We start from the raw sequence: 72,089 nt of genomic DNA, 5'->3' as shown, positions 1-72,089 counted from the left end.
CTATATTGCAGTTTGAGTTTGCCGATGCAGCCAATCAGGTGACCCCAGTGGCCAATCCCTGTCCACCCCAACATGCTCCCTTCTGCACCTGAATCATTTGGGTCTTGCCTGGAATTTGACTCTCTCTTACGTTGTTAAGTCGCAGTGAACATAAGAACATAAGAACAGCCCCACTGGATCAGGCCATAGGCCCATCTAGTCCAGCTTCCTGTATCTCACAGCGGCCCACCAAATGCCCCAGGGAGCACACCAGATAACAAGAGACCTCATCCTGGTGCCCTCCCTTGCATCTGGCATTCTGACATAGCCCATTTCTAAAATCAGGAGGTGCACATGCACATCATGGCTTGTAACCCATAATGGATTTTTCCTCCAGAAACTTGTCCAATCCCCTTTTAAAGGTGTCCAGGCCAGACGCCATCACCACATCCTGTGGCAAGGAGTTCCACAGACCAACCACACGCTGAGTAAAGAAATATTTTCTTTTGTCTGTCCTAACTCTCCCAACACTCAATTTGAGTGGATGTGCCCTGGTTCTGGTGTTACGTGAGAGTGTAAAGAGCATCTCTCTATCCACTCTGTCCACCCCTCCATAATTTTGTATGTCTCAATCATGTCCCCCCTCAGGCGCCACTTTTCTAGGCTGAAGAGGCACAAACGCCATAACCTTTCCTCATAAGGAAGGTGCCCCAGCCCCGTAATCATCTTAGTCGCTCTCTTTTGCACCTTTTCCATTTCCACGATGTCTTTTTTGAGATGCGGTGACCAGAACTGGACACAATACTCCAGGTGTGGCCTTACCAGCGATTTGTACAGTGGCATTATACTATTAGCCATTTTGTTCTCAATACCTTTTCTAATGATCCTAAGCATAGAACTGGCCTTCCTTATCATTTTAAGTACCAGTGTTGACATGGGACATCCTTCCATTCCCACGGCACATTGCCTTACGTACTATATGCCAATAAAGGTCTGTTTGAGTTTGAGTTTGAACCTAATGCAACTTCGAGGTAAGGGGACAAACACTGCCTTACGTACTACATGCCAATAAAAGTCTGTTTGAGTTTCAACCTTACATTGAGGAGGCCCCCATGACTGCCCCCCAGCTGCAGGATGCAGCACATGCCCCACTGGCCCAGCTATGTCATGACTAGGAATTTGGCTAGGATTGCGCCCTAAGAGAGACAGGTGCGGTCAGTGAGAGGCCTGGGTGGAGTTCAGAGGAGGGGCCAGGAGGGGGACCCATTCTGGGAGATACCTCCTTGGCCTGATGGGGGGACTTTTGTAGAGCCCGCAGCCATCCAAGGTTCTCTGTATCCACGGGGGCGGCTGGAACCTACCTTCTGAGGATACGGGTGTGGGGGGACATGGACACACACGCCTGCACTGTTTCTTGCCCTGTTTCCAAAGACTAAGTCAGCCTTGCAGTGCCAAATTCATTATGCACGGGCTGGGTTGTTGAGAGCATTGGCACCAGAGAAGTTCCACCAACAGGGACAAGGCCTTCCAGAACATTGCAAAGGCTGGGCTAGCTGCGCACCCTAATTTTGGGTCGACGCACTGTTCCCAATAAATCTTTGGGGTGGTGTTTGTCGCAGCACAAGTTGCTTCATCTCAGAAATACAGGCTGGCAGGGCAAGCAGCTCGACCAACTTTCTGGCGCCAACGCAGCCCTGCCAACAGGGTGTGCATCCTGGGGGGGGCAGTCAAAGGGTCATCCTCAAGGTAAAGTAATGCTTGTCTCTTCCCTTGGGGCTGCTTTGTGGGCTGCAACAGCATTGGAAATTTGGTTACAATTGGGCTGTCAGTCATAGATTTGGACAGCAGGTGCCCAGCTCTTCAGGTGTCCAGCTGGCCAATTTGTTGGGGAATCAGTGTTTTTGGTTGACCCCAGTGGTGTGGCTAGGGAAAAGGGCGCCCATGGCAAGCACGGAAATTGTGTCCCATACAAACGGAGAAGGGGAGATCATGGCGTGGAAGCCAGCCATGTTTGTCCCACCCAGTGAACCGATCCAGCAGGCTCCACAGAGGAGGGGAGACCGTGGGGTGAAATGGAAATTGAAGAAACCCCATTAACTTGAGTCAAATCCTCAGGATCACAGGCACAAAAATTAGAAGCAGAAGAAATGAATGACCCAGAAGACATCTGAATGCTTGCAGATAATCTTTAATGGAAGGGGGGGGGGAGAACAAAAATATTTTCACAGTGCAAACTGCAGGAACTGAGCTCTTTACGGGGTTCTTAGCAGCTACAGTACAGGGCTGTACTGTTTTTTTCAATAGCCTCAGGACTTGAGGCACTTACAACACAATCCCATGTGCATCTACTCAGAAGTGCCATTGAACACAATGACACTTACTCCTTACTTACCTAGAATAGTGTGCCTAAGATTGCAGCCTTAGTTCGCTGATCTTTCCATCACCCTTTGGCGCCCCACCCAAAATTGGGTTGCAGCCAACCAGTGGGTCCTGACCCACAGGTTGGGAGCTACTGTGCTAGTGCCATTCAAGCTGGGTGAAGCATCGTGACTTGCCTTTGGGTTATTCAGAGGTGGGCAGAAGGTGGATTTGAGTCATTCGTACCTCTAGGAAGGACTTTCTTGAGCCTTCCACAAGTCTTCAGGTTCTGGGTCAAAATGGGATTGGGCTTCCATATCCGGGATGGAGTAGAAGGTCTGAAAGTGGCAGAGAATCAAAGGAAGGAACAAGGAAGAGGCAGAGTTGAGCTAATGTATTCTGGATAGAAATTGAATTGAAAGAGAAATTTCAGGCGCTGGAGTCAAGGCACTCTGGTGCCAGGACCTACTTCCTGTTGATCGCACCCTGCCGTCACGGATGATGATGCAAAACCCTTCATCCCGGGAGTCCCCACAGAGCTGGTTCCATCAATCACTCCAGTCGGGAGCGTGGGCGATTAAGACAACTGGATGCAGGCAAGTTGGACGTGGCCCCTATGAACTTGCACTCGTGGCCCCATGGCATGCCTTGGGAAGAGGGAGGTGATCCTGAAACAACAAATGAGGGAGGGCGGCGACTGCTCGACTGCGGAGGAGAGTGATGGAGAAAGATCTGAAGTCAGGAAGGGACCATTGAAGGAAAAGAAACACCCGCATTGAACATTGAGGGGTTGCGTAGTGCAAGAACCGGGATCTGCCTAGGCAGGAGATGCAGTCCGGAGGTTGCACTGCCTGAAGCTATGAACATCAGAACAGCCCCACTGGAGCAGGCCATAGGCCCATCTAGTCCAGCTTCCTGTATCTCACAGCGACCCACCAAATGCCCCAGGGATTACAGCCTGGTTGGTCCCACTACTCTTTTAGACGGTGGGTGAGTGGGGGGGGGGGAGTCAGTTCCTTAGAAAGCAGCACGGGCTAGGCAAGGACAGTGCAGAGAGATTTGGGGGCAGCGGCAAAAATCAAAGCCTCTTCCTCCCTGGAGGGACGTGGGTCGGGCCAACCACCCAGCCCTTTGGGGTCAGTGGCACATGAAAACGTGGAGCATGTAGCGAAGGTGAGAGCCCTTCTCTACACCAATGCCTTCTCACGAGCAAGCAGCAGACACACACCAAAGCAGAACCCATGACAGATAGGACCCAGATTCCAGAACCTCCTCTTTCTACCCGGACAGAAGAGGTTCCAAAAAGCAGACTTACCATCCGTGGTGGGCAGCTCTGAAGACCAAGGGCAGTCAAGAAGTTCAACTGGAGCTGAGCTGAAGGGGAGGAGAATTTATCTGGTTTGTTTCTGCGCTTCAGAGGATGAGTCAGCCCCAGAGAGTCAAAATTGCCACGCCTGAGACTGCGGAGACGGGTTGTGACTTGACTCTCCGAAGCATGAACGGCGGATATGCCTGGTGGGCAGAACAAAACCTTTCATTTTGGGACATTAAAAGGTGGGCTTGCCTGTCCTCTCTCATTTCAAGTTGGCTCCGTGCCCCTTCTTGACACTTCTATAGGAACAAGGCCTTAAGCACGAGAATGTCACACATACGAGTTGTTTTATGTAATTGCACAGGGGAGCAAATAACACAAGGACACATCCGTGCCCCAGATTTGGGGGGATACAAGGGGGTGTCTTGTGGAGATCGCTCTTGAGAGGGCATGGCAAGCCTCCTTCTCTGTCGAAGCTGCTGGTGGTACCAGCACACAGACCCACACAGGGATGCTTTAGGGCAGGGGTGTCCCAAGTTTTTGGCAGGAGGGCCACATCAGCTCTCTGACACTATGTCGGTGGCCAGGGGGAAAAATGAATTAATTTACATTTAAAATTTGAATAAATTTACATATGTTTACATAAGTGAATATATTAAAGATGAACTTATATGAATGAATGAAGGTCTTGCAATATCTCAAGGCCTATAAAAGGCCTTGCACAAAGCAAGGCTGGCCTTTCCTTTGCCAGAGGCTCATTGGAGACTGGGGGTTCCCTGAGGGCCGCATTGAGAGGCCTCGAGGGCCGCAAGTGTCCCCAGGGCCGCGGTTTGGCCACCCCTGTTTTAGAGCGGTGGCCGCCAAACCGGACCTGGTGCCCACTGCGATCCGTCCCCCAGGTGAACAAAGGTCACCATTATGCCGTTCTTCACACCGGCCAGTTGCTTCCAGGTTCGGTCGCCCCAGCAGGGTTTGGGCCCAGATTTCTGGGCAGTCACGGTTGTCTGGCACCAAAATGGGAGCAATCAGGGGCACAGAGAAGAGGCTCCCCAGTGGAACAGGAAGCTTGGAGCAGTGTTTCTCAACCAGTGCCACTAAGACCACCATTGCTACTTAGGTGATACCTTGTGGTATGTGTGGGACCCCTGGATCCCTACCACCAGGTAGCAATACAACGTGTCAAGCTAAATTACACTTGAGACAAGTGAACTGTAAGTTGTTTTCTCCTATAGTTTTCAAGTCGAAATTCGTGGAGGACGGAACCCTCCATCAGACATATGGTGCATTTAAACTAATAGATGTCCAACAGGTCAATCTTCAAGGGCCTCATTGCTGCCGGAACTGAATTACGGCCATCACAAACTTGTGTTCTGGCAGCTGTGTGGGTCTAGAAGACTTTCAGAGAGGCCGAATTGACCTGCATGTGGAAGTGACACAAGCAAGGCCCACGGACAGGTATAGTTGGCAGGGGGTCGGATGGGGCAAGTAGGGAGGAATGTGGTGGAAGCCTGGAGGCATGACGGAGGGCAGAGGGAGTGGCACTTGGTGAGGGCAACTTCATAGCAACTCCCACTTTATCTCCTCGGACTTGAGCTGGTGCATGTCTGAGGAGACCCCCTGGGGACTGGTAGGCTTATGGAAGGGTCAGGGGAAATATTTGGCCTCCCCCCTCCCCTGGACAGCGCACAGGATCCGAAGCTTGACCGACGGCCCCTGTAGAGGTTCAAACCAGTGCCCCACTTGGCCCTTCTGTGGTGCAAGACCTGGTTTAATAATAGACCTTTCTGGAATCGCTGAATAGCAAAACTAATCATCCATGCCCCCATTGCAAGGCTGACCATTGAAGGGCTGATGTGGTGTTTGGTGACCCGGGGCTAGACCAGCCACCATGTCATAATTTCTGTGTTTATTACCACCTGCACTTCAACAGCTTCGGTGCGCCAAGTACAGCTGGGATCCCCTCTCCACCTGCCTCTTCTTCAGCCGCGCACACCTTCTCTTTGATACTCAGGGAGACAACATGAACACTGCCATTTAAATAGTTCACCTCAAGCGAGGACAGGATTACTAGGTTGTAATCCCCAAATCAAAGAGAAAGAAGGTCAAGAGGCTGCCTGAGGTCCTCCTTCTCCTTCTTCACGGATAAAACCACAGAACCCAAGGTTGAACCTAAGAAATGGCTTCTTAAGAACATAAGAACAGCCCCACTGGATCAGGCCATAGGCCCATCTAGTCCAGCTTCCTGTATCTCACAGCGGCCCACCAAACGCCCCAGGGAGCACACCAGAAAACAAGAGACATGCAAGGCCTCCTGGGAATTGTAGTTAAGAACATAAGAACAGCCCCACTGGATCAGGCCATAGGCCCATCTAGTCCAGCTTCCTGTATCTCACAGCGGCCCACCAAATGCCCCAGGGAGCACACCAGATAACAAGAGACCTGCAAGGCATTCTGGGAATTGTAGTTAAGAACATAAGAACAGCCCCACTGGATCAGGCCATAGGCCCATCTAGTCCAGCTTCCTGTATCTCACAGCAGCCCACCAAATGCCCCAGGGAGCACACCAGATAACAAGAGACCTCATCCTGGTGCCCTCCCTTCTTCTGAGGAAGACCCCTTATCCATCCAGTGTTGTCCTCACTGACTGCGGCTACTCTCCAAAATTTGTAATCTCCCCCTACAATTCAGCAGCACCAAAATTGTGAGCTACGGTGAAGGGGAGGGGGGTCAGTGGCATAGCTAGAGGGGGTGCAAAGCACTGTGTTTTGCATGGAGCCTCACCACAGCATGCAAGGGCCCCCTGGTGGGGGGAGCAAATTCCAGGTGGGGGGAGACATTCCAGGTGGGGGGAGCAAAACAGAGGCGTATGCCTGGAATGGCTCCAAAGGGGAGGCTCCCTGAAAAACTTAGTGCTTTGGCCCCCCAGGTACTGGTAAGGGATAGACCAGGACGCCTCATCTGTAAGGAAACAGATGGTTTCCTTACCCAGGGGATAAGCCTCTGCGCTGTGGGATCAGGTCCAAGGAGGGGGATAGGATTGGCATGGACGTTTCTACCCCACTCCTTGGGCCAATCTATCCACCCACACATAGGATTGGTCCATCTCTGCCATTGGACCCCCAGCAAGGACAAAACCCAAAAGAGGCTTCTTGAGAATGCACCAGAATTTAACCCCTGGAGATCCGTGCCCCGGAGACCCCTATGGAGGGAGGTTGAAAGTGCTCAGACCCATTTCCTGTAAAACCGACCAAGCGTCCTGAGCTGACCCATTTCGTTCCACGGAGGTGTTTGTGGACTACGCAAGTGGGTCCAGGAGCCACACCACATTGTCAATTTCCCTGCAGCAAATTAAGGCACTGACCCTTCTGGAAGAGCTAAAAAAAGGTTCGTATTTTGGGGGTTTCTGGGGAGGGGCTTCCCAATCTCTGAGGGTTCCTGTCCTTTGGTATGCAATTTCTTTTTTCATCAACACAGGAAGAATGGGCTGGGCAAGCCAGGTTGAAAAGTGGCATCTAAAATTCGTAATAATCATTATAATGACGGGGGACTGGCAGGGTATAATATGCCCATCCTATTACAGAGGGCTGGGAAGGGAGACATTTCTAAATTAATAAGCCGGGCCCTGTGGGGTGGGATGCAGCCAAAGTTACTGTGAAGGGCATGACTCAGAAGACTTTCACAGTATAAAAGGACTCACAGCCCCAGACTCTTCCATCAGCTCCACTCCGCTTCTCCTGACACCCCTTCTGGAACCTTGGTAAGTGGAACGATGCCTCTTCTGAAGCCATTTCTCCCAACGTTGCCTCAACGCAACGTCGGTCAAATGGGTACACCGGTGGGCTGCGCGGAAAATAGTCTTTAAGGATGACTGATGGCGTCCCCCCTCTTTTAGAGGGACACAAGGGACAAGGACACCAGGGTTTGACACTAAATTGAGTTCAACATGTGCTCACATATCCAAGCGCATGTCAGCAAGATGTCGGACCTTTGGCTGTGGGTCTTGCAGGGCTTCAGATCTGGGGCACACATTCATGAGTCTGCTCCCATATATTTGAGGGAGGGATTGTCAGTATTGGAAGGTCCTATTGTTGGAGGCTTGAGGGATCTCTCTCTCTCTCTCTCTCTCTCTCACACACACACACACACACACACACACACACACACACACACAATCCTATGCATGTTTACTCAGAAGTAAGTCCTGCTTTGTTCAATGGGGCTTACTCCCAGGAAAATGCATATAGGATTGCAGCCTCCATCAACCAAGCCTCCTTTTGGCTAATAGTCCTGCTTGGGAACCTGTAGAGGATCTTAAGAACTTCTAAGGGTCATAAGAACATAAGGACAGACCCACTGGATCAGGCCACAGGCCCACCTAGTCCAGCTTCCTGTATCTCACAGCGGCCCACCACATGCCCCAGGGAGCACACCAGATAACAAGAGACCTGCAAGGCCTCCTGGGAATTGTAGTTAAGAACATAAGAACAGCCCCACTCGATCAGGCCATAGGCCCACCTAGTCCAGCTTCCTGTATCTCACAGCGGCCCACCAAATGCCCCAGGGAGCACACCAGATAACAAGAGACCTGCAAGGCCTCCTGGGAATTGTAGTTCAGAACATAAGAACAGCCCCACTCGATCAGGCTACAGGCCCATCTAGTCCAGCTTCCTGTATCGCACAGCGGCCCACCAAATGCCCCAGGGGGCACACCAGATAACAAGAGACCTGCAAGGCTTCCTGGGAATTGTAGTTAAGAACATAGGAGCAGCCCCACTGGATCAGGCCATAGGCCCATCTAGTCCAGCTTCCTGTATCTCACAGCGGCCCACCAAGGTCCAAGCTGACTTGTGCAGAAAGACCCCTGAGAAACTTCCACTGGTCTGGCTTAGGCTAGTTCGGCTACCCGCAAAGTTCCTTGTAGGACAGGAACACAAGAGCTGTCAGGGTATAATATACCCATCCTATTACAGAGGAGTGGAGACATTTCTAAATCAATAAGCCGGGCCCTGTGGGGTGGGATGCAGCCAAAGTTGCTGCGAAGGGCGTGACTCAGAAGACTTTCACAGTATAAAAAGACTCACAGCCCCAGACTCTTCCATCAGCTCCGCTCCGCTTCTCCTGACACCCCTTCCGGAAGCTTGGTAAGTGGAACGATGCCTCTTCTGAAGCCATTTCTCCCAACGTTGCATCAACGCAACGTCAGTCAAATGGGTACACCTGTGGGCTGGGTGGAAAATAGTCTTTAAGGAAGACTGATGGCTTCTCCCCACCCCTTCGGGAGACACGAGGGACAAGGACACCAGGGTTTGACACTAAATTGAGTTCAACATGTGCTCACATATCCAAGCGCATGTCAGCAAGATGTCGGACCTTTGGCTCTGGGTCTTGCAGGGCTTCAGATCTGGGGCACACATTCATGAGTCTGCTCCCATATATTTGAGGGAGGGATTGTCAGTATTGGAAGGTCCTATTGTTGGAGGCTTGCGGGATCTCTCTCTCTCACACACACACACACACACACACACACACACAATCCTATGCATGTTTACTCAGAAGTAAGTCCTGCTTTGTTCAATGGGGCTTACTCCCAGGAAAATGCATATAGGATTGCAGCCTCTATCAACCAAGCCTCCTTTTGGCTAATAGTCCTGCTTGGGAACCTGTAGAGGATCTTAAGAACTTCTAAGGGTCATAAGAACATAAGGACAGACCCACTGGATCAGGCCATAGGCCCATCTAGTCCAGCTTCCTGTATCTCACAGCGACCCACCACATGCCCCAGGGAGCACACCAGATAACAAGAGACCTGCAAGGCCTCCTGGGAATTGTAGTTAAGAACATAAGAACAGCCCCACTCGATCAGGCCATAGGCCCACCTAGTCCAGCTTCCTGTATCTCACAGCGGCCCACCAAATGCCCCAGGGAGCGCACCAGATAACAAGAGACCTGCAAGGCCTCCTGGGAATTGTAGTTCAGAACATAAGAACAGCCCCACTCGATCAGGCTACAGGCCCATCTAGTCCAGCTTCCTGTATCGCACAGCGGCCCACCAAATGCCCCAGGGGGCACACCAGATAACAAGAGACCTGCAAGGCTTCCTGGGAATTGTAGTTAAGAACATAGGAGCAGCCCCACTGGATCAAGCCATAGGCCCATCTAGTCCAGCTTCCTGTATCTCACAGCGGCCCACCAAGGTCCAAGCTGACTTGTGCAGAAAGACCCCTGAGAAACTTCCACTGGTCTGGCTTAGGGTTAAACCCTGTTTAACTCCTCCTTCTCTGCTTCCTCCACCCCCAAATACTGCCCCTGCAGACTCCATCCATCGCTCCAAGATGTCCTGTTGCCCCCCCTGTGGACCTTCCTGCGTCACCCCCTCCTGCATCCAACCGATTAGCTCTTCCTCTTCCTACCCCATCGGAGGCCTCGGCTCCCTGAGTTCCTGCTGCTCGCCTTGCTGCTAGCTAGGAAGTCGTAAGCAATGTCTGCCGAGTTCTTCCTTTGTCATTAAATCTTTACTGCAGCAAAGCAACTGCCTCTTGTGTTTTGTGTCCCCCTCCCCTCAATTTCCTGTTCATATATGGTATCCCCTGGGGGCTGGGGATAAGAATAGGCCCTCAGTTTGGCTGTACTTGTCGTAAGAGGCGACTAAACAGCCACCGGGTAGATGGGACTCGTCAGCCTGGGAATGCAGCTCATCTAAGAGAAGGAAACTCTGATCCCAAACCTCCACTGCCTTGTGGCTACATCCAGTTATGGAAGAGGCTTCAGGAGTCAACCTCGAGGCAAAATCCGGAGCCGGAGTCCCTGAGGCAGTTCATGGCTGAACACAGTCACGTTCTGGCAACTCCTGCGATGCCGCTGGAACCAACCGTATTGGCTTCTGCCTTTCCATTGGACCATTTCAGCGACGTGGAGAGGGGGGATTTGCTGTATGGGTAACAGTCTATCCTCCATATCTACTCTACCCAGGCTTTGCGCACTGGAGAGGACACTCTGTTCCAGAACCACCATTCAGAGCGTGACACCATGGTCTTTCGAGACTGAAGGATGCCAACAGTTTTATGGCAGGAGCTCACCAGCTAAACAGAAAGTACCAAACAACGGTGCGGTCAGAGAAGGGCACTACCCACCCAACCCCTGCCTGATGCGACAGCCTCAGTTGGCCTCATGAATGGGTCGGCCCTGCCCAGCTTTGACCCAGTGGAATGTGGTCAGAGAGGAGCCCACCCTCCCACCCAACCCCTGCCTGATGCGACAGCCTCAGTTGGCCTCATCAATGGGCCGGCCCTGCTCAGGTTTGACCCTGTGGAAATTGGTTGGAGAAGAACACCACTCAGCCACCCAAACCCTGCCTGATGCAACAGCCTCATGAATGGGCCGGCCGTGCCTGGGTTTGACCCAGTGGAGAGTGGTCAGGGGAGTGCTTGTGTCTCCAATCAGGGCTCATTCGGGCCACCAGCCTTTCAAGGGCACCATCTATATTGCAGTTTGAATTTACCCATGTGCCCAATCAGGTGACCCCAATGGCCAATCCTTGTTCACCACAATGTGCTCCCTTCTGCATCTGAATCATTTGGGTCTTGTCTGGAATTTGACTCTCCTGCCTGCCCTACTCCTTCTTAACCGCACTTAGGACCATCGGATGCCCCCCGACATTGAGTCAGGTCCTTGGATCATCCACCTCAATGTTGTCAGACAGCGACGGGCAGGGCTTTGGACAGTGGTCTTCTCCAGAACTACCTGGGAGGCCTTCAACCCAGGCCCTTCTGCTTTCTGAGCCCATGTTCCCCCATTGACCTGTGGTCACCATCCCAGGCTTGGGGGAGAGTCCGGAGAGAAAGCGATCCACAGCCGGTACATTGAGATCTTTGTGGAGCTCTTCCAATGAGGAGCGTATGGATCACTTTGTTCCTGCTCAAGATGCAACATAACTTTTTAAAATTAGGACACTTTGTTTTCCTAGTATTTTTTAAAGTAGAATTTGGGCAGCCCTTATCCAAAGTGCTTGGGACTGCAAGTGTTTTGGATGTCCGATTCTTGCATATACCTAATGAGAGATCTTGGGGATCAGGCCCCTGTCTAAACACGTGATTCATTTACATTTTCATATGCACCTTATACACATAGCCGCAAGGTAATTTTAAACAATATTTAAACAATATCTATCAATATCTATCCATCTATCCATCTGTCTTTCCCTTCCTTCCTTCCTTTCTTCCTTATATATATATATAAAATAACAGATAATAAATAAAATAATAAAATAAAATATATTAAATAAAATTTAATATATAAATAAAAAAGATATATATATTTCTTTTGAAAAGTTATCCCACATCTAGTTTCCTTACACCGATGATCTCAGAACCAAACCCTTTCGAACAACCCCCAATCGTGTCTTGGGAGGAACTTTCCTACCCCTGTTGACATCAAAACCCCTATTGGGGTCGTTAAAACACCCCGAGAGACTGCACTTTATTTAAAAGCGAACATAATGTCCATAGAGGAAAAACATCCACAAGGGTCATGCAGAGGGTTGGGAAGAGGAACGACCAACAGTGAGGCGTCTAAGTCTAACACAAGCAAATGGGACTTTTGAAGGGTGGTTTGGGGAAGAATGGATAGCTCTAGACCCCAATGAAAAGAGGAAAGCCAGTCAAGAAGCAAAGTCAACACAACATTGAACAGCACAGGTGAGGAGTCCCCACAGAAGCTACAGGTGGGAGTTAGAACTCCAAATCCCCCACACATTGGATCGCCAACATCCGTACGCTTAGCCAGAATCCATAGCAAAGACTTCAACTCCATATTGACCAGGAACCCACAGAGAGCCCTCCTTGGGGGTTTAGCAGGGGATGCAGGACGGGACACAGCCGAGTGGGATGACGGTGCAAGACGAGCCGCCGCTCACTGGGAGGAGAGGTCCGCAGGGGACGGTGCAGGAGGGAAGGCAAGGAGAGGGAATAGCCCACTGTGCCAAGATGCCTCCACAGGGGATGGTGCCTGCTTTTACAATGTTCCTCCAACAAGATCTCACATTCACAAGTTAAGTTTCCTCCAACAAGATCTCACATTGTCAAGTTAAATTCCACTTACCAAGATGGCCGAAGCAGACAAGACAAGAGGGTGCAGATGAAGCTGTTGGAAGGAACCAGCAGTGCAGGAGCTTTTTAAACACTTTCTCAAGGAGCCTGAGGGACAGGATCAAACCCTGCCCCAGACTGGCTGGCATTCATGACATGCTTTGTCATTCATGGAGCTCTCAGTGATAGACCTTTGTTGTTTGGGTGGTGCTCCTTGCAAGGTCCCTTCCTTTTAGACTCTCACACTTTAAAAAGACGGGAGCCTTCATCTGTGAGGTCTCAAGGCATTAATTTAGAGGTGGACCACAGGGCCAGCCATCTTCTCCATGCTCATTGGGACTCCAGCTTCAGAGGAAGACCTTTCTGTTCCACAGCTTAAAGTCTCTTGATGGGAACAAATGTTCTTCTAGGGGGATGAGCTACTCCTTCCTTGTGCAATTTTCTTTTTCGTGAGTATTAAAACTGTGGCAAAACATCTTTTATGGGGGCCAACACATGTGCGCATGTGGTTGAATGACACTGAGCTCTCATTTTGATATGCGCCGTTCGGTTCTCGGCTTATTGGCTCTGGACTCTGACTTGGCACCTTTGACTGGTTGGGCTGACTGACTGACAAACTGGCCTTGGACTGTGACTCGGCTTATTGGCTCTGGACTCTGACTTGGCCACTTTCGTTGATTGGACTGGGAACGGACTCTGACTTTTGTTTGCTGTACTGGTGAGTCAACCAAGGGAAACTTATCAGCCTTAAGCGGGCACAAGGCCCAGTGGGGAGGAGCTGTGACAAGACAGTTTCCAAAATAAAATTGGACTGCAATCCTAACCACACTTTCCTGAGAGTAAGCCCCATAGAACAAAGTAGGGCTTACTTCTAAGTAGACCTGGTTAGGATTGTGCCCTTCAAGGAGGACAGAACTATCAGGTCAGACTACCCAGAACCCTCTACCCTGGTTAGGACTGCAGCCTAAGACTCTCCATGGCCTCTGCGGTGGAACACCTGTTTGTCCAGCAATTATGCCTACTCTGGAGTAATTACAGTGTTAATTCCTCTAATGGAAGCCCTTCTGGGGCTTGAGAAGCAGGACCAGCCTTAGGAGCTCTGGGGCCAAATTGGGAACATGCTGTTGTTGTTTTTTTTTGGGGGGGGGAGCAGGTTCACAGCCAAGGTCTGCAGAATCGTAGAGACATAAACAACGTTTGTTATGGGCTTGGTATAGCAGGATGGAGCGCAAGCAAACCAGGCCCTTTAAAAAGCACATGTGAGTTAATGCACCTCATGGATCAAAGCACATTTTGATATAAAATTGTATGCAAGACTAGATTGCCCTGATGTGTGTGTGTGTGTGCGTGTGCGTGGGGGGGGGGGTCCCTTAGGCACAGGCCACCATTGGGAGCCATTGGTCCAATTGGCCTAAGTCTGGCCCTATTGAGGAGTACGTATAAAGACGCCATTTGTTGGATGGGATGGAAACTTCAGTGCGGACAGTCACCTTGAATTGCACGTTATCAAAAGGAATCAGTGCTGGGGCTGTGCAGGAACCCTCTGGGAGTCTTCACAAGGGCCTGGGCTGCAGCCCTCTTCCCTTGGAAGCTCTGATGCGTCTCCTCGAGAGGAACCCCTATGAGATGTGTTTGGGTTCTTGCTTTTTTGAGATTTCCACTCCCAGCCCCAAGGAAGGTCAGGAGACAGGCTCTTTGGTGCAGTAGAACAGACTTTATTAAAAGGGAATATAAAGTTCATAGAGAAAGAACATCCACAAGGGTCATGCAGAGGGTTTGGAAGAGGAAGGACCAACAGTGAGGTGTCTAAGTCTAACACAAGCAAATGGGACTTTTGAAGGGTGGTTTGGGGAAGAATGGATAGCTCTAGACCCCAATGAAAAGAGGAAAGCCAGTCAAGAAGCAAAGTCAACACAACATTGAACAGCACAGGTGAGGAATCCCCACAGAAGCTACAGGTGGGAGTTAGAACTCCAAATCCCCCACACATTGGATCGCCAACATCCGTACGCTTAGCCAGAATCCATAGCAAAGACTTCAACTCCATATTGACCAGGAACCCACAGAGAGCCCTCCTTGGGGGTTTAGCAGGGGATGCAGGACGGGACACAGCCGAGTGGGATGACGGTGCAAGACGAGCCGCCGCTCACTGGGAGGAGAGGTCCGCAGGGGACGGTGCAGGAGGGAAGGCAAGGAGAGGGAATAGCCCACTGTGCCAAGATGCCTCCACAGGGGATGGTGCCTGCTTTTACAATGTTCCTCCAACAAGATCTCACATTCACAAGTTAAGTTTCCTCCAACAAGATCTCACATTGTCAAGTTAAATTCCACTTACCAAGATGGCCGAAGCAGACAAGACAAGAGGGTGCAGATGAAGCTGTTGGAAGGAACCAGCAGTGCAGGAGCTTTTTAAACACTTTCTCAAGGAGCCTGAGGGACAGGATCAAACCCTGCCCCAGACTGGCTGGCATTCATGACATGCTTTGTCATTCATGGAGCTCTCAGTGATAGACCTTTGTTGTTTGGGTGGTGCTCCTTGCAAGGTCCCTTCCTTTTAGACTCTCACACTTTAAAAAGACGGGAGCCTTCATCTGTGAGGTCTCAAGGCATTAATTTAGAGGTGGACCACAGGGCCAGCCATCTTCTCCATGCTCATTGGGACTCCAGCTTCAGAGGAAGACCTTTCTGTTCCACAGCTTAAAGTCTCTTGATGGGAACAAATGTTCTTCTAGGGGGATGAGCTACTCCTTCCTTGTGCAATTTTCTTTTTCGTGAGTATTAAAACTGTGGCAAAACATCTTTTATGGGGGCCAACACATGTGCGCATGTGGTTGAATGACACTGAGCTCTCATTTTGATATGCGCCGTTCGGTTCTCGGCTTATTGGCTCTGGACTCTGACTTGGCACCTTTGACTGGTTGGGCTGACTGACTGACAAACTGGCCTTGGACTGTGACTCGGCTTATTGGCTCTGGACTCTGACTTGGCCACTTTCGTTGATTGGACTGGGAACGGACTCTGACTTTTGCTTGCTGTACTGGTGAGTCAACCAAGGGAAACTTATCAGCCTTAAGCGGGCACAAGGCCCAGTGGGGAGGAGCTGTGACAAGACAGTTTCCAAAATAAAATTGGACTGCAATCCTAACCACACTTTCCTGAGAGTAAGCCCCATAGAACAAAGTAGGGCTTACTTCTAAGTAGACCTGGTTAGGATTGTGCCCTTCAAGGAGGACAGAACTATCAGGTCAGACTACCCAGAACCCTCTACCCCTGGTTAGGACTGCAGCCAAAGGCTTTCCATGACCTCTGCGGTGGAACACCTGTTTGTCCAGCAATTATGCCTACTCTGGAGTAATTACAGTGTTAATTCCTCTAATGGAAGCCCTTCTGGGGCTTGAGAAGCAGGACCAGCCTTAGGAGCTCTGGGGCCAAATTGGGAACAGGTTGTTGTTGTTTTTTTTTTGGGGGGGGAGCAGGTTCACAGCCAAGGTCTGCAGAATCGTAGAGACATAAACAACGTTTGTTATGGGCTTGGTATAGCAGGATGGAGCGCAAGCAAACCAGGCCCTTTAAAAAGCACATGTGAGTTAATGCACCTCATGGATCAAAGCACATTTTGATATAAAATTGTATGCAAGACTAGATTGCCCTGATGTGTGTGTGTGTGTGTGTGTGTGTGTGTGTGCGTGGGGGGGGGTCCCTTAGGCACAGGCCACCATTGGGAGCCATTGGTCCAATTGGCCTAAGTCTGGCCCTATTGAGGAGTACGTATAAAGACGCCATTTGTTGGATGGGATGGAAACTTCAGTGCGGACAGTCACCTTGAATTGCACGTTATCAAAAGGAATCAGTGCTGGGGCTGTGCAGGAACCCTCTGGGAGTCTTCACAAGGGCCTGGGCTGCAGCCCTCTTCCCTTGGAAGCTCTGATGCGTCTCCTCGAGAGGAACCCCTATGAGATGTGTTTGGGTTCTTGCTTTTTTGAGATTTCCACTCCCAGCCCCAAGGAAGGTCAGGAGACAGGCTCTTTGGTGCAGTAGAACAGACTTTATTAAAAGGGAATATAAAGTTCATAGAGAAAGAACATCCACAAGGGTCATGCAGAGGGTTTGGAAGAGGAAGGACCAACAGTGAGGTGTCTAAGTCTAACACAAGCAAATGGGACTTTTGAAGGGTGGTTTGGGGAAAAATAGATAGCTCTAGACCCCAAAGAAAAGATGAAAGCCAGTCAAGAAGCAAAGTCAACACACCATTGAACAGCACAGGTGAGGAATCCCCACAGAAGCTACCGGTGGGAGTTAGAACTCCAAATTCCCCACACATTGGATCGCCAACATCCGTTCGCTTAGCCAGAATCCATAGCAAAGACTTCAATTCCCTATTGACCAGGAACCCACAGAGAGCCCTCCCTGGGGGTTTAGCAGGGGATGCAGGAAGGGACACAGCTGAGTGGGATGACGTTGCAAGACGAGCCGCCGCTCACTGGGAGGAGAGGTCCGCAGGGGACGGTGCAGGAGGGCAGGCAAGACGGGATGGAGCAGGTGGGGATGCAGGAGGGCTGAACACCGCACAAGGGACCAATAGGCCCACAGGGGATGGTGCATTGCGGAAAGCAGGGAGACGGGATGCAGCACTGTGGGGCTATGGGGCCACAGGGGATGCTGCAGGAAGGCTGGACGCACAGCGGAGCGATGGAGCCACACGAGATGCCGCAGGAAGGCTGGACGCACAGTGGAGCGATGGAGCCACACGAGATGCCGCAGGAAGGCTGGATGCACAGCGGAGCGATGGAGCCACACGAGATGCCACAGGCCGGGGTGCCGCAGGACTCCACACTAATGGGAAGGACAGGCCCACATGGGGCGGCACAGGATGGCATACAACAGCTGGACATGTTGAAGCTGACGGAGGTGAGTCTGGAGCAAGACACAAGAGAGGTGAAGGAATGCACCTGCGCAGGTGTGAAGGTCCCCAAAAAGGTGTGCGTATCTAAGATGGCACCTGCGCAACTCACAGCCAGAATGCTGAGCTGGGACTCATTCAAGAATCTTGCCCTTAACAATGAAGAGTCAGCTGATCACCTTTCTTTCCCCATCTATCTATCTATCTATCTATCTATCTATCTATCTATCTATCTATCTATCTATCTATCTATCTATCTATCTATCTTTTGAAAAGTTATCCCACATCTAATTTCCTTACACAGATGATCTCAGAACCAAACCCTTTAAAACAACCCCCAATCCTGTCTTGGGAGGAACTTTCCTACCCCAGTTGGCATCAAAACACCTATTGGGGTAGTTAAAACACCCCAAGAGACTGCACTTTCAAAGAACACATTAAGGGTATTTATGAAGTTCATTCTCCATTTTTTTTTTCTAATGGGATATACTGGGAATTCATCCAGTTTCCATCAGAGCCTTGGCCAAACCATTTGGATCTGTGTTGACTGAGGGCACAATCCTAACCAACTTTCCAGCCCTGACCAAGCCGCAATGCAGCCCCAAGGTAAGGTCACAAACATGTCCTTACCTTGAGGAGGCCTCCTTGAATGCCTCCCCACTGCAGGATGCAGTGCACGCCATAATAGCTCAGCTATGTCAGTGCTGGAAAGTAGGTTAGGATTGTGCCCTAAGAATTCACGTGGAGTTGACCAACCTGAGTTGACCATTTGGGGTCTTGTCTTGGAACCCAATAGCCCCGGTTCCAGTGGCCCGTGAACCCGTTGCTCTTGATCATCTCCAGAAAACACAACAGGCATATTCACTTTCAAGAAGTGTGGGACGTCTGTGTGACCAAGTGCCACTTTGACAAGGTCTGCCAAACCACATCTCATGCTCACAAGACCAGGAATGAATAGGGAGTTAAATCCAACTTACCGACCAGAGAAGTGGAACGAGAGACTCAAGAGAAAGCAAGGAAAGCTGCAGTAGGTTCCAACCAGGACAGGACTTTTATACAGTTTCTGAAGAGCCTACAGGGCATGATCCATCCCTAGCTTGTGGAAACTTCTGTTTATGAATTACAAAGCAAATCCACCTCGGACCTTTCATGTCCTGTGATCATCATCTTTTGAGAACCATACAAATTATGATCATCACGCCCTGTTTTCCCCTTTCATTTTGGGACATTACAAGGCCAAGTCTACAATCCTGTACACACTTATCTGGGAATAAGTCGCATTAAGTCAAATTATGGCTTGGGCTTGGGCGTGGGCTGTAAGTTGCCTGCTAGAAATTAGTACACTAATTTAAACGTGGATAAAACTGGCTGTGCCCAACAAGTTCGTACAGCAGGGAAGAAAAGTCTTCCTCTCCTTGGGGAACCAGCCCTTCTCCTGGAAGTCTAATCTGGAGATATCACACACTGAAGACACAAGCAGCTTAGACTCAGATATATCTCTCCTTTATTATTGAGTGCCCAGTGCACAGTCAACAAACCCAATGGGACAGGATACAGAACTTTATGAAGATGTGCAATGTTGTTAAAGCTTTATGTGTATCTTAAGTCACAGAAACTATCTCACCACCTAGTTTGGAGCACACCTATTCCAGAAAATTAAGCGTGCACAGCCCACTTTTTGTCCCCAAAATATTGACATGTGCCTCAAGTGTGTTCTTAGCTTTCCAGTTCTCCAGAACTACATGATCTCCCCTAAATGACACACCCAGAAATGTCCGGAACACATCCAGAGAGGCCTTGCATGTGGAGGTGGGGCAAGGAAGGCCCACCTTAGGAGATAGTTCGGCAGGGGATCACAGTGGGGCACATAGGGAGAAAAAGGGCACAGTGGGATAGAATGGGGGAAGGCTGGAGGCATGACGAACGTTGGACGAAGCGGCACTTGGTGAGGGCAACTTCATAGCAACCTGCCCTCCTGCTTTGTCTTCTTGAAGAGGTGGTGCAGGTTCGAGGAGACCCATTGGTAGGCTTATGGAGGGGTAAGGGAAAATAATCCCCCTTTCCCCTCCCTGGACAGTGCACAAGGTCCAAAGCTTGTTCCCTGTAGAGGTTCTGAAGCTCCAGCCAGCGTGCCCCAGTTGGCCCTCCCGAGACGCCTGCCGAATTCATGGATTCATGGAATCCACGGTGGTTCCTGGAATAGCTAATTAACTGAAAGAGTCCTCCATGCCCCTGTTGCGCAGGGTGGACATTGAAGGTCTGGTGCGGTGTTTTGTGGCCCAAGGCTATCCATGGATGTTTACAAGCAGCTCTGGTGAGCCAGGTAATAATTTCTGCTTTTATTACAGTCCGGTCTTCAACAGTTTCGGTGTGTCATTAACAGCTGGGATCCCTTCCCGCCTTCTTCCTTTCAACAGCACAAACCGTCTCTTTAATATTCAGGACAAACAATGTGAATCAGTGCCACTTAACAGCTCTTCAAGACAGGACAGCAGTTTGGCTTCCCCACATCAAAGAGCAACAAAGAAATCAAAGAGGTCAAGGGGCATCCAGGCTCCTGGTCCCCACCACCCATATTCCACCGTAATCCAGTTTGTAAATCAATTCTACAAAACTTTCTTCTGAGAGAGACCTTTTACCCATCTAGCTATTTTCCTTAGAGCTCAAGCCTAGGCATGTCTACTCAGAAGTAAGTCCCATTATAGTCCGTGGGGTTTACTCCCAGGAAAGCATGGGTAGGATGGTAGCCAGAGTGACTAGCAGTTCTCCAGGATTTGAGATCCGTCCCAGCTGTCATCTAGAGAGAGTTCCAGGGAGTGAGCCTGGGATCTTCTACATATAAAGTCTCAGAAGTAAGTCCCATTATAGTCTGTGGGGTTTACTCCCAGGAAAGCATGGGTAGGACTGTAGCCTGTGTGACTAGCGGTTCTCCAGGTTTTGAGATTTCCCAGCTGTCATCTAGAGATAGTTCCAGGGAACCAGCCAGGGATCTTCTACATACAGAGTCTGGGTTCTTCTGCAACACTTCTACCACTGAGCCCAGCCCTCAATGTCCCACTTGGACACGTTCCACAATGTTCCTTGTTTAAATATTCTTATCCTGGTTCAAATGGATAGCCAGGATTGGCCAAATCCACCCACCGGACCACGGAGAGATTCCCAAGAGAGGCTTTATAGGGTGGCACCAAAATGTAACTCGTGGAGGACTCCGAGGCACATGCAGGGAAGCTGGAAGGACTCAGATACATTTCCTATACTGTTGATAAAGTGTTTTGAGGCAACCTATTTATTTCAACAAAGGTTTTTGAAGGGTTAATTTTGCTGCAGCAAACTAAGACGCTGACCTCTCCGGGAGTGGGAAAAAATTCATACTTCCTGATTTGGGTTCCAGGAGAGCCCTGGCATACCTGGGGAGGGGCAGCGGTTGCACATGCCCTGGTGGCGCAAGGGACATGGCACAAGGCAGTGCAGACCTGTCACCCACTCCCCTGCGCCACCAGTCCTGTGGCACCCTGTACAGAGGCCCTGTTCGAAGGCCCAGGGAGGGTTTCTAAGAACTTCTGAGGAACCAAAACATCACAAAAGTGGGTTTTAGACCTTCTGGGTGCCTCAGATGTCCTTCTGAGGACCAGAAGAGGTCGCGTGTGGCCTCCTCGACCCTCTGAAAGCCCCTCAGGTGTGACTGTGCAGGGGGGATTCTGTAGTACTGACCCCTGGTGGCCCAGGGGTTCACACATGCTGGGGAAGGCTTCCAAATCTCTGAGGTTCCCTTGCCTGTGCCTGGAGTGCTTTGGGATGCTTTTTGGTTTGTTTGTTTCCCTTCATCTGACCGAAGGAGATGAAGTCATCAAAGGAAAGATGGGCTGGACAAGTGGCCTTGAACCGCGGCGAATAAATATTCTTAGTACTACTACAACTGCTACTACTAATACTAATAATAATAATGACAAGGGACTGGCAGGGTGTAATGGTTGCTGGCAACCTTCAGTCTCGAAAGACTACGGTATTGCGCTCAGGGTGTAATATTAGCATCCAATTACAGAGAGCTGAAAACGGAGGCATGCCAAAATTAATAGGCAGGGTCCCTTGGGGTGGGGCGCATCCAGACAGGTCTGTGCTCTGAGGACCTGACTCAGGAGTCCTCAACAGTATAAAAGGACTCACAACTCCAGACTCCTCCATCTGCTCTTCCCGCTTCACTCAACGCCTCTTCTGAAAGCTTGGTAAGTGGAATGATGCCTCTCTGAAAGCTCCTTCAAGATGTCTGGTGGCTCTCTCTCTCTCTCTCCTCCTCCTCCTCCTCCCCCCCCCTCTCTCTCTCTGGGATGCAGGAGGAACCTAAGGGCCAACCTCAAATTGGGTCTAACTTTTGCAAAGGTTGGTCAAACTTTGCTTCCATGTCTTACAAGACTTCGCATCTCGGGCACAGGTTCGTGGCTGTCATGATCTATCTATCTATCTATCTATCTATCTATCTATCTATCTATCTATCTATCTATCTATCTATCTAATACCACTTGCAAACCTTAGAGGGTGTTCAATATTTTAAGGTCCTACTGTTGAATGCTTGCAAGACTTCTCTCTCTCTATCTCTCTCTCTCCCCTCCTCCCTCCCCCCTCTCACTCACTCACTCACTCCTCCTCTTCCCTCCCTCTCTCTATCTCTCTCTCACTCACTCACTCACTCACTCACTCACTCACTCACTCACTCACTCACTCACTCACTACTCCTCCTCCCTCTCTCCCTTTCTTCACCCCCAAGTCTCCTTTTTGCATTGGAATAGCAGTAGAGCATCCTAACATCTTCTCAGACTGCATTCCACCCTTTCCACACTTGCCCAGTAGTAAGCCCCATTGACTATAATGGGACTTACTTCTGAATAGGCATGCATGGGATTGGGGTTCTCAGAGTCCAAGCTGGTCTGTACAGAAAGACCCCTGAGAAATTTTCCACAGGTCTGATCAAGCTAATTTTGCTTCCTTCAAAATTACTTGGGCAGGAAAGATCTGCTGCTCTAAAATTGTGGTCACTACCCTGATGTAGACTACCTCAGAAGGCCAGAGGCAGGGGAGGGCACCAGGATGCAGGTTGTGTGTCGCTCACTGGTGTGATCCCTGAAGCATCTGGTGGGCTGCTGTGAGATCCAGGAAGCTGGACTAGATGGGCCCTTGGCCTAATCCAGTGGGGCTGTTCTGATGTTCTCCAGTGGATCATGTTTGGTCAGAGTTCTCCGCTATGACCTCTCTCATCTTGGGTGCCCCTCCCTGGCATAGCTCAGAGCCTCACTGAGTAACTCAAGCCCCTTCGCCACGACAAGGCAGTGATCCATGAAGGGGATAAGCCCCAAATTGGGACCCTTCTTATGTTCTCATGCCCTTTGCAATGCACCTGTTTAACTCCTCCTTCTCTGCTTCCTCCGCCCCCAAATCCTGCCCCTGCAGACTCCATCCATCGCTCCAAGATGTCCTGTTGCCCCCCCTGTGGACCTTCCTGCGTCACCCCCTCCTGCATCCAACCGATTAGCTCTTCCTCTTGCTACCCTGTCGGAGGCCTCGGCTCCCTGAGTTCCTGCTGCTCGCCCTGTGGAGGCCTCTCCATGGGCAGTGGAGGCCTCTCCATGGGCGGTGGAGGTGGATCCGTGTCGGCCAGCAGCCTGGGCATCCTCGCCGGGGCCAACGTGGGCTGCGTCAACCAGACCCCACCGTCGGAAGTCGTGATCCAGCCCCCTTCCTGCGTGATCACCCTTCCGGGAGCCATCCTCGCCTCCTCCTGTGAGCCAGTCCGCGTGGGGGGATACTCAGCCTGCAGTGGTGGCGGATCATACGGTGGTTACCGCTCCAGTGGCTCAGGATTCCTTCGCAGGTTACGCGGCACCTTCTACTAGGTGGAAGGCCCCGCCTCCAGGATCCAACGGCCACCCACGTGCATGACCCGGATTTATGGATAACGACCTCGCAGGCCTGGCTGCTGGAAGGGCTGAGCGCCCCTCGTCCGACCCCTCAGTTGATGGGGTGCTCAGCAACTCCAACAGCCATGGCCGTGATCTTGCTACAAACCTTTGCTCTTTCCCACTGTGCTTTGCTTCCTCTCTGCTCAGATCCCCTCCCTTGTGCAGAGGCAGAGACCACCCTGTGGTCAAAGCCAAGGGGATGCCCTCAAGTCCTACACAAATCCTGTTTGTGACCCCTTGAGGAGGCTTCCCTTTGAGTTGGCTGGGGTGGTGCCAAGTGTCGCTGCTTCCCTCTTGTGCTTCTCTTCCTTGGAAGTCGCAAGCAATGTCTGCCGAGTTCTTCCTTTGTCATTAAATCTTTACTGCAGCAAAGCAACTGCCTCTTGTGTTTTGTGTCCCCCTCCCCTCAATTTCCTGTTCATATATGGTAGAAGCTCACCAGCTAAACAGGAAGTACCAAACAACGGAGTGGTCAGAGAAGGGCACTACCCACCCAACCCCTGCCTGATGCGACAGCCTCAGTTGGCCTCATGAATGGGCCGGCCCTGCCCGGGTTTGACCCAGTGGAGAGTGGTCAGGGGAGTGCTTGTGTCTCCAATCAGGGCTCATTCGTGACACCAGCCTTTCAAGGGCACCATCTATATTGCAGTTGGAGTTTGCCCATGTGCCCAATCAGGTGACCCCAATGGCCAATCCCTGTCCACCCCAATGTGCTCCCTTCTGCACCTGAATCATTTGGGTCTTGCCTGGAATTTGACTCTCCTGCCTGCCCTACTCCTTCTTAACCGCACTTAGGAACATCGGATGCCCCCCCACATTGAGTCAGGTCCTTGGATCATCCACCTCAATGTTGTCAGACAGCGACGGGCAGGGCTTTGGACAGTGGTCTTCTCCAGAACTACCTGGGAGGCCTTCAACCCGGGCCCTTCTGCTTTCTGAGCCCATGTTCCCCCATTGACCTGTGGTCACCATCCCAGGCTTGGGGGAGAGTCCGGAGAGAAAGCGATCCACGGCCGGTACATTGAGATCTTTGTGGAGCTCTTCCAATGAGGAGCGTATGGATCACTTTGTTCCTGCTCAAGATGCAACATAACTTTTTAAAATTAGGACACTTTGTTTAAAAAAAAATCCTAGTATTTTTAAAAGTAGAATTTGGGCAGCCCTTATCCAAAGTGCTTGGGACTGCAAGTGTTTTGGATGTCCGATTCTTGCATATACCTAATGAGAGATCTTGGGGATCAGGCCCCTGTCTAAACACGTGATTCATCTACATTTTCATATGCACCTTATACACATAGCCACAAGGTAATTTTATACAATATCTATCTATCTATCTATCTATCTATCTATCTATCTATCTATCTATCTGTTCCCTTCCTTCCTTCCTTCCTTCCTTCCTTCCTTCCTTCCTTCCTTCCTATCTATCTATCTATCTATCTATCTATCTATCTATCTATCTATCTATCTATCTATCTATCTATCCTCCAAAGAGCTCAGGGTGGAATACACAGCTGCTCCCCTCCTGTTGTCCTCACAACAATCCTGTGAGGTAGGTAAAGTTGAGAGAAAGTCTGGCCCAAGGTCACCCAGAAAGCTTCATGACTGAGGGGGGATTTGAAGCTGGATCTTCCAGGTCTAAGTCCACCTCCCAAACAGCACCCTGACTCTTTGATGGCTGGGCACCCACAAATCCCCCTGCCAGCCAGGCATGGAGACAGTCATCCCCCCCCCAACGTCTGGATTTCAAAATGGTCTGGATTTTGGATGTCCGGATCTGGGGCTATTGACCTGCATGAGCTGCTTTTCCATGGGGAGTGGGTTTCCGCACCTCTAGGGTGAACCCAAGGGTGGGTGTGGCGCTTAGACTTGCAAAACTTTTCATCCAAATGAAGCTGTAATCATAGGCCTACCTAATGACAGGCGTATCATGCAGCCATCTTGTTACATGGGGCTGAAAACAGGGACCTGTCTAAATTAATAAGCACGGCCCTGTGGGGTGGGACACATCCAGATAATTTCATGCTGGGGAAAGCGCATGACAAAGGAGTCTTCAAGAGTATAAAAGGAGTCATGACTTCGGGTTCTTCCAACAGCTTCTCTCCACTTCTGAGATCTCTTCCTGACCGTCTGACAGCTTAGTAAGTAGAACGAGACCTCCCTTTATGCTCACTTTCTCCTCTCTCTTTGGGTGTCATGAGCACCCAAGGGGTCGACCTCCACTCGGGCTGACCTTCTGGAAAAATCCATTACGGGTTACAAGCCATGATGTGCATGTACAACCTCCTGATTTTAGAAAGGGGCTATATCAGAATGCTCAGGATGCCGTGACCCACCAGTTCAATTCCTTGCCGGGATTAGGGGTGCCCAACTATGGTTGTCCCTCACTCAGGCCTCCTTTTAGTTAGTGCCATCATCCTTGGGGTTCTTGTGGGCATTCTAACTGGCAACAGGCCTATAGCGTAGGGGAGTACCCCTCACCCTCTGTTTCTCTGCTGAAGGGGGTTGAGGTCGAACAAGAAGGGATGAGAGATTGACCCATACTGATCTACTCAGAAGCAAATTCCACTGTAGTCAAGGAGGCTTACTCCCAGGTAAAGGTGGATAGCATTGCCACCTAAGCAGGAATCTCTCAACTCCAGACCTGGGTGTGGCTCAATGTCTGGGCCATGCTAGCCTTACTTGGGCCACTGCGTGGAGAGATTCTTCACCTGCCCTGAACTCCTATTAGGACATCTGGTGATGGGGAGAGGCCAAGGGTGCCCACAACATGGTGGTGAACACCTTGGGGTAATGCTTTTTGCACAGTCTGGGTGAAGGACCCTTGAGAAGTGTAGGCAGGGCAGATGAGGATAGCGCTGAAGGTCTTCCAAAGTCTTCCTTGGCCAAGAACTTGGGGGTCATCCTCAAAGTTCTGCTGTTGTAAAATGGTGGTCACTAAAATGATGCATCTCCTTTACAACCTCCATGTTTAACTCATTCTCTCCCCCCCAATCCTACCACTGCAGACCCTGTTCCGTTGCTCCAAGATGTCCTGTGGCTACCCCTGTCCACCTTCCTGCGTCTCCCCGACCTGCATCCCTGTCTTGTAGCCCTCAGATCAGCTACCCCATTGGCGGTCTGGGCTCACTGGGTTCCTGCGGTGGCATCGGCTACTCTGGAGGAGCTCTGTCCTTGGGCAGCGGCGGCGGGGGTGCGGCGTCGGCCAGCAGCCTGGGCATCCTCGCCGGGGCCAACATGGGCTGCGTCAACCAGACTCCACCATCGGAGATTGCGATCCAGCCCTCTCCCTGCGTGCTCACCATCCCGGGAGCGATCCTCAGTGCCTCCTGTGAGCCGGTCCGCGTGGGGGGGTACTCCGCCTGCACTGGGGGCGGCTCGTCCGGTGCCCTTCTCCCCGGTGGTTCAGGGCTCCTTGGCAGCAGACAGGGTCTGGTGTGCCGGCCCTGCTAAGAAGCACCCCATCCCAAGGAACCACCAGCCGCCAATGTGAACGACCTGAGCTTCTGGCTGACGACCTTGCGGTCCAGCTGTCGGAAGGACCGAGCATCCTAGTCCAACCCTCTCCAAATGCCCGGATCCTCCCACAGCGATGGCACGCTTCCTTCACATTTCTGTCATCTCCTACCATGCTTGGCTTTCTTTCTGGTTCACTATCCACCATCACTGCCGAGGCACCGAACGTGTTGACTGTGGGGGGGGGGGGTGATGCCCAATGATGCTCCCTCCCTCTGTCGCCTCTCCCTCCTTTGCACGGCGCATCACTAGTATTGTGTAAATCAGCTTCTTGCTTGGCCCAGGATTTCCTTCCAGCTTTTTGGTTGGGTACTTTGCAGAGAGAGAGAGAGAGAGAGAGAGAGAGAGAGAGAGAGAGAGAGAGAGAGAGAGAGAGAGAGAGAGAGAGAGAGAGAAGAAGAAGAAGAAGAAGAAGAAGAAGAAGAAGAAGAAGAAGAAGAAGAAGAAGTCAGCTGAATTCTTCCTTTGTCATTAAAACTTTTCTGCAGCAGAATTTCTGCCTCCGGTGATTATTTTTGCTGCCAATTTCCTTTCCAAACTTTGGTCGGATCTCACCAGCAAAAGTAGGAAACAAAATGGCCAACAGCTGACTCCCCCCCCTCGCCCCGCCATTCCATTATCTCGCCTTCTCCCTTGTTTGTGCCAGTGGGAGATGGTCAGAGAAGAGTGCCACCCACCCGCCCAACTCCATCTGATTTGATTGATTGATTGATTGACCAGAGTGCCACACACCTGCCCAACCCTGTCTGATTTTTTCAATGATTGATCTATCAGTGCGACCCACCTGCCCAACCCTTGTCTGACTGATTGATTGATTGATTGATTAGAGTGCCACCCACCTGCCCAACCCGTCTGATTTGATTGATCAGAATAGCACCCACCTGCCCAACTCCTTTCTGATTTGATTGATTGATCAGAGTGCCACCCACCTGCCCAATCCCATCTGATCTGATTGATTGATTGACCAGAGTGCCACACACCTGCCCAACCCTGTCTGATTTGATTCATTGATTGATCCATCAGTGCGACCCACCTGCCCAACCCTTGTCTGATTGATTGATTGATTGATTGACCAGAGTGCCACCCACCCACCCAGCCCCTGTATGATTTGATTGATCAGAGTGCCACCCACCTGCCCAACTCCTTTCTGATTTGATGGATTGATCAGAGTGCCACCCACCTGCCCAACCCGTCTGATTTGATTGATTGATCTATCAGTGCAACCCACCTGCCCAACCCTTGTCTGATTGATTGATTGATTGATTGATTGATTGATTGATTGATTGATCAGAGTGCCACCCACCTGCCCAACCCGTCTGATTTGATGGATTGATCAGAGTGCCACCCACCCGCCCAACCCCATCTGATCTGATTGACTGATTGATTGATCTATCAGTGCGACCCACCTGCCCAACCCTTGTCTGATTGATTGATCAGAGTGCCACCCACCTACCCAACCCGTCTGATTTGATTAATTGATTGACAAGAGTGCCACCCACCCACCCAACCCCTGTATGGTTTGATTGATCAGAATATCACCCACCTGCCCAACTCCTTTCTGATTTGATTGATTGATCACAGTGCCACCCACCTGCCCAACCCGTCTGATTTGATTGATTGATCGATCAGTGCGACCCACCTGCCCAACCCTTGTCTGATTGATTGATTGATCAGAGTGCCACCCACCCACCCGACCCCTGTATGATTTGATTGATCAGAATATCACCCACCTGCCCAACTCCTTTCTGATTGATTGATTAATCAGAGTGCCACCCACCTGCCCAACCCGTCTGATTTGATTGATTGATTGATCAGAGTGCCACCCACCCGCCCAACCCCATCTGATTTGATTAGAGTGCCACCCACCTGCCCAACCCGTCTGATTTGATTGATCTATCAGTGCGACCCACCTGCCCAACCCGTCTGATTTGATTGATTGATTGACCAGAGTGCCACACACCTGCCCAACCCCATCTGATTTGATTGATTGATTGACCAGAGTGCCACCCACCTGCCCAACCCTGTCTGATTTGATTCATTGATTGATCCATCAGTGCGACCCACCTGCCCAACCCTTGTCTGATTGATTGATTGATTGATCAGAGTGCCACCCACCTGCCCAACCCCTGTCTGATTGATTGATTGATTGATTGATTGATTGATTGATTGATTGATTGATTGACCAGAGAAGAGTGTATGGGTTGTATGGAAGGTCCCTCAAACTGATGTGACAGTTCCAGTTGGCCTCATGGATGGGCCGACCCTGCCCAAGTTTGACCCAGTGGAAAGCGTTCAAGGGGAACGCCAGTGTCTCAAACCTGGGCTCTTCTGTGCCCCAGTACTTCAAGGGCAACATCTACATTGCAACATGAGCTTACCTGAGCATACGATCAGGTGATCCCCAATGGCCAATCCCTGTCCACCACACCCTTAAAGTGCTGGCTTCCTCCATCTGAACAAATACAGGTCAAGACACAGAATGGCAGGCAGGAGAGAAGGGGGATTACCTAGAGGGGTTGGGTTTAAATCTGAGATGATGCCACATCCATCAGAGACTTTATGAGACTGTCTTGGATGAACAGAGGTCTTCTGTGCTGCGTAGAGAGGACCCCTTATGGGGACCATCTCAACCACCCCACCCATGGAAATAGTGAACCATTAAGTCAAAGGCACAAGACCCATTTTGATGCTGGCAGGCAAGCTTTAACGGAAAGAGGCAGAGAATGAACACATTTATTGCATCCAAAGAGACAACAAAAGGTTCTCAGCAGAGGCTCTCAAGAAGCAGGGAAGGTGTGTTAAACAGCACAGGGCGATGGGGGAGGTCAGGGGGCTTGAAGCATCATAAATTCTCCTGTCCCCTGATACATTTAGGGCTCCTCAAAGAAAGTTGATCCCATCCACATCTCCGTGGCCTCCGGATTCTGAGCCTCAATGGGTGCTTTGGCAGGAAGGAAGCTCAGGCTTCATACCGAATTGGCAAGAAAAGAGAAAGGGGACGGAGCAATGGCCTCGACCAGTTCAAGGGACTGGGCGCGAAGCAGAGAGGGACTGGGCTGCAATTGATCCATTGTTGACATCACAATAGACATTTCAAAGGAGACGGGCTGTACGTCGTCCACAGTTAGTTGAAGCTGCAATAATGACAGTGGTAAGGGTCTGCGCGGGATCTGCACTTCGGCACCTCTGCCACGGCTCCCCATTCCGGTGGCGGACATCTTGGCAAGCGGCAGGTGAGTCTGAAATGATAACGAGTGGTCAACCCCAACCACATTTTCATGGCCACAAAGCTTTCAGACAAGCGACCCATTTGGAAATGGGGCAGCCTTTCAACCCACAACATTGCCTGCAAGTGGCGTGCAGGCGCCCCCCCCCATTTTTGTTCAGTGCTGGCCTCCCCATTTCATGCGAGGCGCATAATGTGTCTCCCTTGAGTTGGCTTTGGGTAGAGGTGACGACATTGAAGAGGGACTGAGTGATTGAAGAGTTGAAGAGTAATTTCCACGTTGAAGAGTGATTTACAGGCACCTGGGATCGGTGCCACACTCAGTCTCTGCGTGGTTCACTCTGTGTCCCGTCCCCCCGGGTTATTTCAGTCCAATGGCGCAGCTCCTTCAGCAGAGCTGCCATCTGCTTCCCGCGCAGCCGCAGTTCGGGAAACTGGTTTGTTTCGAAACTGGCTGTGCAAATTTCTTCGCCCCCCAAGACTTGCCTTACAGCAAAATCCGAGCCGTGTCTACTCAGAAACAAGCCCTACTGTGTTTATTAAGGGTGGACAGTGTGATCAGGATGGCAGCTGCATTTGCTATAACTTAATAAATCCTATATGATTTGTTTTCCCGACAAACTCTCTTCCCGTCTCTAGTTCCTCCTCCTCTTCACTTGGTAGCCCTGAGCTGCCTGGCATTTTTTGGGTCCTGAGCTGCCTGGCGTTTTTTGGGCATTTTGGGCTCCCATGGCACCGAAATGACTATTGCAGGACCCTGAGTGTGCTGGGCAGACACCAGCAGCTCCTTGGGGGCTTTCGTCCCCTTCCCCTGAGTAAGGGAAGGAGCCCCGCAAAGGGGTTACTTGATTCTGCTGCAGCTCTTCAGCCAGCGGAGAATCAAGACGTTCTGTGGTGGGCCCTGTGGCCCAACGTGGGGCTCTGGATCCGGTGGAGCTCAGCTCCCCCACCCTGCGCCCTCCCCCGCCAGCCTCCCCCCACCCTCTGCCTACCCAGGACGCTTCCTCCCTGCCTCTCCTGCCCACCCCGTATCTATCGCTACCTGATGCTTCACACAGAGCACTCACTGTGGACCCAGCAGCGGATCTAGCCCAGCACCAGTCACGGGTGGGAAACATGGGAAAGATAATTTCATGCAAAATATAACGAACCAAGCGGTGTTCGAAGGCAGGATCCATAATGAACAGGATCAGAATTTCAGAACCCAACCCCCCTTTCCAACCTGCCATAAGAAAATTCAGGAGACTCACCAAACACAGGAGCAGCTGTAGACCAGAAGGCAAAGGGACGCCCAGAGAACGAGGCTGGAGAAGGGCTGGAGAGTGAGAGAATTTATACTGTGGCTTTCTGCATTTCAGCAGACCGAGTCAGCCCCGGAGTGCCCCATTCGGCACACTGAGGACTCCTGAGATGGCCCTGGGCTTGACTGCCTGCCCTCATTCTGTGGGCTCCAAGTTCCTTCTTAATCCTTTTTTATGTGAACGTCACTTTAAGCAACAGATAAAGAATGCCAGACGCCTGCCTAATGGCGAGGATGACCAAACTGTTTGGGAGGTGGCATTTTTTAAGGTCGTGACGGACACTATGTGGTGTGATCCCTGGGGCATTTGGTGGGCCGCTGTGAGATACAGGAAGCTGGACTAGATGGGCCTATGGCCTGATCCAGTGGGGCTGTTCTTATGTTCTTACGTTGTTAAGTCGCAGTGAACATAAGAACATAAGAACAGCCCCACTGGATCAGGCCATAGGCCCATCTAGTCCAGCTTCCTGTATCTCACAGCGGCCCACCAAATGCCCCAGGGAGCACACCAGATAACAAGAGACCTCATCCTGGTGCCCTCCCTTGCATCTGGCATTCTGACATAGCCCATTTCTAAAATCAGGAGGTGCACATGCACATCATGGCTTGTAACCCATAATGGATTTTTCCTCCAGAAACTTGTCCAATCCCCTTTTAAAGGTGTCCAGGCCAGACGCCATCACCACATCCTGTGGCAAGGAGTTCCACAGACCAACCACACGCTGAGTAAAGAAATATTTTCTTTTGTCTGTCCTAACTCTCCCAACACTCAATTTGAGTGGATGTGCCCTGGTTCTGGTGTTATGTGAGAGTGTAAAGAGCATCTCTCTATCCACTCTGTCCACCCCTCCATAATTTTGTATGTCTCAATCACGTCCCTCCCCAGGCACCACTTTTCTAGGCTGAAGAGGCACAAACGCCATAACCTTTCCTCATAAGGAAGGTGCCCCAGCCCAGTAATCATCTTAGTCGCTCTCTTTTGCACCTTTTCCATTTCCACGATGTCTTTTTTGAGATGCGGTGACCAGAACTGGACGCAATACTCCAGGTGTGGCCTTACCAGCGATTTGTACAGCGGCATTATACTATTAGCCGTTTTGTTCTCAATACCTTTTCTAATGATCCTAAGCATAGAACTGGCCTTCCTTATCATTTTAAGTACCAGTGTTGACATGGGACATCCTTCCATTCCCACGGCACATTGCCTTACGTACTATATGCCAATAAAGGTCTGTTTGAGTTTGAGTTTGAACCTAATGCAACTTCGAGGTAAGGGGACAAACACTGCCTTACGTACTACATGCCAATAAAAGTCTGTTTGAGTTTCAGCCTTACATTGAGGAGACCCCCATGACTGCCCCCCAGCTGCAGGATGCAGCACATGCCCCACTGGCCCAGCTATGTCATGACTAGGAATTTGGCTAGGATTGCGCCCTAAGAGAGACATGTGCGGTCAGTGAGAGGCCTGGGTGGAGTTCAGAGGAGGGGCCAGGAGGGGGACCCATTCTGGGAGATACCTCCTTGGCCTGATGGGGGGACTTTTGTAGAGCCCGCAGCCATCCAAGGTTCTCTGTATCCACGGGGGCGGCTGGAACCTACCTTCTGAGGATACGGGGGTGGGAGGTGGGGGGACATGGACACACACGCCTGCACTGTTTCTTGCCCTGTTTCCAAAGACTAAGTCAGCCTTGCAGTGCCAAATTCATTATGCACGGGATGGGTTGTTGAGAGCATTGGCACCAGAGAAGTTCCACCAACAGGGACAAGGCCTTCCAGAACATTGCAAAGGCTGGGATAGCTGCGCACCCTAATTTTGGGTCGACGCACTGTTCCCAGTAAATCTTTGGGGTGGTGTTTGTCGCAGCACAAGTTGCTTCATCTCAGAAATACAGGCTGGCAGGGCAAGCAGCTCGACCAACTTTCTGGCGCCAACGCAGCCCTGCCAACAGGGTGTGCATCCTGGGGGGGGCAGTCAAAGGGGCGTCCTCAAGGTCAAGCAATGCTTGTCTCTTCCCTTGGGGCTGCTTTGTGGGCTGCAACAGCATTGGAAATTTGGTTACAATTGGGCTGTCAGTCATAGATTTGGACAGCAGGTGCCCAGCTCTTCAGGTGTCCAGCTGGCCAATTTGTTGGGGAATCAGTGTTTTTGGTTGACCCCAGTGGTGTGTCTAGGGAAAAGGGCGCCCATGGCAAGCACTGAAATTGTGTCCCATACAAACGAAGAAGGGGAGATCATGGCGTGGAAGCCAGCCCTGTCCGTCCCACCCAGTGAACCGATCCAGCAGGCTCCACAGAGGAGGGGAGACCGTGGGGTGAAATGGAAATTGAAGAAACCCCATTAACTTGAGTCAAATCCTCAGGATCACAGGCACAAAAATTAGAAGCAGAAGAAATGAATGACCCAGAAGACATCTGAATGCTTGCAGATAATCTTTAATGGAAGGGGGGGGGGAGAACAAAAATATTTTCACAGTGCAAACTGCAGGAGCTGAGCTCTTTACGGGGCAGTTAGCAGCCACCTTGCAAACTGCAGGAGCTGAGCTCTTTACGGGGTTCTTAGCAGCTACAGTACAGGGCTGTACTGTTTTTTTCAATAGCCTCAGGACTTGAGGCACTTACAACACAATCCCATGTGCATCTACTCAGAAGTGCCATTGAACACAATGACACTTACTCCTTACTTACCTAGGATAGTGTGCCTAAGATTGCAGCCTTAGTTCGCTGATCTTTCCATCACCCTTTGGCGCCCCACCCAAAATTGGGTTGCGGCCAACCAGTGGGTCCTGACCCACAGGTTGGGAGCTACTCTGCTAGTGCCATTCAAGCTGGGTGAAGCATCGTGACTTGCCTTTGGGTTATTCAGAGGTGGGCAGAAGGTGGATTTGAGTCATTCGTACCTCTAGGAAGGACTTCCTTGAGCCTTCCACAAGTCTTCAGGTTCTGGGTCAAAATGGGATTGGGCTTCCATATCCGGGATGGAGTAGAAGGTCTGAAAGTGGCAGAGAATCAAAGGAAGGCACAAGGAAGAGGCAGAGTTGAGCTAATGTATTCTGGATAGAAATTGAATTGAAAGAGAAATTTCAGGCGCTGGAGTCAAGGCACTCTGGTGCCAGGACCTACTTCCTGTTGATCGCTCCCTGCCGTCACGGATGATGATGCAAAACCCTTCATCCCGAGAGTCCCCACAGAGCGGGTTCCATCAATCACTCCAGTCGGGAGCGTGGGCGATTAAGACAAGCCCTGGATGCAGGCCAGTTGGACGTGGCCCCTATGAACTTGCACTCGTGGCCCCACGGCATGCCTTGGGAAGAGGGAGGTGATCCTGAAACAACAAATGAGGGAGGGCGGCGACTGCTCGACTGCGGAGGAGAGTGAAGGAGAAAGATCTGAAGTCAGGAAGGGACCATTGAAGGAAAAGAAACACCCGCATTGGACATTGAGGGGTTGCGTAGCGCAAGAACCGGGATCTGTCTAGGCAGGAGGTGCAGTCCGGAGGTTGCACTGCCTGAAGCTATGAACATCAGAACAGCCCCACTGGAGCAGGCCATAAGCCCATCTAGTCCAGCTTCCTGTATCTCACAGCGGCCCACCAAATGCCCCAGGGAGCACACCACATAACAAGAGATAACAGCCTGGATGGTCCCACTACTCTTTTAGAGGGTGGGTGAGTGGGGGGGGGGGGAGTCAGTTCCTTAGAAAGCAGCACGGGCTAGGCAAGGACAGTGCAGAGAGATTTGGGGGCAGCGGCAAAAATCAAAGCCTCTTCCTCCCTGGAGGGACGTGGGTCGGGCCAACCACCCAGCCCTTTGGGGTCAGTGGCACATGAAAAAGTGGAGCATGTAGAGAAGGTGAGAGCCCTTCTCTACACCGATGCCTTCTCACGAGCAAGCAGGAGACACACACCAAAGCAGAACCCATGGCAGATAGGACCCAGATTCCAGAACCTCCTCTTTCTACCCGGACAGAAGAGGTTCCAAAAAGCAGACTTACCATCCGTGGTGGGCAGCTCTGAAGACCAAGGGCAGTCAAGAAGTTCAACTGGAGCTGAGCTGAAGGGGAGGAGAATTTATCTGGTTTGTTTCTGCGCTTCAGAGGATGAGTCAGCCCCAGAGAGTCAAAATTGCCACGCCTGAGACTGCGGAGACGGGTTGTGACTTGACTCTCCGAAGCATGAACAGCGGATATGCCTGGTGGGCAGAACAAAACCTTTCATTTTGGGACATTAAAAGGTGGGCTTGCCTGTCCTCTCTCATTTCAAGTTGGCTCCGTGCCCCTTCTTGACACTTCTATAGGAACGAGGCCTTAAGCACGAGAATGTCACACATACGAGTTGTTTTATGTAATTGCACAGGGGAGCAAATAACACAAGGACACATCCGTGCCCCAGATTTGGGGGGATACAAGGGGGTGTCTTGTGGAGATCGCTCTTGAGAGGGCATGGCAAGCCTCCTTCTCTGTCGAAGCTGCTGGTGGTACCAGCAGACAGACCCACACAGGGATGCTTTAGGGCAGGGGTGTCCCAAGTTTTTGGCAGGAGGGCCACATCAGCTCTCTGACACTATATTGGGGGCTGGGGGGAAAAAGAATTAATTTACATTTAAAATTTGAATAAATTTACATATGTTTACATAAGTGAATATATTAAAGATGAACTTATATGAATGAATGAAGGTCTTGCAATAGCTCAAGGCCTATAAAAGGCCTCGCACAAAGCAAGGCTGGCCTTTCCTTTGCTGCTGCTACTGCATCAGAGACATGAAACGGCAAGCAGTGGAGGGAGCCCTCATCCCACATTCCCGCGAGAGGTCAAACAGTTGCCCTCATGCTGAGAGCAGTTGTGTCGGTCCAGTGCGGGCTCCAATAAATCTCCGGAGGGCCAGAGGCTCATTGGAGACTGGGGGTTCCCTGAGGGCCGCATTGAGAGGCCTCGAGGGCCGCAAGTGTCCCCAGGGCCAGGGTTTGGCCACCCCTGTTTTAGAGCGGTGGCCGCCAAACCGGACCTGGTGCCCACTGCGATCCGTCCTCCAGGTGAACAAAGGTCACCATTATGCCGTTCTTCACACCGGCCAGTTGCTTCCAGGTTCGGTCGCCCCAGCAGGGTTTGGGCCCAGATTTCTGGGCAGTCATGGTTGTCTGGCACCAAAATGGGAGCAATCAGGGGCACAGAGAAGAGGCTCCCCAGTGGAACAGGAAGCTTGGAGCAGTGTTTCTCACCCAGTGGCACTAAGACCACCATTGCTACTTAGGTGATACCTTGTGGTATGTGTGGGACCCCTGGATCCCTACCACCAGGTAGCAATACAACGTGTCAAGCTAAATTACACTTGAGACAAGTGAACTGTAAGTTGTTTTCTCCTATAGTTTTCAAGTCCAAATTCGTGGAGGACGGAACCCTCCATCAGACATATGGTACATTTAAACTAATAGATGTCCAACAGGTCAATCCTCACGGGCCTCATTGCTGCCGGAACTGAATTACGGCCATCACAAACAGTGTTCTGGCAGCTGTGTGGGTCTAGAAGACTTTCAGAGAGGCCGAATTGACCCTGTATGTGGAAGTGACACAAGCAAGGCCCATGGACAGGTATAGTTGGCAGGGGGTCGGATGGGGCAAGTAGGGAGGAATGGGGTGGAAGGATGGAGCCATGATGGAGGGCAGAGGGAGTGGCACTTGGTGAGGGCAACTTCATAGCAACTCCCACTTTATCTCCTCGGACTTGAGCTGGTGCATGTCTGAGGAGACCCACTGGGGACTTGTAGGCTTATGGAAGGGTCAGGGGAAACAGTTGCCCTCCCCCTCCCCCTGGACAGCGCACAGGGTCCAAAGCTTGACCGACGGTCCTTGTAGAGGTTCAAACCAGTGCCCCACTTGGCCCTTCTGTGGTGCAAGACCTGGTTTAATAATAGACCTTTCTGGAATCGCTGAATAGCAAAACTCCATGCAAAAAATAGCAAAAAATCCATGCCCCCATTGCAAGGCTGACCATTGAAGGTCTGATGTGGTGTTTGGTGACCCGGGGCTAGACCAGCCACCATTTCATAATTTCTGTGTTTATTACCACCTGCACTTCAACAGCTTCGGTGCGCCAATTACAGCTGGGATCCCCTCTCCACCTGCCTCTTCTTCAGCCGCGCACACCTTCCCTTTGATACTCAGGGAGACAACAAGAACACTGCCATTTAAATAGTTCACCTCAAGCGAGGACAGGATTACTAGGTTGTAATCCCCAAATCAAAGAGAAAGAAGGTCAAGAGGCTGCCTGAGGTCCTCCTTCTCCTTCATCACGGATAAAACCACAGAACCCAAGGTTGAACCTAAGAAATGGCTTCTTAAGAACATAAGAACAGCCCCACTGGAGCAGGCCATAGGCCCACCTAGTCCAGCTTCCTGTATCTCACAGCGGCCCACCAAACGCCCCAGGGAGCACACCAGATAACAAGAGACCTGCAAGGCCTCCTGGGAATTGTAGTTAAGAACATAAGAACAGCCCCACTGGATCAGGCCATAGGCCCATCTAGTCCAGCTTCCTGTATCTCACAGCAGCCCACCAAATGCCCCAAAGAGCACACCAGATAACAAGAGACCTCATCCTGGTGCCCTCCCTTCTTCTGAGGAAGACCCCTTATCCATCCAGTGTTGTCCTCACTGACTGCGGCTACTCTCCAAAATTTGTAATCTCCCCCTACAATTCAGCAGCACCAAAACTGTGAGCTACGGTGAAGGGGAGGGGGGTCAGTGGCATAGCTAGAGGGGGTGCAAAGCACTGTGTTTTGCATGGAGCCAAACCACAGCATGCAAGGGCCCCCTGGTGGGGGGAGCAAATTCCAGGTGGGGGGAGACATTCCAGGTGGGGGGAGCAAAACAGAGGCGTATGCCTGGAATGGCTCCAAAGGGGAGGCTCCCTGAAAAACTTAGTGCTTTGGCCCCCCAGGTACTGGTAAGGGATAGACCAGGAAGCCTAATCTGTAAGGAAACAGATGGTTTCCTTACCCAGGGGATAAGCCTCTGCGCTGTGGGATCAGGTCCAAGGAGGGGGATAGGATTGGCATGGACGTTTCTACCCCACTCCTTGGGCCAATCTATCCACCCACACATAGGATTGGTCCATCTCTGCCATTGGACCCCCAGCAAGGACAAAACCCAAAAGTGGCTTCTTGAGAATGCACCAGAATTTAACCCCTGGAGATCCGTGCCCCGGAGACCCCTATGGAGGGAGGTTGAAAGTGCTCAGACCCATTTCCTGTAAAACCGACCAAGCGTCCTGAGCTGACCCATTTCGTTCCACGGAGGTGTTTGTGGACTACGCAAGTGGGTCCAGGAGCCACACCACATTGTCAATTTCCCTGCAGCAAATTAAGGCACTGACCCTTCTGGAAGAGCTAAAAAAAGTTCGTATTTTGGGGGTTTCTGGGGAGGGGCTTCCCAATCTCTGAGGGTTCCTGTCCTTTGGTATGCAATTTCTTTTTTCATCAACACAGGAAGAATGGGCTGGGCAAGCCAGGTTGAAAAATGGCATCTAAAATTCGTAATAATCATTATAATGACGGGGGACTGGCAGGGTATAATATGCCCATCCTATTACAGAGGGCTGGGAAGGGAGACATTTCTAAATTAATAAGCCGGGCCCTGTGGGGTGGGATGCAGCCAAAGTTACTGTGAAGGGCATGACTCAGAAGACTTTCACAGTATAAAAGGACTCACAGCCCCAGACTCTTCCATCAGCTCCGCTCCGCTTCTCCTGACACCCCTTCTGGAAGCTTGGTAAGTGGAACGATGCCTCTTCTGAAGCCATTTCTCCCAACGTTGCCTCAACGCAACGTCGGTCAAATGGGTACACCGGTGGGCTGTGCGGAAAATAGTCTTTAAGGATGACTGATGGCGTCCCCCCTCTTTTAGAGGGACACAAGGGACAAGGACACCAGGGTTTGACACTAAATTGAGTTCAACATGTGCTCACATATCCAAGCGCATGTCAGCAAGATGTCGGACCTTTGGCTGTGGGTCTTGCAGGGCTTCAGATCTGGGGCACACATTCATGAGTCTGCTCCCATATATTTGAGGGAGGGATTGTCAGTATTGGAAGGTCCTATTGTTGGAGGCTTGAGGGATCTCTCTCTCTCTCTCTCTCTCACACACACACACACACACACACACACACACACACAATCCTATGCATGTTTACTCAGAAGTAAGTCCTGCTTTGTTCAATGGGGCTTACTCCCAGGAAAATGCATATAGGATTGCAGCCTCCATCAACCAAGCCTCCTTTTGGCTAATAGTCCTGCTTGGGAACCTGTAGAGGATCTTAAGAACTTCTAAGGGTCATAAGAACATAAGGACAGACCCACTGGATCAGGCCATAGGCCCATCTAGTCCAGCTTCCTGTATCTCACAGCGACCCACCACATGCCCCAGGGAGCACACCAGATAACAAGAGACCTGCAAGGCCTCCTGGGAATTGTAGTTAAGAACATAAGAACAGCCCCACTCGATCAGGCCATAGGCCCACCTAGTCCAGCTTCCTGTATCTCACAGCGGCCCACCAAATGCCCCAGGGGGCACACCAGATAACAAGAGACCTGCAAGGCTTCCTGGGAATTGTAGTTAAGAACATAGGAGCAGCCCCACTGGATCAAGCCATAGGCCCATCTAGTCCAGCTTCCTGTATCTCACAGCGGCCCACCAAGGTCCAAGCTGACTTGTGCAGAAAGACCCCTGAGAAACTTCCACTGGTCTGGCTTAGGCTAGTTCGGCTACCCCCAAAGTTCCTTGTAGGGCAGGAACACAAGAGCTGTCCTCAAAGGTCTGCAGTTTTCAAAGCCAAAGTGTGGTCTCTACCATGACATGCATCCCGTGCAATGTCCCTGTTATAACTTCTGCTTCTCTGCTTCCTCCGCCCCTGCAGACTCCATCCATCGCTCCAAGATGTCCTGTTGCCCCCCCTGTGGACCTTCCTGCGTCACCCCCTCCTGCATCCAACCGATTAGCTCTTCCTCTTCCTACCCCATCGGAGGCCTCGGCTCCCTGAGTTCCTGCTGCTCGCCCTGCTGCTAGCTAGGAAGTCGTAAGCAATGTCTGCCGAGTTCTTCCTTTGTCATTAAATCTTTACTGCAGCAAAGCAACTGCCTCTTGTGTTTTGTGTCCCCCTCCCCTCAATTTCCTGTTCATATATGGTATCCCCTGGGGGCTGGGGATAAGAATAGGCCCTCAGTTTGGCTGTACTTGTCGTAAGAGGCGACTAAACAGCCACCGGGTAGATGGGACTCGTCAGCCTGGGAATGCAGCTCATCTAAGAGAAGGAAACTCTGATCCCAAACCTCCACTGCCTTGTGGCTACATCCAGTTATGGAAAAGGCTTCAGGAGTCAACCTCCAGGCAAAATCCGGAGCCGGAGTCCCTGAGGCAGTTCATGGCTGAACACAGTCACGTTCTGGCAACTCCTGCGATGCCGCTGGAACCAACCGTATTGGCCTCTGCCTTTCCATTGGACCATTTCAGCGACGTGGAGTGGGGGGATTTGCTGCATGGGTAACAGCCTATCCTCCATACCTACTTTACCCAGGCTTTGCGCACTGGAGAGGACACTCTGTTCCAGAACCACCATTCAGAGCGTGACACCATGGTCTTTCGAGACTGAAGGATGCCAACAGTTTTATGGTAGGAGCTCACCAGCTAAACAGAAAGTACCAAACCACGGTGCGGTCAGAGAAGGGCACTACCCACCCAACCCCTGCCTGATGCGACAGCCTCAGTTGGCCTCATGAATGGGTCGGCCCTGCCCAGGTTTGACCCTGTGGAAATTGGTTGGAGAAGAACACCACTCAGCCACCCAAACCCTGCCTGATGCAACAGCCTCATGAATGGGCCGGCCCTGCCTGGGTTTGACCCAGTGGAGAGTGGTCAGGGGAGTGCTTGTGTCTCCAATCAGGGCTCATTCGGGCCACCAGCCTTTCAAGGGCACCATCTATATTGCAGTTTGAATTTGCCCATGTGCCCAATCAGGTGACCCCAATGGCCAATCCTTGTTCACCACAATGTGCTCCCTTCTGCATCTGAATCATTTCGGTCTTGTCTGGAATTTGACTCTCCTGCCTGCCCTACTCCTTCTTAACCGCACTTAGGACCATCGGATGCCCCCCGACATTGAGTCAGGTCCTTGGATCATCCACCTCAATGTTGTCAGACAGCGACGGGCAGGGCTTTGGACAGTGGTCTTCTCCAGAACTACCTGGGAGGCCTTCAACCCAGGCCCTTCTGCTTTCTGAGCCCATGTTCCCCCATTGACCTGTGGTCACCATCCCAGGCTTGGGGGAGAGTCCGGAGAGAAAGCGATCCACAGCCGGTACATTGAGATCTTTGTGGAGCTCTTCCAATGAGGAGCGTATGGATCACTTTGTTCCTGCTCAAGATGCAACATAACTTTTTAAAATTAGGACACTTTGTTTTCCTAGTATTTTTTAAAGTAGAATTTGGGCAGCCCTTATCCAAAGTGCTTGGGACTGCAAGTGTTTTGGATGTCTGATTCTTGCATATACCTAATGAGAGATCTTGGGGATCAGGCCCCTGTCTAAACACGTGATTCATTTACATTTTCATATGCACCTTATACACATAGCCGCAAGGTAATTTTAAACAATATTTAAACAATATCTATCAATATCTATCCATCTATCCATCTGTCTTTCCCTTCCTTCCTTCCTTTCTTCCTTATATATATATATATATATATATATATATAATAATAGATAATAAATAAAATAATAAAATAAAATATATTAAATAAAATTTAATATATAAATAAAAAAGATATATATATTTCTTTTGAAAAGTTATCCCACATCTAGTTTCCTTACACCGATGATCTCAGAACCAAACCCTTTCGAACAACCCCCAATCGTGTCTTGGGAGGAACTTTCCTACCCCTGTTGACATCAAAACCCCTATTGGGGTCGTTAAAACACCCCGAGAGACTGCACTTTATTTAAAAGCGAACATAATGTCCATAGAGGAAAAACATCCACAAGGGTCATGCAGAGGGTTGGGAAGAGGAACGGACCAACAGTGAGGCGTCTAAGTCTAACACAAGCAAATGGGACTTTTGAAGGGTGGTTTGGGGAAGAATGGATAGCTCTAGACCCAATGAAAAGAGGAAAGCCAGTCAAGAAGCAAAGTCAACACAACATTGAACAGCACAGGTGAGGAGTCCCCACAGAAGCTACAGGTGGGAGTTAGAACTCCAAATCCCCCACACATTGGATCGCCAACATCCGTACGCTTAGCCAGAATCCATAGCAAAGACTTCAACTCCATATTGACCAGGAACCCACAGAGAGCCCTCCTTGGGGGTTTAGCAGGGGATGCAGGACGGGACACAGCCGAGTGGGATGACGGTGCAAGACGAGCCGCCGCTCACTGGGAGGAGAGGTCCGCAGGGGACGGTGCAGGAGGGAAGGCAAGGAGAGGGAATAGCCCACTGTGCCAAGATGCCTCCACAGGGGATGGTGCCTGCTTTTACAATGTTCCTCCAACAAGATCTCACATTCACAAGTTAAGTTTCCTCCAACAAGATCTCACATTGTCAAGTTAAATTCCACTACCAAGATGGCCGAAGCAGACAAGACAAGAGGGTGCAGATGAAGCTGTTGGAAGGAACCAGCAGTGCAGGAGCTTTTTAAACACTTCTCAAGAGCCTGAGGGACAGGATCAAACCCTGCCCCAGACTGGCTGGCATTCATGACATGCTTTGTCATTCATGGAGCTCTCAGTGATAGACCTTTGTTGTTTGGGTGGTGCTCCTTGCAAGGTCCCTTCCTTTTAGACTCTCACACTTTAAAAGACGGGAGCCTTCATCTGTGAGGTCTCAAGGCATTAATTTAGAGGTGGACCACAGGCCAGCCATCTTCTCATGCTCATTGGGACTCCAGCTTCAGAGGAAGACCTTCTGTTCCACAGCTTAAAGTCTCTTGATGGGAACAAATGTTCTTCTAGGGGATGAGCTACTCCTCCTTGTGCAATTTTCTTTTTCGTGAGTATTAAAACTGAGGCAAACATCTTTTATGGGGGCCAACACATGTGCGCATGTGGTTGAATGACACTGAGCTCTCATTTTGATATGCGCCGTTCGGTTCTCGGCTTATTGGCTCTGGACTCTGACTTGGCACCTTTGACTGGTTGGGCTGACTGACTGACAAACTGGCCTTGGACTGTGACTCGGCTTATTGGCTCTGGACTCTGACTTGGCCACTTTCGTTGATTGGACTGGGAACGGACTCTGACTTTTGCTTGCTGTACTGGTGAGTCAACCAAGGGAAACTTATCAGCCTTAAGCGGGGCACAATGCCCAGTGGGGAGGAGCTGTGACAAGACAGTTTCCAAAATAAAATTGGACTGCAATCCTAACCACACTTTCCTGAGAGTAAGCCCCATAGAACAAAGTAGGGCTTACTTCTAAGTAGACCTGGTTAGGATTGTGCCCTTCAAGGAGGACAGAACTATCAGGTCAGACTACCCAGAACCCTCTACCCCTGGTTAGGACTGCAGCCTAAGACTCTCCATGGCCTCTGCGGTGGAACACCTGTTTGTCCAGCAATTATGCCTACTCTGGAGTAATTACAGTGTTAATTCCTCTAATGGAAGCCCTTCTGGGGCTTGAGAAGCAGGACCAGCCTTAGGAGCTCTGGGGCCAAATTGGGACATGCTGTTGTTGTTTTTTTTGGGGGGGGGGAGCAGGTGCACAGCCAAGGTCTGCAGAATCGTAGAGACATAAACAACGTTTGTTATGGGCTTGGTATAGCAGGATGGAGCGCAAGCAAACCAGGCCCTTTAAAAGCACAATGTGAGTTAATGCACCTCATGGATCAAAGCACATTTTGATATAAAATTGTATGCAAGACTAGATTGCCCTGATGTGTGTGTGTGTGTGTGTGTGTGTGTGTGTGTGTGTGTGTGTGTGTGCGTGGGGGGGGGTCCCTTAGGCACAGGCCACCATTGGAGCCATTGGTCCAATTGGCCTAAGTCTGGCCCTATTGAGGAGTACGTATAAAGACGCCATTTGTTGGATGGGATGGAAACTTCAGTGCGGACAGTCCACCTTGAATTGCACGTTATCAAAAGGAATCAGTGCTGGGGCTGTGCAGGAACCCTCTGGGGAGTCTTCACAAGGGCCTGGGCTGCAGCCCTCTTCCCTTGGAAGCTCTGATGCGTCTCCTCGAGAGGAACCCCTATGAGATGTGTTTGGGTTCTTGCTTTTTTTGAGATTTCCACTCCCAGCCCCATGGAAGGTCAGGAGACAGGCTCTTTGGTGCAGTAGAACAGACTTTATTAAAAGGGAATATAAAGTTCATAGAGAAAGAACATCCACAAGGGTCATGCAGAGGGTTTGGAAGAGGAAGGACCAACAGTGAGGTGTCTAAGTCTAACACAAGCAAATGGGACTTTTGAAGGGTGGTTTGGGGAAAATAGATAGCTCTAGACCCCCAAAGAAAAGATGAAAGCCAGTCAAGAAGCAAAGTCAACACACCATTGAACAGCACAGGTGAGGAATCCCCACAGAAGCTACCGGTGGGAGTTAGAACTCCAAATTCCCCACACATTGGATCGCCAACATCCGTTCGCTTAGCCAGAATCCATAGCAAAGACTTCAATTCCCTATTGACCAGGAACCCACAGAGAGCCCTCCCTGGGGGTTTAGCAGGGGATGCAGGACGGGGACACAGCTGAGTGGGATGACGTTGCAAGACGAGCCGCGCTCACTGGGAGGAGAGGTCCGCAGGGGACGGTGCAGGAGGGCAGGCAAGACGGGATGGAGCAGGTGGGGATGCAGGAGGGCTGAACACCGCACAAGGGACCAATTAGGCCCCACAGGGGATGGTGCATTGTGGAAAGCAGGGAGACGGGATGCAGCACTGTGGGGCTATGGGGCCACAGGGATGCTGCAGGAAGGCTGGACGCACAGCGGAGCGATGGAGCCACACGAGATGCCGCAGGAAGGCTGGATGCACATCGGAGCGATGGAGCCACACGAGATGCCGCAGGCCGGGTGCCACAGGACTCCACACTAATGGGAAGGACGGGCCCAGATGCGGCGGCACAGGATGGCATACAACAGCTGGACATGTTGAAACTGACGGAGGTGAGTCTGGAGCAAGACACAAGAGAGGTGAAGGAATGCACCTGCGCAGGTGTGAAGGTCCCCAAAAAGGTGTGCGTATCTAAGATGGCACCTGCGCAACTCACAGCCAGAATGTTGAGCTGGGACTCATTAAAGAATCTTGCCCTTAACAATGAAGAGTCAGCTGATCACCTTCTTTCCCCATCTATCTATCTATCTATCTATCTATCTATCTATCTATCTATCTATCTATCTTTTGAAAAGTTATCCCACATCTAGTTTCCTTACACAGATGATCTCAGAACCAAACCCTTAAAACAACGCCCAATCCTGTCTTGGAGGAACTTCCTACCCCAGATGGCATCAAAACACCTATTGGGGTAGTTAAAACACCCCAAGAGACTGCACTTTCAAAGAACACATTAAGGGTATTTATGAAGTTCATTCTCCATTTTTTTTTTCTAATGGTATATACTGGGAATTCATCCAGTTTCCATCAGAGCCTTGGCAAACATTTGGATCTGTGTTGACTGAGGGCACAATCCTAACACTTTCCAGCCCTGACCAAGCCGCATGCAGCCCCAAGGTAAGGTCACAAACATGTCCTACCTGGAGGAGGCCTCCTTGAATGCCTCCCCACTGCAGGATGCAGTGCACGCCATAATAGCTCAGCTATGTCAGTGCTGGAAAGTAGGTTAGGATTGTGCCCTAAGAATTCACGTGGAGTTGACCAACCTGAGTTGACCATTTGGGGTCTTGTCTTGGAACCCAATAGCCCCGGTTCCAGTGGCCCGTGACGGTTCCAGTGGCCCGTGAACCCGTTGCTCTTGATCATCTCCAGAAAACACAACAGGCATATTCACTTTCAAGAAGTGTGGGACGTCTGTGTGACCAAGTGCCACTTTGACGAGGTCTGCCAAACCACATCTCATGCTCACAAGACCAGGAATGAATAGGGAGTTAAATCCAACTTACCGACCAGAGAAGTGGAACGAGAGACTCAAGAGAAAGCAAGGAAAGCTGCAGTAGGTTCCAACCAGGACAGGACTTTTATACAGTTTCTGAAGAGCCTACAGGGCAAGATCCATCCCTAGCTTGTGGAAACTTCTGTTTATGAATTACAAAGCAAATCCACCTCGGACCTTTCATGTCCTGTGATCATCATCTTTTGAGAACCATACAAATTATGATCATCACGCCCTGTTTTCCCCTTTCATTTTGGGACATTACAAGGCCAAGTCTACAATCCTGTACACACTTATCTGGGAATAAGTCGCATTAAGTCAAATTATGCTGAGTTGGGCTTGGGCTGTAAGTTGCCTGCTAGAAATTAGTACACTAATTTAAACGTGGATCAAACTGGCTGTGCCCAACAAGTTCGTACAGCAGGGAAGAAAAGTCTTCCTCTCCTTGGGGAACCAGCCCTTCTCCTGGAAGTCTAATCTGGAGATATCACACACTGAAGACACAAGCAGCTTAGACTCAGATATATCTCTCCTTTATTATTGAGTGCCTAGTGCACAGTCAACAAACCCAATGGGACAGGATACAGAACTTTATGAAGATGTGCAATGTTGTTAAAGCTTTATGTGTATCTTAAGTCACAGAAACTATCTCACCACCTAGTTTGGAGCACACCTATTCCAGAAAATTAAGCGTGCACAGCCCACTTTTTGTCCCCAAAATATTGACATGTGCCTCAAGTGTGTTCTTAGCTTTCCAGTTCTCCAGAACTACATGATCTCCCCTAAATGACACACCCAGAAATGTCCGGAACACATCCAGAGAGGCCTTGCATGTGGAGGTGGGGCAAGGAAGGCCCACCTTAGGAGATAGTTCGGCAGGGGATCACCGTGGGGCACATAGGGAGAAAAAGGGCACAGTGGGATAGAATGGGGGAAGGCTGGAGGCATGACGAACGTTGGACGAAGCGGCACTTGGTGAGGGCAACTTCATAGCAACCTGCCCTCCTGCTTTGTCTTCTTGAAGAGGTGGTGCAGGTTCGAGGAGACCCATTGGTAGGCTTATGGAGGGGTAAGGGAAAATAATCCCCCTTTCCCCTCCCTGGACAGTGCACAAGGTCCAAAGCTTCTTCCCTGTAGAGGTTCTGAAGCTCCAGCCAGCGTGCCCCAGTTGGCCCTCCCGTGACGCCTGCCGAATTCATGGATTCATGGAATCCACGGTGGTTCCTGGAATAGCTAATTAACTGAAAGAGTCCTCCATGCCCCTGCTGCGCAGGGTGGACATTGAAGGTCTGGTGCGGTGTTTTGTGGCCCAAGGCTATCCATGGATGTTTACAAGCAGCTGTGGTGAGCCAGGTAATAATTTCTGCTTTTATTACAGTCCGGTCTTCAACAGTTTCGGTGTGTCATTAACAGCTGGGATCCCTTCCCACCTTCTTCCTTTCAACCGTCTCTTTAATATTCAGGACAAACAATGTGAATCAGTGCCACTTAACAGCTCTTCAAGACAGGACAGCAGTTTGGCTTCCCCACATCAAAGAGCAACAAAGAAATCAAAGAGGTCAAGGGGCATCCAGGCTCCTGGTCCCCACCACACATATTCCACCGTAATCCAGTTTGTAAATCAATTCTAAGAAACTTCCTTCTGAGAAAGACCTTTTACCCATCTAGCTATTTTCCTTAGAGCTCAAGCCTAGGCATGTCTACTCAGAAGTAAGTCCCATTATAGTCCGTGGGGTTTACTCCCAGGAAAGCATAGGTAGGATGGTAGCCAGAGTGACTAGCAGTTCTCCAGGTTTTGAGATTTCCCAGCTGTCATCTAGAGATAGTTCCAGGGAACCAGCCTGGGATCTTCTACATATAGAGTCTGGGGTCTTCTGCATCACTTCTACCACTGAGCCCAGCCCTCAATGTCCCACTTGGACACGTTCCACAATGTTCCTTGTTTAAATATTCTTATCCTGGTTCAAATGGATAGCCAGGATTGGCCAAATCCACCCACCGGACCACGGAGAGATTCCCAAGAGAGGCTTTATAGGGTGGCACCAAAATGTAACTCGTGGAGGACTCCGAGGCACATGCAGGGAAGCTGGAAGGACTCAGATACATTTCCTATACTGTTGATAAAGTGTTTTGAGGCAACCTATTTATTTCAACAAAGGTTTTTGAAGGGTTAATTTTGCTGCAGCAAACTAAGACGCTGACCTCTCCGGGAGTGGGAAAAAATTCATACTTCCTGATTTGGGTTCCAGGAGAGCCCTGGCATACCTGGGGAGGGGCAGCGGTTGCACATGCCCTGGTGGCGCAAGGGACATGGCACAAGGCAGTGCAGACCTGTCACCCACTCCCCTGCGCCACCAGTCCTGTGGCACCCTGTACAGAGGCCCTGTTCGAAGGCCCAGGGAGGGTTTCTAAGACCTTCTGAGGAACCAAAACATCACAAAAGTGGGTTTTAGACCTTCTGGGTGCCTCAGATGTCCTTCTGAGGACCAGAAGAGGTCGCGTGTGGCCTCCTCGACCCTCTGAAAGCCCCTCAGGTGTGACTGTGCAGGGGGGATTCTGTAGTACTGACCCCTGGTGGCCCAGGGGTTCACACATGCTGGGGAAGGCTTCCAAATCTCTGAGGTTCCCTTGCCTGTGCCTGGAGTGCTTTGGGATGCTTTTTGGTTTGTTTGTTTCCCTTCATCTGACCGAAGGAGATGAAGTCATCAAAGGAAAGATGGGCTGGACAAGTGGCCTTGAACCGCGGCGAATAAATATTCTTAGTACTACTACAACTGCTACTACTAATACTAATAATAATAATGACAAGGGACTGGCAGGGTGTAATGGTTGCTGGCAACCTTCAGTCTCGAAAGACTACGGTATTGCGCTCAGGGTGTAATATTAGCATCCAATTACAGAGAGCTGAAAACGGAGGCATGCCAAAATTAAGAGGCAGGGTCCCTTGGGGTGGGGCGCATCCAGACAGGTCTGTGCTCTGAGGACCTGACTCAGGAGTCCTCAACAGTATAAAAGGACTCACAACTCCAGACTCCTCCATCTGCTCTTCCCGCTTCACTCAACGCCTCTTCTGACAGCTTGGTAAGTGGAATGATGCCTCTCTGAAAGCTCCTTCAAGATGTCTGGTGGCTCTCTCTCTCTCTCTCCTCCTCCTCCTCCCCCCCCTCTCTCTCTCTCTGGGATGCAGGAGGAACCTAAGGGCCAACCTCAAATTGGGTCTAACTTTTGCAAAGGTTGGTCAAACTTTGCTTCCATGTCTTACAAGACTTCGCATCTCGGGCACAGGTTCGTGGCTGTCATGATCTATCTATCTATCTATCTATCTATCTATCTATCTATCTATCTATCTATCTATCTATCTATCTATCTATCTATCTAATACCACTTGCAAACCTTAGAGGGTGTTCAATATTTTAAGGTCCTACTGTTGAATGCTTGCAAGACTTCTCTCTCTCTATCTCTCTCTCTCCCCTCCTCCCTCCCCCCTCTCACTCACTCACTCACTCCTCCTCTTCCCTCCCTCTCTCTATCTCTCTCTCACTCACTCACTCACTCACTCACTCACTCACTCACTACTCCTCCTCCCTCTCTCCCTTTCTTCACCCCCAAGTCTCCTTTTTGCATTGGAATAGCAGTAGAGCATCCTAACATCTTCTCAGACTGCATTCCACCCTTTCCACACTTGCCCAGTAGTAAGCCCCATTGACTATAATGGGACTTACTTCTGAATAGGCATGCATGGGATTGGGGTTCTCAGAGTCCAAGCTGGTCTGTACAGAAAGACCCCTGAGAAATTTCCCACAGGTCTGATCAAGCTAATTTTGCTTCCTTCAAAATTACTTGGGCAGGAAAGATCTGCTGCTCTAAAATTGTGGTCACTACCCTGATGTAGACTACCTCAGAAGGCCAGAGGCAGGGGAGGGCACCAGGATGCAGGTTGTGTGTCGCTCACTGGTGTGATCCCTGAAGCATCTGGTGGGCTGCTGTGAGATCCAGGAAGCTGGACTAGATGGGCCCTTGGCCTAATCCAGTGGGGCTGTTCTGATGTTCTCCAGTGGATCATGTTTGGTCAGAGTTCTCCGCTATGACCTCTCTCATCTTGGGTGCCCCTCCCTGGCATAGCTCAGAGCCTCACTGAGTAACTCAAGCCCCTTCGTCACGACAAGGCAGTGATCCATGAAGGGGATAAGCCCCAAATTGGGACCCTTCTTATGCCCTTTGCAATGCCCCTGTTTAACTCCTCCTTCTCTGCTTCCTCCGCCCCCAAATCCTGCCACTGCAGACTCCATCGTTCCAAGATGTCCTGTTGCTACCCCTGTGGACCTTCCTGCGTCACCCCCTCCTGCATCCAACCGATTAGCTCTTCCTCTTGCTACCCCGTCGGAGGCCTCGGCTCCCTGAGTTCCTGCTGCTCACCCTGTGGAGGCCTCTCCATGGGCAGTGGAGGCCTCTCCATGGGCGGTGGAGGTGGATCCGTGTCGGCCAGCAGCCTGGGCATCCTCGCCGGGGCCAACGTGGGCTGCGTCAACCAGACCCCACCGTCGGAAGTCGTGATCCAGCCCCCTTCCTGCGTGATCACCCTTCCGGGAGCCATCCTCGCCTCCTCCTGTGAGCCAGCCCGTGTGGGGGGATACTCAGCCTGTGGTGGTAGTGGTGGTGGTGGTAGTTACCTCTCCAGTGGCTCAGGACTCCTTGGCAGGAGACGCAGTTCTATGTGCCGTATCTGCTACTAGGTGGAAGGCCCCGCCTCCAGGATCCAACGGCCACCCACGTGCATGACCCGGATTTATGGATAACGACCTCGCAGGCCTGGCTGCTGGAAGGGCTGAGCACCCCTCGTCCGACCCCTCAGTTGATGGGGTGCTCAGCAACTCCAACAGCCATGGCCGTGATCTTGCTACAAACCTTTGCTCTTTCCCACTGTGCTTTGCTTCCTCTCTGCTCAGATCCCCTCCCTTGTGCAGAGGCAGAGACCACCCTGTGCTCAAAGCCAAGGGGATGCCCTCAAGTCCTACACAAATCCTGTTTGTGACCCCTTGAGGAGGCTTCCCTTTGAGTTGGCTGGGGTGGTGCCAAGTGTTGCTGCTTCCCTCTTGTGCTTCTCTTCCGTGGAAGTCGCAAGCAATGTCTGCCGAGTTCTTCCTTTGTCATTAAATCTTTACTGCAGCAAAGCAACTGCCTCTTGTGTTTTGTGTCCCCCTCCCCTCAATTTCCTGTTCATATATGGTAGAAGCTCACCAGCTAAACAGAAAGTACCAAACAACGGAGTGGTCAGAGAAGGGCACTACCCACCCAACCCCTGCCTGATGCGACAGCCTCAGTTGGCCTCATGAATGGGCCGGCCCTGCCCGGGTTTGACCCAGTGGAGAGTGGTCAGGGGAGTGCTTGTGTCTCCAATCAGGGCTCATTCGTGACACCAGCCTTTCAAGGGCACCATCTATATTGCAGTTGGAGTTTGCCCATGTGCCCAATCAGGTGACCCCAATGGCCAATCCCTGTCCACCCCAATAGAGCATCTCTCTATCCACTCTGTCCACCCCTCCATAATTTTGTATGTCTCAATCATGTCCCCCCTCAGGCGCCACTTTTCTAGGCTGAAGAGGCACAAACGCCATAACCTTTCCTCATAAGGAAGGTGCCCCAGCCCAGTAATCATCTTAGTCGCTCTCTTTTGCACCTTTTCCATTTCCACGATGTCTTTTTTGAGATGCGGTGACCAGAACTGGACACAATACTCCAGGTGTGGCCTTACCAGCGATTTGTACAGCGGCATTATACTATTAGCCGTTTTGTTCTCAATACCTTTTCTAATGATCCTAAGCATAGAACTGGCCTTCCTTATCATTTTAAGTACCAGTGTTGACATGGGACATCCTTCCATTCCCACGGCACATTGCCTTACGTACTATATGCCAATAAAGGTCTGTTTGAGTTTGAGTTTGAACCTAATGCAACTTCGAGGTAAGGGGACAAACACTGCCTTACGTACTACATGCCAATAAAAGTCTGTTTGAGTTTCAACCTTACATTGAGGAGGCCCCCATGACTGCCCCCCAGCTGCAGGATGCAGCACATGCCCCACTGGCCCAGCTATGTCATGACTAGGAATTTGGCTAGGATTGCGCCCTAAGAGAGACATGTGCGGTCAGTGAGAGGCCTGGGTGGAGTTCAGAGGAGGGGCCAGGAGGGGGACCCATTCTGGGAGATACCTCCTTGGCCTGATGGGGGGACTTTTGTAGAGCCCGCAGCCATCCAAGGTTCTCTGTATCCACGGGGGCGGCTGGAACCTACCTTCTGAGGATACGGGGGTGGGAGGTGGGGGGACATGGACACACACGCCTGCACTGTTTCTTGCCCTGTTTCCAAAGACTAAGTCAGCCTTGCAGTGCCAAATTCATTATGCACGGGATGGGTTCTTGAGAGCATTGGCACCAGAGAAGTTCCACCAACAGGGACAAGGCCTTCCAGAACATTGCAAAGGCTGGGCTAGCTGCGCACCCTAATTTTGGGTCGACGCACTGTTCCCAGTAAATCTTTGGGGTGGTGTTTGTCGCAGCACAAGTTGCTTCATCTCAGAAATACAGGCTGGCAGGGCAAGCAGCTCGACCAACTTTCTGGCGCCAACGCAGCCCTGCCAACAGGGTGTGCATCCTGGGGGGGGGCAGTCAAAGGGGCGTCCTCAAGGTCAAGCAATGCTTGTCTCTTCCCTTGGGGCTGCTTTGTGGGCTGCAACAGCATTGGAAATTTGGTTACAATTGGGCTGTCAGTCATAGATTTGGACAGCAGGTGCCCAGCTCTTCAGGTGTCCAGCTGGCCAATTTGTTGGGGAATCAGTGTTTTTGGTTGACCCCAGTGGTGTGTCTAGGGAAAAGGGCGCCCATGGCAAGCACTGAAATTGTGTCCCATACAAACGAAGAAGGGGAGATCATGGCGTGGAAGCCAGCCCTGTTTGTCCCACCCAGTGAACCGATCCAGCAGGCTCCACAGAGGAGGGGAGACCGTGGGGTGAAATGGAAATTGAAGAAACCCCATTAACTTGAGTCAAATCCTCAGGATCACAGGCACAAAAATTAGAAGCAGAAGAAATGAATGACCCAGAAGACATCTGAATGCTTGCAGATAATCTTTAATGGAAGGGGGGGAGAGAAGAAAAATATTTTCACAGTGCAAACTGCAGGAGCTGAGCTCTTTACGGGGCAGTTAGCAGCCACCTTGCAAACTGCAGGAGCTGAGCTCTTTACGGGGTTCTTAGCAGCTACAGTACAGGGCTGTACTATTTTTTTCCTCAGGACTTGAGGAACTTACAACACAATCCTATGTGCATCTACTCAGAAGTGCCATTGAACACAATGACACTTACTCCTTACTTACCTAGGATAGTGTGCCTAAGATTGCAGCCTTAGTTCGCTGATCTTTCCATCACCCTTTGGCGCCCCACCCAAAATTGGGTTGCGGCAAACCAGTGGGTCCTGACCCACAGGTTGGGAGCTACTGTGCTAGTGCCATTCAAGCTGGGTGAAGCATCGTGACTTGCCTTTGGGTTATTCAGAGGTGGGCAGAAGGTGGATTTGAGTCATTCGTACCTCTAGGAAGGACTTCCTTGAGCCTTCCACAAGTCTTCAGGTTCTGGGTCAAAATGGGATTGGGCTTCCATATCCGGGATGGAGTAGAAGGTCTGAAAGTGGCAGAGAATCAAAGGAAGGCACAAGGAAGAGGCAGAGTTGAGCTAATGTATTCTGGATAGAAATTGAATTGAAAGAGAAATTTCAGGCGCTGGAGTCAAGGCACTCTGGTGCCAGGACCTACTTCCTGTTGATCGCTCCCTGCCGTCACGGATGATGATGCAAAACCCTTCATCCCGAGAGTCCCCACAGAGCGGGTTCCATCAATCACTCCAGTCGGGAGCGTGGGCGATTAAGACAAGCCCTGGATGCAGGCCAGTTGGACGTGGCCCCTATGAACTTGCACTCGTGGCCCCACGGCATGCCTTGGGAAGAGGGAGGTGATCCTGAAACAACAAATGAGGGAGGGCGGCGACTGCTCGACTGCGGAGGAGAGTGAAGGAGAAAGATCTGAAGTCAGGAAGGGACCATTGAAGGAAAAGAAACACCCGCATTGGACATTGAGGGGTTGCGTAGCGCAAGAACCGGGATCTGTCTAGGCAGGAGGTGCAGTCCGTAGGTTGCACTGCCTGAAGCTATGAACATCAGAACAGCCCCACTGGAGCAGGCCATAAGCCCATCTAGTCCAGCTTCCTGTATCTCACAGCGGCCCACCAAATGCCCCAGGGAGCACACCACATAACAAGAGATAACAGCCTGGATGGTCCCACTACTCTTTTAGAGGGTGGGTGAGTGGCGGGGGGGGGGGGAGTCAGTTCCTTAGAAAGCAGCACGGGCTAGGCAAGGACAGTGCAGAGAGATTTGGGGGCAGCGGCAAAAATCAAAGCCTCTTCCTCCCTGGAGGGACGTGGGTCGGGCCAACCACCCAGCCCTTTGGGGTCAGTGGCACATGAAAAAGTGGAGCATGTAGAGAAGGTGAGAGCCCTTCTCTACACCGATGCCTTCTCACGAGCAAGCAGGAGACACACACCAAAGCAGAACCCATGACAGATAGGACCCAGATTCCAGAACCTCCTCTTTCTACCCGGACAGAAGAGGTTCCAAAAAGCAGACTTACCATCCGTGGTGGGCAGCTCTGAAGACCAAGGGCAGTCAAGAAGTTCAACTGGAGCTGAGCTGAAGGGGAGGAGAATTTATCTGGTTTGTTTCTGCGCTTCAGAGGATGAGTCAGCCCCAGAGAGTCAAAATTGCCACGCCTGAGACTGCGGAGACGGGTTGTGACTTGACTCTCCGAAGCATGAACGGCGGATATGCCTGGTGGGCAGAACAAAACCTTTCATTTTGGGACATTAAAAGGTGGGCTTGCCTGTCCTCTCTCATTTCAAGTTGACTCTGTGCCCCTTCTTGATACTTTTATAGGAACAAGGCCTTAAGCACGAGAACGTCAGACATACGAGTCATTCGGTGTAATTACACAGGGGTGTAAATAACACAAGGACACCGTCACATCCGTGCCCCAGATTTGGGGGGTTCAAGGGGGTGTCTTGTGGAGATCGCTCTTGAGAGGGCATGGCAAGCTCCCTTCTCTGTCGAAGCTGCTGGTGGTACCAGCAGACAGACCCACACAGGGATGCTTTAGGGCAGGGGTGTCCCAAGTTTTTGGCAGGAGGGCCACATCAGCTCTCTGACACTATGTCGGGGGCCGGGGGGAAAAAAGAATTAATTTACATTTAAAATTTGAATAAATTTACATATCTTTACATAAGTGAATATATTAAAGATGAACTTATATGAATGAATGAAGGTCTTGCAATAGCTCAAGGCCTATAAAAGGCCTCGCACAAAGCAAGGCTGGCCTTTCCTTTGCCAGAGGCTCATTGGAGACTGGGGGTTCCCTGAGGGCCGCATTGAGAGGCCTCGAGGGCCGCAAGTGTCCCCAGGGCCGCGGTTTGGCCACCCCTGTTTTAGAGCGGTGGCCGCCAAACCGGACCTGGTGCCCACTGCGATCCGTCCCCCAGGTGAACAAAACTCACCATTATGCCATTCTTCACACCGGCCAGTTGCTTCCAGGTTCGGTCGTCCCAGCAGGGTTTGGGCCCAGATTTCTGGGCAGTCACGGTTGTCTGGCACCAAAATGGGAGCAATCAGGGGCACAGAGAAGAGGCTCCCCAGTGGAACAGGAAGCTTGGAGCAGTGTTTCTCAACCAGTGGCACTAAGACCACCATTGCTACTTAGGTGATACCTTGTGGTATGTGTGGGACCCCTGGATCCCTACCACCAGGTAGCAATACAACGTGTCAAGTTAAATTACACTTGAGACAAGTGAACTGTAAGTTGTTTTCTCCTATAGTTTTCAAGTCGAAATTCGTGGAGGACGGAACCCTCCATCAGACATATGGTACATTTAAACTAATAGATGTCCAACAGGTCAATCTTCACGGGCCTCATTGCTGCCAGAACTGAATTACGGCCATCACAAACTTGTGTTCTGGCAGCTGTGTGGGTCTAGAAGACTTTCAGAGAGGCCAGATTGACCCTGCATGTGGAAGTGACACAAGCAAGGCCCACGGACAGGTATAGTTGGCAGGGGGTCGGATGGGGCAAGTAGGGAGGAATGGGGTGGAAGGATGGAGCCATGACGGAGGGCAGAGGGAGTGGCACTTGGTGAGGGCAACTTCATAGCAACTCCCACTTTATCTCCTCGGACTTGAGCTGGTGCATGTCTGAGGAGACCCCCTGGGGACTGGTAGGCTTCTGGAAGGGTCAGGGGAAATATTTGGCCTCCCCCCTCCCCTGGACAGCGCACAGGATCCGAAGCTTGACCGACGGCCCCTGTAGAGGTTCAAACCAGTGCCCCACTTGGCCCTTCTGTGGTGCAAGACCTGGTTTAATAATAGACCTTTCTGGAATCGCTGAATAGCAAAACTAATCATCCATGCCCCCATTGCAAGGCTGACCATTGTAGGTCTGATGTGGTGTTTGGTGACCCCGGGGCTAGACCAGCCACCATGTCATAATTTCTGTGTTTATTACCACCTGCACTTCAACAGCTTCGGTGCACCAATTACAGCTGGGATCCCATCTCCACCTGCCTCTTCTTCAGCCGCGCACACCTTCCCTTTGATACTCAGGGAGACAACATGAACACTGCCATTTAAATAGTTCACCTCAAGCGAGGACAGGATTACTAGGTTGTAACCCCCAAATCAAAGAGAAAGCAGGTCAAGAGGCTGCCTGAGGTCCTCCTTCTCCTTCTTCATGGATAAAACCACAGAACCCAAGGTTGAACCTAAGAAATGGCTTCTTAAGAACATAAGAACAGCCGCACTGGATCAGGCCATAGGCCCACCTAGTCCAGCTTCCTGTATCTCACAGCGGCCCACCAAACGCCCCAGGGAGCACACCAGAAAACAAGAGACATGCAAGGCCTCCTGGGAATTGTAGTTAAGAACATAAGAACAGCCCCACTGGATCAGGCCATAGGCCCACCTAGTCCAGCTTCCTGTATCTCACAGCGGCCCACCAAACGCCCCAGGGAGCACACCAGATAACAAGAGACCTGCAAGGCCTCCTGGGAATTGTAGTTAAGAACATAAGAACAGCCCCACTGGATCAGGCCATAGGCCCATCTAGTCCAGCTTCCTGTATCTCACAGCAGCCCACCAAATGCCCCAAAGAGCACACCAGATAACAAGAGACCTCATCCTGGTGCCCTCCCTTCTTCTGAGGAAGACCCCTTATCCATCCAGTGTTGTCCTCACTGACTGCGGCTACTCTCCAAAATTTGTAATCTCCCCCTACAATTCAGCAGCACCAAAATTGTGAGCTACGGTGAAGGGGAGGGGGGTCAGTGGCATAGCTAGAGGGGGTGCAAAGCACTGTGTTTTGCATGGAGCCTCACCACAGCATGCAAGGGCCCCCTGGTGGGGGGAGCAAATTCCAGGTGGGGGGAGACATTCCAGGTGGGGGGAGCAAAACAGAGGCGTATGCCTGGAATGGCTCCAAAGGGGAGGCTCCCTGAAAAACTTAGTGCTTTGGCCCCCCAGGTACTGGTAAGGGATAGACCAGGACGCCTCATCTGTAAGGAAACAGATGGTTTCCTTACCCAGGGGATAAGCCTCTGCGCTGTGGGATCAGGTCCAAGGAGGGGGATAGGATTGGCATGGACGTTTCTACCCCACTCCTTGGGCCAATCTATCCACCCACACATAGGATTGGTCCATCTCTGCCATTGGACCCCCAGCAAGGACAAAACCCAAAAGAGGCTTCTTGAGAATGCACCAGAATTTAACCCCTGGAGATCCGTGCCCCGGAGACCCCTATGGAGGGAGGTGGAAAGTGCTCAGACCCATTTCCTGTAAAACCGACCAAGCGTCCTGAGCTGACCCATTTCGTTCCACGGAGGTGTTTGTGGACTACGCAAGTGGGTCCAGGAGCCACACCACATTGTCAATTTCCCTGCAGCAAATTAAGGCACTGACCCTTCTGGAAGAGCTAAAAAAAGGTTCGTATTTTGGGGGTTTCTGGGGAAGGGCTTCCCAATCTCTGAGGGTTCCTGTCCTTTGGTATGCAATTTCTTTTTTCATCAACACAGGAAGAATGGGCTGGGCAAGCCAGGTTGAAAAGTGGCATCTAAAATTCGTAATAATCATTATAATGACGGGGGACTGGCAGGGTATAATATGCCCATCCTATTACAGAGGGCTGGGAAGGGAGACATTTCTAAATTAATAAGCCGGGCCCTGTGGGGTGGGATGCAGCCAAAGTTACTGTGAAGGGCATGACTCAGAAGACTTTCACAGTATAAAAGGACTCACAGCCCCAGACTCTTCCATCAGCTCCACTCCGCTTCTCCTGACACCCCTTCTGGAACCTTGGTAAGTGGAACGATGCCTCTTCTGAAGCCATTTCTCCCAACGTTGCCTCAACGCAACGTCGGTCAAATGGGTACACCGGTGGGCTGCGCGGAAAATAGTCTTTAAGGATGACTGATGGCGTCCCCCCTCTTTTAGAGGGACACAAGGGACAAGGACACCAGGGTTTGACACTAAATTGAGTTCAACATGTGCTCACATATCCAAGCGCATGTCAGCAAGATGTCGGACCTTTGGCTGTGGGTCTTGCAGGGCTTCAGATCTGGGGCACACATTCATGAGTCTGCTCCCATATATTTGAGGGAGGGATTGTCAGTATTGGAAGGTCCTATTGTTGGAGGCTTGCGGGATCTCTCTCTCTCTCTCTCTCTCTCTCTCACACACACACACACACACACACACAATCCTATGCATGTTTACTCAGAAGTAAGTCCTGCTTTGTTCAATGGGGCTTACTCCCAGGAAAATGCATATAGGATTGCAGCCTCCATCAACCAAGCCTCCTTTTGGCTAATAGTCCTGCTTGGGAACCTGTAGAGGATCTTAAGAACTTCTAAGGGTCATAAGAACATAAGGACAGACCCACTGGATCAGGCCATAGGCCCATCTAGTCCAGCTTCCTGTATCTCACAGCAGCCCACCAAATGCCCCAAAGAGCACACCAGATAACAAGAGACCTCATCCTGGTGCCCTCCCTTCTTCTGAGGAAGACCCCTTATCCATCCAGTGTTGTCCTCACTGACTGCGGCTACTCTCCAAAATTTGTAATCTCCCCCTACAATTCAGCAGCACCAAAACTGTGAGCTACGGTGAAGGGGAGGGGGGTCAGTGGCATAGCTAGAGGGGGTGCAAAGCACTGTGTTTTGCATGGAGCCTCACCACAGCATGCAAGGGCCCCCTGGTGGGGGGAGCAAATTCCAGGTGGGGGGAGACATTCCAGGTGGGGGGAGCAAAACAGAGGCGTATGCCTGGAATGGCTCCAAAGGGGAGGCTCCCTGAAAAACTTAGTGCTTTGGCCCCCCAGGTACTGGTAAGGGATAGACCAGGACGCCTCATCTGTAAGGAAACAGATGGTTTCCTTACCCAGGGGATAAGCCTCTGCGCTGTGGGATCAGGTCCAAGGAGGGGGATAGGATTGGCATGGACGTTTCTACCCCACTCCTTGGGCCAATCTATCCACCCACACATAGGATTGGTCCATCTCTGCCATTGGACCCCCAGCAAGGACAAAACCCAAAAGAGGCTTCTTGAGAATGCACCAGAATTTAACCCCTGGAGATCCGTGCCCCGGAGACCCCTATGGAGGGAGGTTGAAAGTGCTCAGACCCATTTCCTGTAAAACCGACCAAGCGTCCTGAGCTGACCCATTTCGTTCCACGGAGGTGTTTGTGGACTACGCAAGTGGGTCCAGGAGCCACACCACATTGTCAATTTCCCTGCAGCAAATTAAGGCACTGACCCTTCTGGAAGAGCTAAAAAAAGGTTCGTATTTTGGGGGTTTCTGGGGAGGGGCTTCCCAATCTCTGAGGGTTCCTGTCCTTTGGTATGCAATTTCTTTTTTCATCAACACAGGAAGAATGGGCTGGGCAAGCCAGGTTGAAAAGTGGCATCTAAAATTCGTAATAATCATTATAATGATGGGGGACTGGCAGGGTATAATATGCCCATCCTATTACAGAGGGCTGGGAAGGGAGACATTTCTAAATTAATAAGCCGGGCCCTGTGGGGTGGGATGCAGCCAAAGTTACTGTGAAGGGCATGACTCAGAAGACTTTCACAGTATAAAAGGACTCACAGCCCCAGACTCTTCCATCAGCTCCACTCCGCTTCTCCTGACACCCCTTCTGGAACCTTGGTAAGTGGAACGATGCCTCTTCTGAAGCCATTTCTCCCAACGTTGCCTCAACGCAACGTCGGTCAAATGGGTACACCGGTGGGCTGCGCGGAAAATAGTCTTTAAGGATGACTGATGGCGTCCCCCCTCTTTTAGAGGGACACAAGGGACAAGGACACCAGGGTTTGACACTAAATTGAGTTCAACATGTGCTCACATATCCAAGCGCATGTCAGCAAGATGTCGGACCTTTGGCTGTGGGTCTTGCAGGGCTTCAGATCTGGGGCACACATTCATGAGTCTGCTCCCATATATTTGAGGGAGGGATTGTCAGTATTGGAAGGTCCTATTGTTGGAGGCTTGCGGGATCTCTCTCTCTCTCTCTCTCTCTCTCACACACACACACACACACACACACACACACACACACACACACACACACAATCCTATGCATGTTTACTCAGAAGTAAGTCCTGCTTTGTTCAATGGGGCTTACTCCCAGGAAAATGCATATAGGATTGCAGCCTCCATCAACCAAGCCTCCTTTTGGCTAATAGTCCTGCTTGGGAACCTGTAGAGGATCTTAAGAACTTCTAAGGGTCATAAGAACATAAGGACAGACCCACTGGATCAGGCCATAGGCCCATCTAGTCCAGCTTCCTGTATCTCACAGCGACCCACCACATGCCCCAGGGAGCACACCAGATAACAAGAGACCTGCAAGGCCTCCTGGGAATTGTAGTTAAGAACATAAGAACAGCCCCACTCGATCAGGCCATAGGCCCACCTAGTCCAGCTTCCTGTATCTCACAGCGGCCCACCAAATGCCCCAGGGAGCGCACCAGATAACAAGAGACCTGCAAGGCCTCCTGGGAATTGTAGTTAAGAACATAAGAACAGCCCCACTCGATCAGGCTACAGGCCCATCTAGTCCAGCTTCCTGTATCGCACAGCGGCCCACCAAATGCCCCAGGGGGCACACCAGATAACAAGAGACCTGCAAGGCTTCCTGGGAATTGTAGTTAAGAACATAGGAGCAGCCCCACTGGATCAAGCCATAGGCCCATCTAGTCCAGCTTCCTGTATCTCACAGCGGCCCACCAAATGCCCCAGGGAGCACACCAGATAACAAGAGACCTGCAAGGCCTCCTGGGAATTGTAGTTAAGATCATAAGAACAGCCCCACTGGATCAGGCCATAGGCCCATCTAGTCCAACTTCCTGTATCTCACAGCGGCCCACCAAGGTCCAAGCTGACTTGTGCAGAAAGACCCCTGAGAAACTTCCACTGGTCTGGCTTAGGCTAGTTCGGCTACCCCCAAAGTTCCTTGTAGGGCAGGAACACAAGAGCTGTCCTCAAAGGTCTGCAGTTGTCAAAGCCAAAGTGTGGTCTCTACCATGACATGCATCCCGTGCAATGTCCCTGTTATAACTTCTGCTTCTCTGCTTCCTCCGCCCCTGCAGACTCCATCCATCGCTCCAAGATGTCCTGTTGCCCCCCCTGTGGACCTTCCTGCGTCACCCCCTCCTGCATCCAACCGATTAGCTCTTCCTCTTCCTACCCCATCGGAGGCCTCGGCTCCCTGAGTTCCTGCTGCTCGCCTTGCTGCTAGCTAGGAAGTCGTAAGCAATGTCTGCCGAGTTCTTCCTTTGTCATTAAATCTTTACTGCAGCAAAGCAACTGCCTCTTGTGTTTTGTGTCCCCCTCCCCTCAATTTCCTGTTCATATATGGTATCCCCTGGGGGCTGGGGATAAGAATAGGCCCTCAGTTTGGCTGTACTTGTCGTAAGAGGCGACTAAACAGCCACCGGGTAGATGGGACTCGTCAGCCTGGGAATGCAGCTCATCTAAGAGAAGGAAACTCTGATCCCAAACCTCCACTGCCTTGTGGCTACATCCAGTTATGGAAAAGGCTTCAGGAGTCAACCTCCAGGCAAAATCCGGAGCCGGAGTCCCTGAGGCAGTTCATGGCTGAACACAGTCACGTTCTGGCAACTCCTGCGATGCCGCTGGAACCAACCGTATTGGCCTCTGCCTTTCCATTGGACCATTTCAGCGACGTGGAGTGGGGGGATTTGCTGCATGGGTAACAGCCTATCCTCCATACCTACTTTACCCAGGCTTTGCGCACTGGAGAGGACACTCTGTTCCAGAACCACCATTCAGAGCGTGACACCATGGTCTTTCGAGACTGAAGGATGCCAACAGTTTTATGGTAGGAGCTCACCAGCTAAACAGAAAGTACCAAACAACGGTGCGGTCAGAGAAGGGCACTACCCACCCAACCCCTGCCTGATGCGACAGCCTCAGTTGGCCTCATGAATGGGTCGGCCCTGCCCAGCTTTGACCCAGTGGAATGTGGTCAGAGAGGAGCCCACCCTCCCACCCAACCCCTGCCTGATGCGACAGCCTCAGTTGGCCTCATCAATGGGCCGGCCCTGCTCAGGTTTGACCCTGTGGAAATTGGTTGGAGAAGAACACCACTCAGCCACCCAAACCCTGCCTGATGCAACAGCCTCATGAATGGGCCGGCCGTGCCTGGGTTTGACCCAGTGGAGAGTGGTCAGGGGAGTGCTTGTGTCTCCAATCAGGGCTCATTCGGGCCACCAGCCTTTCAAGGGCACCATCTATATTGCAGTTTGAATTTGCCCATGTGCCCAATCAGGTGACCCCAATGGCCAATCCCTGTCCACCACAATGTGCTCCCTTCTGCACCTGAATCATTTGGGTCTTGTCTGGAATTTGACTCTCCTGCCTGCCCTACTCCTTCTTAACTGCACTTAGGACCATCGGATACCCCCCGACATTGAGTCAGGTCGTTGGATCATCCACCTCAATGTTGTCAGACAGCGACGGGCAGGGCTTTGGACAGTGGTCTTCTCCAGAACTACCTGGGAGGCCTTCAACCCGGGCCCTTCTGCTTTCTGAGCCCATGTTCCCCCATTGACCTGTGGTCACCATCCCAGGCTTGGGGGAGAGTCTGGAGAGAAAGCGATCCACAGCCGGTACATTGAGATCTTTGTGGAGCTCTTCCAATGAGGAGCGTATGGATCACTTTGTTCCTGCTCAAGATGCAACATAACTTTTTAAAATTAGGACACTTTGTTTTCCTAGTATTTTTTAAAGTAGAATTTGGGCAGCCCTTATCCAAAGTGCTTGGGACTGCAAGTGTTTTGGATGTCCGATTCTTGCATATACCTAATGAGAGATCTTGGGGATCAGGCCCCTGTCTAAACACGTGATTCTTTTACATTTTCATATGCACCTTATACACATAGCCGCAAGGTAATTTTAAACAATATTTAAACAATATCTATCAATATCTATCCATCTATCCATCTGTCTTTCCCTTCCTTCCTTCCTTTCTTCCTTATATATATATATAAAATAATAGATAATAAATAAAATAATAAAATAAAATATATTAAATAAAATTTAATATATAAATAAAAAAGATATATATATTTCTTTTGAAAAGTTATCCCACATCTAGTTTCCTTACACCGATGATCTCAGAACCAAACCCTTTCGAACAACCCCCAATCGTGTCTTGGGAGGAACTTTCCTACCCCTGTTGACATCAAAACCCCTATTGGGGTCGTTAAAACACCCCGAGAGACTGCACTTTATTTAAAAGCGAACATAATGTCCATAGAGGAAAAACATCCACAAGGGTCATGCAGAGGGTTGGGAAGAGGAACGACCAACAGTGAGGCGTCTAAGTCTAACACAAGCAAATGGGACTTTTGAAGGGTGGTTTCGGGAAGAATGGATAGCTCTAGATCCCAATGAAGAGAGGAAAGCCAGTCAAGAAGCAAAGTCAACACAACATTGAACAGCACAGGTGAGGAGTCCCCACAGAAGCTACAGGTGGGAGTTAGAACTCCAAATCCCCCACACATTGGATCGCCAACATTCGTACGCTTAGCCAGAATCCATAGCAAAGACTTCAACTCCATATTGACCAGGAACCCACAGAGAGCCCTCCTTGGGGGTTTAGCAGGGGATGCAGGACGGGACACAGCCGAGTGGGATGACGGTGCAAGACGAGCCGCCGCTCACTGGGAGGAGAGGTCCGCAGGGGACGGTGCAGGAGGGAAGGCAAGGAGAGGGAATAGCCCACTGTGCCAAGATGCCTCCACAGGGGATGGTGCCTGCTTTTACAATGTTCCTCCAACAAGATCTCACATTCACAAGTTAAGTTTCCTCCAACAAGATCTCACATTGTCAAGTTAAATTCCACTTACCAAGATGGCCGAAGCAGACAAGACAAGAGGGTGCAGATGAAGCTGTTGGAAGGAACCAGCAGTGCAGGAGCTTTTTAAACACTTTCTCAAGGAGCCTGAGGGACAGGATCAAACCCTGCCCCAGACTGGCTGGCATTCATGACATGCTTTGTCATTCATGGAGCTCTCAGTGATAGACCTTTGTTGTTTGGGTGGTGCTCCTTGCAAGGTCCCTTCCTTTTAGACTCTCACACTTTAAAAAGACGGGAGCCTTCATCTGTGAGGTCTCAAGGCATTAATTTAGAGGTGGACCACAGGGCCAGCCATCTTCTCCATGCTCATTGGGACTCCAGCTTCAGAGGAAGACCTTTCTGTTCCACAGCTTAAAGTCTCTTGATGGGAACAAATGTTCTTCTAGGGGGATGAGCTACTCCTTCCTTGTGCAATTTTCTTTTTCGTGAGTATTAAAACTGAGGCAAAACATCTTTTATGGGGGCCAACACATGTGCGCATGTGGTTGAATGACACTGAGCTCTCATTTTGATATGCGCCGTTCGGTTCTCGGCTTATTGGCTCTGGACTCTGACTTGGCACCTTTGACTGGTTGGGCTGACTGACTGACAAACTGGCCTTGGACTGTGACTCGGCTTATTGGCTCTGGACTCTGACTTGGCCACTTTCGTTGATTGGACTGGGAACGGACTCTGACTTTTGTTTGCTGTACTGGTGAGTCAACCAAGGGAAACTTATCAGCCTTAAGCGGGCACAAGGCCCAGTGGGGAGGAGCTGTGACAAGACAGTTTCCAAAATAAAATTGGACTGCAATCCTAACCACACTTTCCTGAGAGTAAGCCCCATAGAACAAAGTAGGGCTTACTTCTAAGTAGACCTGGTTAGGATTGTGCCCTTCAAGGAGGACAGAACTATCAGGTCAGACTACCCAGAACCCTCTACCCTGGTTAGGACTGCAGCCTAAGACTCTCCATGGCCTCTGCGGTGGAACACCTGTTTGTCCAGCAATTATGCCTACTCTGGAGTAATTACAGTGTTAATTCCTCTAATGGAAGCCCTTCTGGGGCTTGAGAAGCAGGACCAGCCTTAGGAGCTCTGGGGCCAAATTGGGAACATGCTGTTGTTGTTTTTTTTTGGGGGGGGGAGCAGGTTCACAGCCAAGGTCTGCAGAATCGTAGAGACATAAACAACGTTTGTTATGGGCTTGGTATAGCAGGATGGAGCGCAAGCAAACCAGGCCCTTTAAAAAGCACATGTGAGTTAATGCACCTCATGGATCAAAGCACATTTTGATATAAAATTGTATGCAAGACTAGATTGCCCTGATGTGTGTGTGTGTGTGCGTGTGCGTGGGGGGGGGGTCCCTTAGGCACAGGCCACCATTGGGAGCCATTGGTCCAATTGGCCTAAGTCTGGCCCTATTGAGGAGTACGTATAAAGACGCCATTTGTTGGATGGGATGGAAACTTCAGTGCGGACAGTCACCTTGAATTGCACGTTATCAAAAGGAATCAGTGCTGGGGCTGTGCAGGAACCCTCTGGGAGTCTTCACAAGGGCCTGGGCTGCAGCCCTCTTCCCTTGGAAGCTCTGATGCGTCTCCTCGAGAGGAACCCCTATGAGATGTGTTTGGGTTCTTGCTTTTTTGAGATTTCCACTCCCAGCCCCAAGGAAGGTCAGGAGACAGGCTCTTTGGTGCAGTAGAACAGACTTTATTAAAAGGGAATATAAAGTTCATAGAGAAAGAACATCCACAAGGGTCATGCAGAGGGTTTGGAAGAGGAAGGACCAACAGTGAGGTGTCTAAGTCTAACACAAGCAAATGGGACTTTTGAAGGGTGGTTTGGGGAAAAATAGATAGCTCTAGACCCCAAAGAAAAGATGAAAGCCAGTCAAGAAGCAAAGTCAACACACCATTGAACAGCACAGGTGAGGAATCCCCACAGAAGCTACCGGTGGGAGTTAGAACTCCAAATTCCCCACACATTGGATCGCCAACATCCGTTCGCTTAGCCAGAATCCATAGCAAAGACTTCAATTCCCTATTGACCAGGAACCCACAGAGAGCCCTCCCTGGGGGTTTAGCAGGGGATGCAGGACGGGACACAGCTGAGTGGGATGACGTTGCAAGACGAGCCGCCGCTCACTGGGAGGAGAGGTCCGCAGGGGACGGTGCAGGAGGGCAGGCAAGACGGGATGGAGCAGGTGGGGATGCAGGAGGGCTGAACACCGCACAAGGGACCAATAGGCCCACAGGGGATGGTGCATTGTGGAAAGCAGGGAGACGGGATGCAGCACTGTGGGGCTATGGGGCCACAGGGGATGCTGCAGGAAGGCTGGACGCACAGCGGAGCGATGGAGCCACACGAGATGCCGCAGGAAGGCTGGATGCACATCGGAGCGATGGAGCCACACGAGATGCCGCAGGCCGGGGTGCCACAGGACTCCACACTAATGGGAAGGACGGGCCCAGATGCGGCGGCACAGGATGGCATACAACAGCTGGACATGTTGAAACTGACGGAGGTGAGTCTGGAGCAAGACACAAGAGAGGTGAAGGAATGCACCTGCGCAGGTGTGAAGGTCCCCAAAAAGGTGTGCGTATCTAAGATGGCACCTGCGCAACTCACAGCCAGAATGTTGAGCTGGGACTCATTAAAGAATCTTGCCCTTAACAATGAAGAGTCAGCTGATCACCTTTCTTTCCCCATCTATCTATCTATCTATCTATCTATCTATCTATCTATCTATCTATCTATCTATCTATCTTTTGAAAAGTTATCCCACATCTAGTTTCCTTACACAGATGATCTCAGAACCAAACCCTTTAAAACAACGCCCAATCCTGTCTTGGGAGGAACTTTCCTACCCCAGTTGGCATCAAAACACCTATTGGGGTAGTTAAAACACCCCAAGAGACTGCACTTTCAAAGAACACATTAAGGGTATTTATGAAGTTCATTCTCCATTTTTTTTTTCTAATGGTATATACTGGGAATTCATCCAGTTTCCATCAGAGCCTTGGCCAAACCATTTGGATCTGTGTTGACTGAGGGCACAATCCTAACCAACTTTCCAGCCCTGACCAAGCCGCAATGCAGCCCCAAGGTAAGGTCACAAATATGTCCTTACCTGGAGGAGGCCTCCTTGAATGCCTCCCCACTGCAGGATGCAGTGCACGCCATAATAGCTCAGCTATGTCAGTGCTGGAAAGTAGGTTAGGATTGTGCCCTAAGAATTCACGTGGAGTTGACCAACCTGAGTTGACCATTTGGGGTCTTGTCTTGGAACCCAATAGCCCCGGTTCCAGTGGCCCGTGAACCCGTTGCTCTTGATCATCTCCAGAAAACACAACAGGCATATTCACTTTCAAGAAGTGTGGGACGTCTGTGTGACCAAGTGCCACTTTGACGAGGTCTGCCAAACCACATCTCATGCTCACAAGACCAGGAATGAATAGGGAGTTAAATCCAACTTACCGACCAGAGAAGTGGAACGAGAGACTCAAGAGAAAGCAAGGAAAGCTGCAGTAGGTTCCAACCAGGACAGGACTTTTATACAGTTTCTGAAGAGCCTACAGGGCAAGATCCATCCCTAGCTTGTGGAAACTTCTGTTTATGAATTACAAAGCAAATCCACCTCGGACCTTTCATGTCCTGTGATCATCATCTTTTGAGAACCATACAAATTATGATCATCACGCCCTGTTTTCCCCTTTCATTTTGGGACATTACAAGGCCAAGTCTACAATCCTGTACACACTAATCTGGGAATAAGTCGCATTAAGTCAAATTATGCTGAGTTGGGCTTGGGCTGTAAGTTGCCTGCTAGAAATTAGTACACTAATTTAAACGTGGATCAAACTGGCTGTGCCCAACAAGTTCGTACAGCAGGGAAGAAAAGTCTTCCTCTCCTTGGGGAACCAGCCCTTCTCCTGGAAGTCTAATCTGGAGATATCACACACTGAAGACACAAGCAGCTTAGACTCAGATATATCTCTCCTTTATTATTGAGTGCCCAGTGCACAGTCAACAAACCCAATGGGACAGGATACAGAACTTTATGAAGATGTGCAATGTTGTTAAAGCTTTATGTGTATCTTAAGTCACAGAAACTATCTCACCACCTAGTTTGGAGCACACCTATTCCAGAAAATTAAGCGTGCACAGCCCACTTTTTGTCCCCAAAATATTGACATGTGCCTCAAGTGTGTTCTTAGCTTTCCAGTTCTCCAGAACTACATGATCTCCCCTAAATGACACACCCAGAAATGTCCGGAACACATCCAGAGAGGCCTTGCATGTGGAGGTGGGGCAAGGAAGGCCCACCTTAGGAGATAGTTCGGCAGGGGATCACAGTGGGGCACATAGGGAGAAAAAGGGCACAGTGGGATAGAATGGGGGAAGGCTGGAGGCATGACGAAGGTTGGACGAAGCGGCACTTGGTGAGGGCAACTTCATAGCAACCTGCCCTCCTGCTTTGTCTTCTTGAAGAGGTGGTGCAGGTTCGAGGAGACCCATTGGTAGGCTTATGGAGGGGTAAGGGAAAATAATCCCCCTTTCCCCTCCCTGGACAGTGCACAAGGTCCAAAGCTTCTTCCCTGTAGAGGTTCTGAAGCTCCAGCCAGCGTGCCCCAGTTGGCCCTCCCGTGACACCTGCCGAATTCATGGATTCATGGAATCCACGGTGGTTCCTGGAATAGCTAATTAACTGAAAGAGTCCTCCATGCCCCTGTTGCGCAGGGTGGACATTGAAGTTCTGGTGCAGTGTTTTGTGACCCAAGGCTATCCATGGATGTTTACAAGCAGCTGTGGTGAGCCAGGTAATAATTTCTGCTTTTATTACAGTCCGGTCTTCAACAGTTTTGGTGTGTCATTAACAGCTGGGATCCCTTCCCACCTTCTTCCTTTCAACCGTCTCTTTAATATTCAGGACAAACAATGTTAATCAGTGCCACTTAACAGCTCTTCAAGACAGGACAGCAGTTTGGCTTCCCCACATCAAAGAGCAACAAAGAAATCAAAGAGGTCAAGGGGCATCCAGGCTCCTGGTCCCCACCACCCATATTCCACCGTAATCCAGTTTGTAAATCAATTCTAAGAAACTTCCTTCTGAGAAAGACCTTTTACCCATCTAGCTATTTTCCTTAGAGCTCAAGCCTAGGCATGTCTACTTAGAAGTAAGTCCCATTATAGTCCGTGGGGTTTACTCCCAGGAAAGCATAGGTAGGATGGTAGCCAGAGTGACTAGCAGTTCTCCAGGTTTTGAGATTTCCCAGCTGTCATCTAGAGATAGTTCCAGGGAACCAGCCTGGGATCTTCTACATATAGAGTCTGGGGTCTTCTGCATCACTTCTACCACTGAGCCCAGCCCTCAATGTCCCACTTGGACACGTTCCACAATGTTCCTTGTTTAAATATTCTTATCCTGGTTCAAATGGATAGCCAGGATTGGCCAAATCCACCCACCGGACCACGGAGAGATTCCCAAGAGAGGCTTTATAGGGTGGCACCAAAATGTAACTCGTGGAGGACTCCGAGGCACATGCAGGGAAGCTGGAAGGACTCAGATACATTTCCTATACTGTTGATAAAGTGTTTTGAGGCAACCTATTTATTTCAACAAAGGTTTTTGAAGGGTTAATTTTGCTGCAGCAAACTAAGACGCTGACCTCTCCGGGAGTGGGAAAAAATTCATACTTCCTGATTTGGGTTCCAGGAGAGCCCTGGCATACCTGGGGAGGGGCAGCAGTTGCACATGCCCTGGTGGCGCAAGGGACATGGCACAAGGCAGTGCAGACCTGTCACCCACTCCCCTGCGCCACCAGTCCTGTGGCACCCTGTACAGAGGCCCTGTTCGAAGGCCCAGGGAGGGTTTCTAAGACCTTCTGAGGAACCAAAACATCACAAAAGTGGGTTTTAGACCTTCTGGGTGCCTCAGATGTCCTTCTGAGGACCAGAAGAGGTCGCGTGTGGCCTCCTCGACCCTCTGAAAGCCCCTCAGGTGTGACTGTGCAGGGGGGATTCTGTAGTACTGACCCCTGGTGGCCCAGGGGTTCACACATGCTGGGGAAGGCTTCCAAATCTCTGAGGTTCCCTTGCCTGTGCCTGGAGTGCTTTGGGATGCTTTTTGGTTTGTTTGTTTCCCTTCATCTGACCGAAGGAGATGAAGTCATCAAAGGAAAGATGGGCTGGACAAGTGGCCTTGAACCGCGGCGAATAAATATTCTTACTACTACTACAACTGCTACTACTAATACTAATAATAATAATGACAAGGGACTGGCAGGGTGTAATGGTTGCTGGCAACCTTCAGTCTCGAAAGACTACGGTATTGCGCTCAGGGTGTAATATTAGCATCCAATTACAGAGAGCTGAAAACGGAGGCATGCCAAAATTAATAGGCAGGGTCCCTTGGGGTGGGGCGCATCCAGACAGGTCTGTGCTCTGAGGACCTGACTCAGGAGTCCTCAACAGTATAAAAGGACTCACAACTCCAGACTCCTCCATCTGCTCTTCCCGCCTTCACTCAACGCCTCTTCTGACAGCTTGGTAAGTGGAATGATGCCTCTCTGAAAGCTCCTTCAAGATGTCTGGTGGCTCTCTCTCTCTCTCTCTCCTCCTCCTCCTCCCCCCCCTCTCTCTCTCTCTCTGGGATGCAGGAGGAACCTAAGGGCCAACCTCAAATTGGGTCTAACTTTTGCAAAGGTTGGTCAAACTTTGCTTCCATGTCTTACAAGACTTCGCATCTCGGGCACAGGTTCGTGGCTGTCATGATCTATCTATCTATCTATCTATCTATCTATCTATCTATCTATCTATCTATCTATCTATCTATCTATCTATCTAATACCACTTGCAAACCTTAGAGGGTGTTCAATATTT

This window comes from Tiliqua scincoides, chromosome 15 (assembly GCF_035046505.1).
Source record: "Tiliqua scincoides isolate rTilSci1 chromosome 15, rTilSci1.hap2, whole genome shotgun sequence".
Taxonomy (NCBI): domain Eukaryota; kingdom Metazoa; phylum Chordata; class Lepidosauria; order Squamata; family Scincidae; genus Tiliqua; species Tiliqua scincoides.
Note: the sequence above shows the minus strand (reverse complement) of the source record.